This window comes from Eleutherodactylus coqui, chromosome 6 (genome assembly GCF_035609145.1).
Source record: "Eleutherodactylus coqui strain aEleCoq1 chromosome 6, aEleCoq1.hap1, whole genome shotgun sequence".
In the NCBI taxonomy this organism is placed as follows: Eukaryota; Metazoa; Chordata; class Amphibia; order Anura; family Eleutherodactylidae; genus Eleutherodactylus; species Eleutherodactylus coqui.
Genome location: NC_089842.1, coordinates 214,523,185 through 214,595,273, shown reverse-complemented (window position 1 = coordinate 214,595,273; position 72,089 = coordinate 214,523,185). Strand labels below are relative to the sequence as shown.

The 72,089-nt window shown below is 47.8% G+C and overlaps 1 long non-coding RNA gene across 1 annotated transcript; it reads right to left on the bottom strand.

Annotated features, from left to right (window-relative positions):
* Window positions 1-35,372: 35,372 nt before the first annotated feature.
* Window positions 35,373-67,781, bottom strand: LOC136631588 (uncharacterized). The gene is made up of 4 exons (XR_010793064.1): window positions 67,701-67,781; window positions 49,541-49,641; window positions 48,515-48,638; window positions 35,373-35,548 (listed from the first exon to the last, which is right to left on the bottom strand). It is a non-coding gene; the product is annotated as an uncharacterized lncRNA (long non-coding RNA).
* Between the last annotated feature and the right edge of the window lie 4,308 nt (window positions 67,782-72,089).

Below are 72,089 nucleotides of genomic sequence, written 5' to 3'. Positions count from 1 at the left end.
TTTTAACTTTAAAGTTAGATTTAAACTAGGCCAAATAAATGATTTGCCTCAGAGGTTGAAAAAAATCCTCCTGTGGTGGAGTATGAGTCTCACAAATAATCGGGAGAGGTTGATAGCAGGAGATGCAGAGTCTATGCATAGATTTCCTTATCGTGTCGGGACCACTAGATGACAGACTGGACATCTACAACACAAAGGCTAAAATTGGTGCCATATATCCTCCTACCTGAAATCCAAGGTAGAGTAGAGAAACACCAGGGCTGCTTAGCACACTAACCCAAACAGTGAAAAAATATCAAGATCAGATTTTTTTTCAAATTTAATTTTTTATTGAACATTTTGAAGCTGTAGAATTAAAGATGCTTAACGCTTTCCAACCCACTGTCTGACATCTGAAGACATTCTGATTGAAGCCTGTACAGCTTCGATGTCAGAAGATGTCCGGCAGGGTATTCTTACTGTATATTACTGGCTGCTCTGTTGTCGGGGGGGCCTCTCCAGCATGTCACACATCGCAGTACTGGCTCTAGCCAGCAGATGGCGCCATTGTAAAATCTTAGACAAAAGTAATAATGTAAACTGTGTGGCGTGTCCGAAGACAAGGGTAATTACAGAGGCTGCTGGGGATGGGCACATGGGGCATTTAAACATGAGGTATCCCTCCTCCTCCCATGCTTTTTTGGGGGGTATTTCTTGACCTCAGCGGCAGGGATGGGGTGTAGAAAGTGGTGGTCTGTGAGGCTTTGTAATCTTGGTGAGGTGCGGCGGTCTCACACAGAAGGCGCTGAACAAGCTGCTCCTGGAACTGCAGGAAGGTGAGAGTTGCCAGGGCTTCTTGTAAATTACGTATTACTGGTAGCGGTCTGAATAACGCCAGGCTCACACGGCTGTATGTAGAATCCGCTTGTGAAGGCCCGCAGCGGATCCCAGCTGTGTGCCTGGCTGTGGCGCTACATATGGCCGTGTAATGTACTGCGCATAACTGCATACTTACACAGGCAGCCATGTGTAATACACCATTTTTTGTTTGTATTTCCTGCGCTGTCGCTTAGGAATGACACGGGTACCCGCAGCCCGTACATAATATAACTGCGTATGAGTTGTGGGTTTATACGTGACCATGGAGCACAATGGACTCTATGTCACGGATATCCGTGATAAAATAGAACATGCAGCGTTCTGTTTTCTGCGAGTGGATTACGTAATTCCGACCCTCTAGTCTGTGGAGAATTGCGTAATCCATTGATTTGATTCATCCGCGTATTACCGCAAATCAGACGCATGTGGAGTCGGAAATTTCTATCCAGTCGTATAAGACTGGCCTGAGGTAGATCGCTTCCTTTTTTATCAGGTGACCGGGGACCGCTCAACGAGGCCCCTGGTCACTGCTCCAGGCTCTCGATGACCTTTGATTGCCGGGAGCAAGGAGATTTTAAATTTCCCGGGCTCCCTGGCTCTAGCGAATGTGTCTGGCATTTTGCTGGCGGTCGCATGCGCAGAAGCCAGGAAGGTCCATGGAGAAGGATTACGTTGGGGTTCAAATATGCGGGCCTCCGGTAAAAAGTTTCATTTTCTCTCACCGATCGCATTGGTGAGGGAAGATGAAACTTTAACTTTTTAAAATATTTTTATGTGATCGCCATTATCCATTGACCAGGGACCATTTACTGCAGCCCCCCCCCCCCCCCCCCGTGACATCTCCAGGCTCTCAGCTACCTTCGGTAGCCAGGAACAGGAAGCTTTTTCATTTTCTGGGCAATCCTCGACTTTTGCACATGTGTCTGCTATTTTGCCGATGGGCGCATGTTCCGAAGCCGGGGTAAGGTCCGCAGATAAAGATCCTATTGTGGGACAAACCAGGGGACTTTAGTTATGCAATTTCATCTCCCCTCATGGATACGATTAGAGATGAGCGAGCACCAAAATGCTCGGGTGCTCGTTACTCAAACCGAGCTTTTTGTAACGCTCAAGAGCTCGTTTCGAGTAACGAACACCATTGAAGTCAATGAGAGACCCGAGCATTTTTCAGGGTGATCGATGCTCAGTAGCTGCCTGACTTGATTTCAATGGAGCCGCGGTTGCTGCCGGCGGCTCCATTGAAAACAATAGTCTACCGGCACCCCTGAAATGTTTTTCAGGGAAGGGCTTTACATATAAGCCCTTCCCTGAAAAACAAAAATATTAGTGTAAAAAAAAAAAAATTTACCTCTCTGCCGCTGCCTTGTCCCACGCAGATGCAGAACACATCTGCTGCTGTGACAGATGCAGCAGGGGAATTCTGAATCCCTGCGGAGAATAAAGGATTCCCTACCGCAGCTGTCACACATGACAGCTGCGGTGGAGGATCCTGCTGCCATCACCCCTGAAATGTTTTTCAGGGAAGGGCTTTAAATATAAGGGCAGAATAAGACAGAGGGGGAAAGGCTGAGCTTATAGAGATTTACAGTTTATGATCGGATTCAGTATTTTTATGTAAAACAATTTTGAGATACTGTCAAGACTCAATGAGAGGTTGAGAGTTCTACTTCAACTGCCCATGCAGGGTGACTGACAGAAATGGCTATATACAGACTTAAGCCCCATTTACACGCAAATATGATCGCTCAAAATTCATTCAAAAGATAGGATGATTGACAGTTTTAAGCGATCATTTTACATAAGCTGCTAATGGGCACTTATTACCTTCGTTTGCATGTAAATGAGCCTCCCTAAGCTGTATATAGAGAACAACAGGTGGTCTGTTCTCTGCATACAGCCCCTATGTTTTCCTGCAGCACTGCAGCTGAACACAATGTTAACAGTGGTCCCAGGGAGAATCACAGCGTGCAGTCCCTGCTATCAGCTATCCGGCGAACGATGGATTTTAAGCTCAACTAAAAATCATTGTTCGGCAGAAAAGCAAACAATGGTAGCATTTACACACAACAGTTATCCCTCAAAAGACATTGTTTGATCAAATATTTAGTGATAATCGTTGCCTGTAAATGGGGCCTTATACAAGAAGAGCAATCAATCACTGTGTGTGGGCAGGGAAAGCAGCACTCACAGGCTCTCTATACAAGTCCTGCCAGCATTTAAGCAATGGCTTAGAAAAAAAATTGAACAAAACCATAGAACTCTAGATTTCCCCGAGTTCAGGATCTCCCACTCTTTCCTATACTGACCTGAGATAGGGTAAGCATAGAAGTCATGAAAGATCCACTTTTAAGCTAGGAAGTCCAGCAGTAAGGGGATCCCCTTTAAGTATTAGGCTGGGTTCACATAGGGCAGATTTGCTGTGGTTTTACCGCGGATTGCCGTTGCATATCCACACTGCGGCAAAACCGCTGCGTTTGTAGTGCAATGCAGCACAAATGAGTTTTGGCAAAAAGCTGTTCTCACAGGATGGATTTTTTCCGCACAGCCGCAGTGCGGAAATGCAACTGCGGTGTGGTTTTCAAAGATGCAGCACGTCCATTCTTCTGTCTTTTCCGCAGCGCTTTTTTGTCCATTGACCTCTATGGACGCAGCAAAATCCGCGGCAAAAAGCAAAAACGCTGCAGAAAAAAACGCTTGCGGATTTTTCCGCGAGAAAATCCGTGAGCCAAAATTAACCTTTGAAGCGGTTTTGACGCAGAAGCAGTTCTTCTGCGGCAAAACTGCTACGGTAAAAGCTCATCAAAACTGCAACAAATCCGCCCTGTGTGAACCCAGCCTTAACTTTCTTCATATTACTTCATATTGTTTACTGGTTACTGTGATCTGGTTATTACGCCATACACACAGTCCTTGCACTTTCCCACTGTGGCATCTAATATTTTGTGTGATGTATGCTAACTAGGGATGAGCGAGTATACTCGCTAAAGCACTACTCGCTCGAGTAATGTGCTTTAGCCGAGTATCTCCCTGCTCGTCCCTGAAGATTCGGGAGCCGCCGCAGCTGACAGGTGAGTCGCAGCGGGGAGCAGGGGGGGGGGGGGGGGGGGAGGGAGAGTTACTTGCTGTAAACTCTGTTTTACAGACCCAAGTTTATTAACGAATCAATAACCATAACAGTTCATGTAAACTCTGTCTTACAGACACGAGTTTACCACCACCAAACTCTCCCCAAGTTTACCTGCCCACCCGCCTAATGCGGGCGACAATCCCCCACCAGGCCATGGCATCCACTAATGACATGGCCCCCTCAACACCCGCAGCCTCCTCAGTCATCTACACAAATCCATGTTAAAAATATCCAACTCAATCTCTGACAAGTATACTAGATCATTCCTATGGAAGCCTAGACCAAATCCTTCCAAATCAGTATATATAAAAGAAAAAAAATCCACTCCTGGCATGAGCTCTCTACCATCGGGTTACCCTTCTCCAAATTCTCTCGCTATATACAGACCTCGGCAATGACCATAATAATCGAGGTACAAAATCTGGAAAAAAAAAACTATCACTGTATCCGGAACCTAGTTTCAATGCTCCACATCTCCCTTTCAATGTCCCATGCCACATCAATGTGTTCTCTTCTATGTCATTAACCCCCTAAGTGTAAAATTAAAACATCTGGACAGGGCCCACGTGACTTTCTAAGCCCATGTGACTCTTTATAGATCAGTTCAGCCATTAATCCACTCCACCTCATACATCTATTACCGCAAACTGTGATCTGTACAATCCCAAATTTTCGGAATAGCAGTGATCCGCCGCCCTTCTCCAAGCCCAGTACACAAAGGAGTGTCCAACAATCCACACAATACTTTTCTTAATTCCTAGAATGAAAGAAGAATTAGTACACCATATTATTCAGGCACATGTACAACTTACACCGAGATGAACCCCATCTGTCTACCTTTTTCTTCAATAAAACCGCACCTGTAAACAGTTTTTAAGCACCATTATACATTAAAAGCTAAAGATTAAAAGATAATGATTCTCCATCATCCCCGTCTTCCCGAAAACAATACAGGGTCTTCTACTAATTGCTCCATAAGATCTTACTTTTGCCATGTATAGCTGCGTGGACACTATTTACATTGAGTTTTTTTTTTATTTTTATTAACTGCAACTTTTACCAACTTCCCTAGTAAGCTAAATGTGATAGCAGAGCGTTGATCAGCGGCATACACTACTGCCTTACAGCCCCTGATCAGCGGCGTACACTACTGCCTTACAGCCCCTGATCAGCGGCGTACACTACTGCCTTACAACCCCTGATCAGCGGCGTACACTACTGCCTTACAGCCCCTGATCAGCGGCATACACTACTGCCTTACAGCCCCTGATGAGCGGCGTACACTACTGCCCTGCCTTACAGCCCCTGATCAGCGGCGTACACTACTGCCTTACAGCCCCTGATCAGCGGCGTACACTACTGCCTTACAGCCCCTGATCAGCGGCGTACACTACTGCCCTGCCTTACAGCCCCTGATCAGCGGCGTACACTACTGCCTTACAGCCCCTGATCAGCGGCGTACACTACTGCCTTACAACCCCTGATCAGCGGCGTACACTACTGCCTTACAACCCCTGATCAGCGGCGTACACTACTGCCTTACAACCCCTGATCAGCGGCGTACACTACTGCCTTACAGCCCCTGATCAGCGGCGTACACTACTGCCTTACAACCCCTGATCAGCGGCGTACACTACTGCCTTACAGCCCCTGATGAGCGGCGTACACTACTGCCTTACAGCCCCTGATCAGCGGCGTACACTACTGCCCTGCCTTACAGCCCCTGATCAGCGGCGTACACTACTGCCTTACAACCCCTGATCAGCGGCGTACACTACTGCCTTACAGCCCCTGATGAGCGGCGTACACTACTGCCTTACAGCCCCTGATCAGCGGCGTACACTACTGCCCTGCCTTACAGCCCCTGATCAGCGGCGTACACTACTGCCTTACAGCCGCTGATCAGGGGCGTACACTTCTGCCTTACAGCCGCTGATCAGGGGCGTACACTTCTGCCTTACAGCCCCTGATCAGCGGCGTACACTACTGCCTTACAGCCGCTGATCAGGGGCGTACACTTCTGCCTTACAGCCGCTGATCAGCGCGTACACTACTGCCTTACAGCCCCTGATCAGCGGCGTACACTACTGCCTTACAGCCCCTGATCAGTGGCGTACACTACTGCCTTGCAGCCCCTGATCAGCGGCATACGCTACTGCCCTACAGCCCCTGATCAATCGCTCTACCTGAAAAACAGAATTAATAGGTACCACATTATACCATCTTTGAAAGAAAGCCATACCCAACAATACCTTCCAAACTGAGCTATATGAGCTGCATCCTAAATGTTGGACTCTTCTTCCCTGAATTGCTGCATCAGCAAACAAGACTATGAAATAGCAGCCGCATTAATCTCACACTGACCATCTCTAACCCTCAATAAGAGGTTATATGTTAGACATAATCTGATTAGTATACGAACTAACTCCTGCCGACCGGCTCTTACCAACAATCACTCCATAACCATTATCCACTAATGATAACTCCTCCGCTTCCACAAACTCCCATCACCAAGCTGACTGACCATTAAAGTCACAGATACCAACCATACCACTAGATCCTGCTTTAGCTCCCTTGATATCTGCGCATGCGATGTATGGGCCTTCCAGTCGCACATCACCACACATAACTTGCAGGAATACCTGGACCAATAATAATCACCTGTGAAGCCAAACAGGACCGACCTGCTAATGGCTGCAACTCCCTCCATGTAATCGTCCTTCATACGTAATGTCTGACTAATTAAACCCATAAACTATACACCCCTGACATTGGCAATTAGAACAACCATCACAATGCTATCAATTGAATACCTAAAAATTCCAACCGAGTACATGGCCATGGGATTTTTTCCGTTCGCCAGCAGCACCCCCAAAATCCTCCATCCTGACCACATGCCCTCTAAAACTTGTGCACCCCTCATTACCCTGATGCCCCATAAACAACAATCATCTAAGTAGTGTATTACACCAACATCCGGAGATTCCTTCCTCCCACCTACTCTAAAAATAAGGATAGTCCTAAATAATAGTAGGATGCCTTAGATCCCATCGGTAACGCCAAACCGGAAACCAAAGGATTAAAACCCCAACCAATAAGAAGTTATCCGAATACTGCATCACATGACCGAAGTGCCATATCAAAGCCAATGTAGTCACATGATGCATATCTTAATGCCAGCAGCTCAGGAGCGCCTCAGCATTCAGAGAAGACTGCTTGGGGTAAGATAGATGATAAATCACTGAGAGGAGATAGACTCCTTCTGTGGTATCACCCTTAAAGGGGACAACCTCAAATTGAAAAAAGGGGGGTATCAAAATGACCGGCAACTCTGCCCTCATCTATGTGATTAGCAATTTAACTACCTCAGGATCATAAACAGCTGAAATTAACTTATTAACCCCTTCACAGCCGGGTCCCTTTAACTCATGCACATATAAGCCGTACCGGGATCCTTCTTTATTGAGCCGGGCCTACTTCCAATATGAGAGGCTCACTGGAGTCTTGCCCTATTGCAGGAAACTATTTCCTGGATGCAAGGAATTTGTACTGATTTCTGACTAAAACAACCATAAATGGATGAGAGCGGCACAATATGAGCCCTCATGGCAGTACCCACAGCTCTCCATTACCTCGATCCCATAAATGTAAACACACATCCAGGTAGTGAGGCGCCCCAAGGATGTCTAACAGCCACCTAACTAGTCACACCGAGGTAGTGAGGCGCCCCAAGGATGTCTAACAACCACCTAACTAGTTACACCGAGGTAGTGAGGCGCCCCAAGGATGTCTATAAACCACCTAACTAGTTACACCGAGGTAGTGAGGCGCCCCAAGGATGTCTAACAACCACCTCACTAGTTACACTGAGGTAGTGAGGGGCCCCAAGGATGTCTAACCACCACCTAACTAGTTACACCGAGGTAGTGAGGCGTTCCAAGGATGTCTAACAACCACCTCACTAGTTACACCGAGGTAGTGAGGGGCCCCAAGGATGTCTAACCACCACCTAACTAGTTACACCGAGGTAGTGAGGCGTTCCAAGGATGTCTAACAACCACCTCACTAGTTACACCGAGGTAGTGAGGGGCCCCAAGGATGTCTAACCACCACCTAACTAGTTACACCGAGGTAGTGAGGCGCCCCAAGGATGTCTAACAACCACCTCACTAGTTACACCGAGGTAGTGAGGGGCCCCAAGGATGTCTAACAACCACCTGACCAGTTACACCGAGGTAGTGAGGCGCCCCAAGGATGTCTAACAACCACCTAACTAGTTACACTGAGGAAACACCAGCGTCCCGGTAACCATTAATAACCATCTCTGTTCCTCCGGTCATCACAGCCTCATCCTCCAGTTACCCCACAGCCGACAGTCTGCATACAGTGGTTACCTCACAGCTGACTGCCTGCATACAGTGGCCAGTTATCTCACAGCTGACAGATACCAAGCAGTGGTTACCTCACAGCTGACTGCCTGCATACAGTGGTCAGTTATCTCGCACCCCCTTTATTTCAGGGGCATTGTGGAGTGCTGCTGTCAAATAAGGTATTTATTACGCCACTCCATACCCCTTCCCCTCTACGGTGCTGATGCTGCTCCCACTGAACACAGGCGAAGCCATCCCATGATGTCACAGCTGGGGGCATTGCAAGGAGCCCAGTGGTGAAGCCGCTTGAAGCTGAAAAGGAGGCATAGCACAGCAGAGACAGGAGCCAAGCCAATCAGCAGCTGTAGGTGTTCCCTATACCTTCCACAGCACAATCCCTGGTCTACACCCATTTTCGTGGTGGAGACAAGATACACCAGTACCCAAGAATCTAACTACTATAGTACTGCCCACTAAGTACAGGAATATAACTACTATAATACTGTCCCCTATGTACAAGAATATAACTGTTACAGTACTGCCCCGTATGTACAAGAATGCAACTACTATAATACTGTCTCATGTACAAGAATATAAGTACTAGAATACGGACTACTATGTACAAAGATTTTATTACTAGAATACTGCCCCCTATATAAAGTAATATAACTACTAGAATACTGTCTGTTACATACAAGAATATAACTAATATAATACTGCCCCCTATGTACAAGAATATAACTACTAAAATATAACTACGTAGAAGAATATAACTACTATAGAACTGCCCCTTATGTACAAAAATATAACTACTTTACTAATGTCTCCTATGTACAAGAATATTACTACTAGAATACTGTTCCCCCCCTGTGTACAAGAATATAACTACTAGAATACTGTCCCCTATGTACAAGAATATAACTACTAGAATACTGTCTCCTAAGTACAAGAATATAACTACTAGAATACTGTCTGTTACATACAAGAATATAACTAATATAATACTGCCCGCTATGTACAAGAATATAACTACTACTATACTTTCACCTATTAGCAGGAATATATTTACTAGTATACTGTCTCTTATGCACAAGACTATAACTACTAGGATACTGTCTCCTATGTACAAGAATATAACTACTATAATACTGTCTCCTATGTACAAGTATATAACTACTAGGATACTGTTCTCTATGTACAAGAATATAACTACTAGAATATTGTCCCCTATGTAGAAGAATGCAGCTACTAGAATATGGTCTACTATGTACAAAGATATAATTACTAGAACACTGCCATCTATGTACAGGAATATAACTACTATAATGCTGTCTCCTATGTAAAAGAATATAACTACAAGAATATTGTCTCCTATATACAATAATATAACTACTAGAATACTGTCTCCTATATACAATAATATAACTACTAGAATACTGTCTCCTATATACAAGAGTATAATTGCTATAGTAACAGGAAAATAACTGCTTGGATGATAATAATCATCGACTTGGCCTAAGAAGTTAAACGTACGGTATGCATTTTTTTTTTTTTGCCGCAGATAACTAACTATATCGCTATATATGCATCTATATATAGATAGATAATATATATATGTATATACACATATACACAGTCATTTAGCTGACATGTGGCTAAGCCGTATTGGACCGCAGTGCGAGATATGGGCAGCTGGTCCTTGAAGCTCCACCACAGATCGAGGGCGAGGCTGATCCAGGGCAGCAACAGTAAGTACTGGATGATAAGAGGCAGCGGATGCAAACAGAAGGCCAGGATATTGAATTTGGGAACTCCTCTCAGAGATGTTTCTCCATGTCGGTGGTTAACGCCCCACCTCTTCCCGATATTACAGTAATTTATTTACTAAATCACACAGTCATTAACTATCAATTGAAAACCCCAAACAACTGCGCAGCGGTTACGTTTTTTTAACCAGAATGTGTAAACCCAGCTTGAAACCTCATATATTTAATGGACATAATACGGACAACCTACAACACCATTGATTTGCATTGGTGTATTCATGTGTGCGGTGTTTTTCAGCATGTCTTATTTTATTCCATATTTACACACCAAAATTGCACATTCAAATCTATAGATGCATAAAAAAAACTATCCTACGGCTGTCAAATGCATATTCACTGCATTTATGCCAGAAGACCGTGTGAAGAAGAGCGGACATCAGTTGGGCCTTTTTTTTGCACAAGTGAAAAAAAGCACAAATTACACACAGACCAAAATAGCATGCGCCCGTATGAATGAGCCCTAAAGCTGAGATCTCACTGTGGGGAGTTTTTAACTTATGAGATGCAAGGAAAAAAACACTGAAAACCCAGAAATAAAACATACTGTTTTATAACATACATGCATTGTACAAGCTTAACCAGTGATAATCAGTCCTTGCACTATCATCATTTACATTCATATATATATATATATTGTAATGGAGCGACATGGGCCCTTTAATTTAGCTCTTGTGAGACAAGACATAACAGTTATCCTCTGTGTAGTGCAGTGAAGTGGGCGGAGCTTGAAGTGGGCGGAGCTTCCAGAAGAAAAAGTGGCAGTTGGTCAGTCAGACGCCATCTTGAAGCCAGATGAGAACTGTTGCTGCTGCTGACAAGAAGCTAACCCTACTGGATTGGATTTTGCCAGGAACAGCTGGAGAAGCCAGAAGAGGAGAAATGGTGACAGTGGCAGATGAAGAAGAAAGAAGAGGCAACAGAAAGTCATAGTCCAAGGAGATCTATCCTGTAGCAAAGACCAGGCAGACAAAGAGCGCAGCGGAGACCCAACTAGGGGCCCAATACGTTGGATTGGAGGACAGAAGGAACAGACATTAAGGACTGGATTATTACCTGATAGGACCAGTGATCTGCAGCTGTCCGCGGGGAAGCCAGTGCCGGCCGCAGCGTCAGCCTCAAGGAGCGCCAGCGAGGGGGTCACCTGGAGCCGTAAGCAACCAAGTCACACAAAGATTAGCAGTCATTTAATTCACAGTTTAATGTTATAGATTTTGTCTTGCATTTTGGGTGGACTTGCCGCAGATTTCACACTTTGGATTCAAAAAGGTGAAATCTGCAGCACATAGTTAACCTGCTGCGGATATAAAGTCCACAGCGTATCCCTCGGGGAGATCGTCTGCACTCTGCGGGGGAGATTTGCTAAACTCTCATCCCCATGGCTTATATTGTAAATGCTGCTGATTCACCTTGCGCAAAGTCCACACCGAAAATCATTCTTGTCCCATGTGATATACCCTAATGCTCCAGGAGGATTTGGACGATTAGGCCTCCTTCCCACGGACAGATTTCCGCCACATAATATGCGGCAAAAATCCACCGCGTTGCCCGCAGCTATTAGGTTCTATTGAACCTAATAGCTCAATGCTCATGGTGTGGAATTCCGCACCGTGAAATCTCCCGTCCTCACCCGCGGCATGCTCTATTTGCCGCGGGTGTACACGCGGCCGGCTTCCATTGCAGTCAATGGAAGCCTTCCGCTCACACTATCTTCCGCTGTAGCACAGCGGAAGATAGCGTGAAATCGCCTCTCCGCCCATCGCCGCCGCGCGTCATATGACATGGCCGGCCGCGTCATGCGACGCTGTGGGCGTGTCTTGTGACGTGGCCGGCGTGTCACATGACGATGCGTGCTCGTCACGCCGAAGCGTCATGCGGGACCCAGAACACCAGATTCGCTGATAAGTATGGGGTCTCTGGGGGGCGCCATGACGGGCTTCGCCGTGGAATATTCCGCGGCGAAGCCCTTCACGGCCGTGTGCAGGCGGCCTAATTCTACATGTAGTATATTGGTGTGACTATTATATACAGAACAATAATATATGTATACACACACACTGAATAGCCATTGAGACTTGAAATAATAAAGTTAAAAGGGTTTTCCAATTCGGTGACATTTTTTGAAAATCGATCGATCAGTGGGGGTCCTACTGCTGGGAACCCCCTCCCATTGATCATCAGAATAATGGCTTTAAAGACGTTCAAATGGCCACCTTTAGCAGTCCTACTGCAATAAATGGAGCAGCAGTGTGTATGTACAGCCAACGCTCAATTAATTCTGCCAACTTCAGCACTACCATTGTGGTGATTGGTGGGGATGCCGGCAGTCGGACCCTCACCGATCTATCAGGTATCACCTATCCAGAGAACAGAAAGAGGAAACATGAAAAACGTCACCGAACCAGAAAACCCTTTAATATAGAAATATGACATTGCTGTATTTTCCTCAAATGGGCCGATACACAAGTAACGATTTCCTACTGAGTTATTTGGCCTATATGGTATTCATTGAGGACCCTTATCTATTTCATGTTTATCTAAGGAAACGGTTCTATAAGGAGCAGTCAGTCCACAATAGACTAATATGTAGGTGTAAGTAGTGATCGTTATTCCTCAATGACTGAAGCGCTTGTAGTGATGACATACGGGTCATTGGGGCTTTATTATAGATATTGGTAGAAATTACATCTCTGGAAATTACACAACTAAAATGCTGGTTATTTCATTAACCCCTTCATAATAAAGGTTGTACATGTTTGGGAGCCAAGCCCGCTCCAAGCACGGAGGGTGCCCAATGTGTTACATAGCAGACATCCACCTTCAGGGATCAGATGCCAGCTGCTTAACTTATTTCACACTCAATGATGAACGTGGCATCTAAGCCGTTAGAGGGAATCCCTCCATCCCTCCCCAGCAACACAACTGTAGGGTGGCTATGGGTTACTATGGTAACCCAAGGCCTAGTTAATGCTACTGGGACTAGTGTATATTAAGGCCTTTTAAGTCTCAACAGTGAAAAGGTGTAATATATATAAGTATTGCAGTGTTTTCTGTCAGCAATCGCATGTTCCAGTCCCCTAATGGGACTAAAAAGTGTTTAATAACATTTTTAAAATAAAATATATTGAAAAGTTAAAAACCTCTCACATATATCTAGACAATAAATAAATATAATTGCTGTGACACAGTAGAAAGGATCACAGCACTACAGACATTACGTCATGTAAGTGTTGCAGGTTGTTCATATATTGTACATACCTACACAGTATTTGAATGGAAGAAGTCCGAAGTAGAAAACAGCCACAAATAAGGTAAGCTGCCAAAATGAACATTTCTTTCCTGTCTAAAGTTTATGGCGCTGTATGTATAAGAAGCGCTTTATGTACTTGTCCATTCCATATGGTATGCAGAATAATGTGCCCGGTTACAACAAACCTGTCAAGTCACCCAAATTCAGGGCTGCCAACCGTCCATAAATTCATGAACAGTTGACAAAAACTGGGTGCTATTTTTCTATCCCAAAAAAAAGCAACGTTCATTAATTTTCAGCTTTCATTTCTGAATTTGCACAGTGCGCATGTGCCAACATGGTTCCACTACTGCAGCCGACAGGAGAGGAAAGAGGATGTGACAAGAGAGGGGGGGATCTCATTCACCCAATCCCCACTCTCTTTAACCCCTTAAGGACATGACGTATTTTGGGCATATGGATGCCCACTTGTCAAAACTCATATTTTTTTTAATTTCTCTGATGACTTGAGGGCTTCTTTTACTTGCAAGGCGAAATGTAGTTTTTATTAGTACCATGTTTAGTGAAAAAATACCATATTTTGTAAAGCTTAACTTTTTGGAGAGCAAAGAGAGAAAACACGTCAATTCTGCCATTGTTTCTTTTACAGCATTAATCATGCGGCATAATACATTTTTTATGAGAGTCAGTTCAATTATGACGATAAATTCTTATTTTTTTAGCTTTTCCACTTTTCCGCAATATTTCATTTCTACATCGCTGCAAAGTCCCATAACGTTTTTTCTGTCATGTTTGGAGCTCTGTGAGGGCTTGCTGTTAGCGTGACAAGATGTAGTTAATATTGGTTACCATTTTGGGGTACTGCTTTTTTAATCACTTCTATTGCGTTTTTGGGAGGCAAAAAGAAAATACCGTATATACCGGCGTATAAGATGACTTTTGAACCCCGAAAAATCTGCTCTGAAGTCGGGGGTCGTCTTATGCGCCGGTAATACAAAAAAAAAAAGGGTAAAAAAAAAAATCATTACTCACCTCCCCCGGCGTTCTGTCGCGCTCCGGCAGGATGTCGCTCGCTCCTCGTCCCCGGCGCAGCATTGCTTTCTGAATGCGGGGCTTGAAATCCCGCTTCCAGAAAGCTAATACACACGCCGTCAGCCAGTTACAGCCATTCAATGACAGCATTGAATGGCTGTGATTGGCTAAAACACACGTGGCTTGAGCCAATCACACTATTCAATGACATCATTGAATGGCTGTGATTGGCTGAAGGCGCACGTGTGTTAGCAATCACACCCATTCAATGATGTCATTGAATAATTTTTTAACTTTTTTTTTTTGTCCCTTTAGGGGACTTCCACAGGGACCCATCAGGACCCCCTGATCACATTCCGGGGGTCTGATGGTGACAGCCCTTTACATGCTGTAGTGACAGCCCTTTACATGCTGCAGTCACATAGACTGCAGCATGTAAAGGGTTAACACAGCAGAGATCGGAGGTTTTCTCTGATCTCTGCTTTAAGAGCTGGTACCTAGCTGTCCTCTGATAGCCAAGCACCAAGCTCTCCCTGTCACAGAGGCCATCGGCTTGCTTCTGACAAGCCGATGGTCTCTATGGCAACCTGTAAACAAAGCAGGACATTGCCGATATGCCGGCAATATCTTCTGCTGGTTTTTCAAAGCCCTTGCTTTCTTCTTTGTGGGTCTGTGCAGGCAGAGCACAGTGTCACAGCTTGTGGCATTGTGCTCTGCAGCTTCCATAGTGATACATAGCCCGGAAGATTTCCGGGCTGTCACTATGAGCAGTGGAGCTCGTCCCGGAAAATTTCCGGGCGTGCCACTCAAGGGGTTAAACGTTTCATTTTTTTCCCCCTTCATTTTCCTGTAGGGGATTTGAATCATAATGCGAATAATCGCTATTAAAAGGCTTTGTAGGACTTCCGTAACGCAATGCCTTATTGATTGTAATAGCGATCATAGGCAATGGCAAGACGGGACACCAGTATCTGGCATGCTGTTGCCATAGCAACTCATCACCCGGCTGCAATTACATTGCGGGGGGCCAATAATGTCACGAATAGAGCGCCCGCCCTCTGTAAACCCTATTCATACCGTGATCTAAATAGATAGTGGCTTATAGGGGGTTAAAAGCAAAGATTAATGTTAATTGTTCTCAGGTGTTGCAACGCATGATATAAGTTTATGTCCTGGTGCATTAAGTAGCATGCTGCCATGACGTAAACTTACTTCATACAATGTTGATGTTAACCAACAGGAATCAGAGAAGCATGCCATTACCTCACTATCTGAAGAAAATGGTACACTCACCTGCTCTATACAGAACAAGCCGTTCATTTGTTTAAAAAAACAACTAAAATACCCACTTATCTTTCCATAAAGAGAGGCCCTACGTGGGACAGACCGGCCGAGAGGCCCTACGTGGGACAGACCGGCCGAGAGGCCCTACGTGGGACAGACCGGCCGAGAGGCCCTACGTGGGACAGACCGGCCGAGAGGCCCTACGTGGGACAGACCGGCCGAGAGGCCCTACGTGGGACAGACCGGCCGAGAGGCCCTACGTGGGACAGACCGGCCGAGAGGCCCTACGTGGGACAGACCGGCCGAGAGGCCCTACGTGGGACAGACCGGCCGAGAGGCCCTACGTGGGACAGACCGGCCGAGAGGCCCTACGTGGGACAGACCGGCCGAGAGGCCCTACGTGGGACAGACCGGCCGAGAGGCCCTACGTGGGACAGACCGGCCGAGAGGCCCTACGTGGGACAGACCGGCCGAGAGGCCCTACGTGGGACAGACCGGCCGAGAGGCCCTACGTGGGACAGACCGGCCGAGAGGCCCTACGTGGGACAGACCGGCCGAGAGGCCCTACGTGGGACAGACCGGCCGAGAGGCCCTACGTGGGACAGACCGGCCGAGAGGCCCTACGTGGGACAGACCGGCCGAGAGGCCCTACGTGGGACAGACCGGCCGAGAGGCCCTACGTGGGACAGACCGGCCGAGAGGCCCTACGTGGGACAGACCGGCCGAGAGGCCCTACGTGGGACAGACCGGCCGAGAGGCCCTACGTGGGACAGACCGGCCGAGAGGCCCTACGTGGGACAGACCGGCCGAGAGGCCCTACGTGGGACAGACCGGCCGAGAGGCCCTACGTGGGACAGACCGGCCGAGAGGCCCTACGTGGGACAGACCGGCCGAGAGGCCCTACGTGGGACAGACCGGCCGAGAGGCCCTACGTGGGACAGACCGGCCGAGAGGCCCTACGTGGGACAGACCGGCCGAGAGGCCCTACGTGGGACAGACCGGCCGAGAGGCCCTACGTGGGACAGACCGGCCGAGAGGCCCTACGTGGGACAGACCGGCCGAGAGGCCCTACGTGGGACAGACCGGCCGAGAGGCCCTACGTGGGACAGACCGGCCGAGAGGCCCTACGTGGGACAGACCGGCCGAGAGGCCCTACGTGGGACAGACCGGCCGAGAGGCCCTACGTGGGACAGACCGGCCGAGAGGCCCTACGTGGGACAGACCGGCCGAGAGGCCCTACGTGGGACAGACCGGCCGAGAGGCCCTACGTGGGACAGACCGGCCGAGAGGCCCTACGTGGGACAGACCGGCCGAGAGGCCCTACGTGGGACAGACCGGCCGAGAGGCCCTACGTGGGACAGACCGGCCGAGAGGCCCTACGTGGGACAGACCGGCCGAGAGGCCCTACGTGGGACAGACCGGCCGAGAGGCCCTACGTGGGACAGACCGGCCGAGAGGCCCTACGTGGGACAGACCGGCCGAGAGGCCCTACGTGGGACAGACCGGCCGAGAGGCCCTACGTGGGACAGACCGGCCGAGAGGCCCTACGTGGGACAGACCGGCCGAGAGGCCCTACGTGGGACAGACCGGCCGAGAGGCCCTACGTGGGACAGACCGGCCGAGAGGCCCTACGTGGGACAGACCGGCCGAGAGGCCCTACGTGGGACAGACCGGCCGAGAGGCCCTACGTGGGACAGACCGGCCGAGAGGCCCTACGTGGGACAGACCGGCCGAGAGGCCCTACGTGGGACAGACCGGCCGAGAGGCCCTACGTGGGACAGACCGGCCGAGAGGCCCTACGTGGGACAGACCGGCCGAGAGGCCCTACGTGGGACAGACCGGCCGAGAGGCCCTACGTGGGACAGACCGGCCGAGAGGCCCTACGTGGGACAGACCGGCCGAGAGGCCCTACGTGGGACAGACCGGCCGAGAGGCCCTACGTGGGACAGACCGGCCGAGAGGCCCTACGTGGGACAGACCGGCCGAGAGGCCCTACGTGGGACAGACCGGCCGAGAGGCCCTACGTGGGACAGACCGGCCGAGAGGCCCTACGTGGGACAGACCGGCCGAGAGGCCCTACGTGGGACAGACCGGCCGAGAGGCCCTACGTGGGACAGACCGGCCGAGAGGCCCTACGTGGGACAGACCGGCCGAGAGGCCCTACGTGGGACAGACCGGCCGAGAGGCCCTACGTGGGACAGACCGGCCGAGAGGCCCTACGTGGGACAGACCGGCCGAGAGGCCCTACGTGGGACAGACCGGCCGAGAGGCCCTACGTGGGACAGACCGGCCGAGAGGCCCTACGTGGGACAGACCGGCCGAGAGGCCCTACGTGGGACAGACCGGCCGAGAGGCCCTACGTGGGACAGACCGGCCGAGAGGCCCTACGTGGGACAGACCGGCCGAGAGGCCCTACGTGGGACAGACCGGCCGAGAGGCCCTACGTGGGACAGACCGGCCGAGAGGCCCTACGTGGGACAGACCGGCCGAGAGGCCCTACGTGGGACAGACCGGCCGAGAGGCCCTACGTGGGACAGACCGGCCGAGAGGCCCTACGTGGGACAGACCGGCCGAGAGGCCCTACGTGGGACAGACCGGCCGAGAGGCCCTACGTGGGACAGACCGGCCGAGAGGCCCTACGTGGGACAGACCGGCCGAGAGGCCCTACGTGGGACAGACCGGCCGAGAGGCCCTACGTGGGACAGACCGGCCGAGAGGCCCTACGTGGGACAGACCGGCCGAGAGGCCCTACGTGGGACAGACCGGCCGAGAGGCCCTACGTGGGACAGACCGGCCGAGAGGCCCTACGTGGGACAGACCGGCCGAGAGGCCCTACGTGGGACAGACCGGCCGAGAGGCCCTACGTGGGACAGACCGGCCGAGAGGCCCTACGTGGGACAGACCGGCCGAGAGGCCCTACGTGGGACAGACCGGCCGAGAGGCCCTACGTGGGACAGACCGGCCGAGAGGCCCTACGTGGGACAGACCGGCCGAGAGGCCCTACGTGGGACAGACCGGCCGAGAGGCCCTACGTGGGACAGACCGGCCGAGAGGCCCTACGTGGGACAGACCGGCCGAGAGGCCCTACGTGGGACAGACCGGCCGAGAGGCCCTACGTGGGACAGACCGGCCGAGAGGCCCTACGTGGGACAGACCGGCCGAGAGGCCCTACGTGGGACAGACCGGCCGAGAGGCCCTACGTGGGACAGACCGGCCGAGAGGCCCTACGTGGGACAGACCGGCCGAGAGGCCCTACGTGGGACAGACCGGCCGAGAGGCCCTACGTGGGACAGACCGGCCGAGAGGCCCTACGTGGGACAGACCGGCCGAGAGGCCCTACGTGGGACCCCATATATTTAAAAAATTATGTACTATACTCACTTTTCTCTTTTTCTTTTTAGAGGCCGCCCCCAGCGCCATCCAACACAGAGGCCGCCCCCAGCGCCATCCAACACAGAGGCCGCCCCCAGCGCCATCCAACACAGAGGCCGCCCCCAGCGCCATCCAACACAGAGGCCGCCCCCAGCGCCATCCAACACAGAGGCCGCCCCCAGCGCCATCCAACACAGAGGCCGCCACCAGCTGCACCCAAGACAGAAGCCGCCACCAGCTGCACCCAAGACAGAAGCCGCCACCAGCTGCACCCAAGACAGAAGCCGCCACCAGCTGCACCCAAGACAGAAGCCGCCACCAGCTGCACCCAAGACAGAAGCCGCCACCAGCTGCACCCAAGACAGAAGCCGCCACCAGCTCCATAGTTTAAGACAGCGGTCCCCAACTCCAGTCCTCAGGGACCACCAACAGGTCATGTTTTCAGGATATCCTATGGCAAGAACAGCTGTGGCAATGTCTGAGGCCCCGGCAATAATTACATCACCTGTGCAACACTGAGGAAATCCTGAAAACATGACCTGTTGGCGGTCCCTGAGGACTGGAGTTGGGGAACACTGGTTTAAAAGACTCTTTGTTCCTGCAAAAGCTTGCATACAGAGACAGTGTTGTTTAATAGTAAAGCAAGCATAGTTAAAGTAGTTGAAACTGTTCCAAGTTTGTGACTGTACCACTAATTCAGCTGTCAAATAAAGACCTTTATTTTACTGCAATGTGTGTTGTTGTTAAATCTACCTACACACGCTTTCAGTAGTAGTCTGTGACCTGGTTCTTAATTTGAACTAGGGGCCCTCTAGACTCTGAATTGAGGACATATCCTCTGGCAGGCCTCAATGCAAGATTCTGCAAGGCTACCCATTGTATAGATTAGCACAGCGCTCTTTCTGTAGCTCTTATTGAAGAAAAAAAGAGGCTACTGATACAGCATAAGGGCTTATTCAGATGTGCGTAAATCAGCCAGGTTTTCATGCCCAGCAGTACACTGAGCTCCCGCTCCCTCGCCACTCTTTGCAATGGGAGGGATGGGGTGGAGCTAAATTCCACCCTGCCCCTTCTATTGCAAATAGTGGCGAGGGGCGTAGAGGGGGCAAGAGCTCAGTGCACTGCTTCTGGCCTGGCCCACTTCCTCCCCCTGCAGAGAGGAACAGCGTATATCAGCCGGGCGTGAAAACCCCACCGATATACGCACGTCTGAATAAGCCCTAACACCGTGCACTGTGCACTGTGCTGCTTCCTTAACTCCCAGACTTTTGATAACAGTGTAGTGTTGGTCTGTGCCGTTTCCTTAGCCGCCATTTACTTCAATGAGATTAACAAAAACAGCCCTGTATTAAGCACTCAGTTCTCCTCTTTGACTGGTAAAATGCCGATCCAATACTCCCCTCTGCATAGGGTTTGTGTTGACAGTCTGCATTCAACCCGTTTACAGAAAATCAGACTACGGCAGCCAATCAGAGACCTCAGTGCTCGAATGCTGAGATCTGATTGGCTCCATCTGCCTGTGACATTCCATACACAGGCCGACTGCAGCCTGTCCACACTGCATTAGAGAGAAGACTGACGGATGTGACACTGCAGCTGCACAAACCTGGGAGAAGGGGCTATACATTATTTCTATGTAATATATATTTTTTTGCATTGTGAGCAGGAATATAAATGGAACCTGTCACGTCCCCACCGCACCATAGACAAAGTTAGTGCACCATTAGGGGATGTGACCGAGTCAGACGATGTATTATATATACTCACCGATCCCCATGATCCAGTGAAGAGTCTCATACATGTGCTCTCCAACAGACGTATATGGGAGTGTGCATGCACAGGACTCGGAAAAGAATCGGAATTTCGTGCCATGCGTTGTCTTCAGAGGGGGCATCGTGAGAGTTTCTAAAAAATACTATATCTGGCTCCCTGTCACGTGTCTCAACAGCACCATAACTTTGTTTATGGCGCTGTGGGGACTAGACAGGTTTTCTGTAAAAAAAAAAACAAAAAAAACTAAGTGACAAGCTATGCTGTTATTGCGCAATAGAAGAATAAAGAAAAATCTTCTACATAGTTGGCATCACTGTAATTGTACTGAGAATAAAGGTAACACATTATTGCCACTCGTTACTGTAGAATTTAAAATGCAAAATAAAAAGCAACACTTCTGGTTGTCTGAAAAAAGTGACAAAGTTGGCCTGGTAAGTAGTAGGAGATAAGTGCTTTGGTAATTGCCTCCGTTCAAACCGTCTATCCCATTTTTGGAGCAGAGCGACCAAAGTAAGGTCTCTTACACACTGGCGATAGGTTTTCTAGTGAGTGGAAATGCATGATTATGAAACCAATGTTTTTCAATGGTTTCTTTCTCATTTGCTGTATTTACTCAAGCCTCCGTGCGATGCAAAAAAACTTGCAATATCACCCATTGTTTTTTATGGGGCCGGGGCCCCATTAAAATCAATAGGAGAAGATCGCACAACAGTCTTGGAATCCCCCATAGCGAGGGGAGAGAGCGGGCGGAGCTACACGGGATCTCTGACATATCTTGAAGAGATATGGGGCGCTGCTAAAGGGCTTTCTCAGGGTTTAGCTGAGAGAAGGGTGAGGCTAGAGGGATTCTCATAGTGATTCTTGTCTAGCAAAGAGAGAAGGCAGGGCTAGCGGGAGGATCCCCCTAACCCTACCCCCTCTCTTGGCCACAGATTGAATTACTATATCACTAGAAAAGTAAAGTTATGGGGGAAGAATTTACTAATACTGGAATTTGTTACAAACCTTGGCACAAAATGCCCCAAATTTATTAAGGGCTCAGGCCCATGGGCTATGTGTAAAACACGAGTTTAACTACAGAGGCCCCTCCCTCATATAAGTAGACCAAAGTATTATAAACACCGCATGTAAGTAGGGGGTCACTGTTATAGATTTTGCATCGGGGCCCAAGAGCTTCTAGTTACGCCTCTGCTTGTGACCAGAGAGCTGGCACAGACCGCGTATGGCACTGCACATGCCCGCGTATCATTTTTTATCTTGACTTTAGTAAAGCATTTGACAAAGTATCTCATACTATACTTATTGAAAAAAATGACCAAATATGGGATTAACAAGGCAACTGTTAGGTGGATTCACAACTGGCTGAGTGATTGTACTCAAAGAGTGGTCATAAATGGCTGCACATCCAAGTAGAAGAATGTATCAAGTGGGGTACCACAAGGCTCTGTCCTAGGCCCAGTGTTGTTCAACATTTTTATAAATGATCTGGAGGAGGGAATTGATGCGAAACTGATCAAATTTTCTGATGACACAAAGCTAGGAGGGATAGCTAACACTAGGGAAGAGAGGGAGTATTCAAAAAGATCTAGAAAAGCTTGAACAGTGGGTGGCGACTAACGGAATGGTATTTAACAAGGAGAAATGCAAAGTCCTACATCTAGGCAATAAAAATGAAAAAAGCACATACAGAATGGGAGGAATTGGGCTAAGCAGCACATGTGAAAGAGACTTGTGTATACGAATAGATCATAGACTGAACATGAGTCAACAATATGATGCAGCAGTCAAAAAGGCAAACACAATTCTAGGATGTATTAAGAGAAGCATAGAATCTAGATCATGTGAGGTAATTATCCCCCTCTACTCTTCCTTGGTCAGACCTCATCTGGAATACTGTGTCCAGTTCTGGGCACCCCACTTTAAAAAAGACATAGACAAACTGGAGCAAGTCCAAAGAAGAGTTACCAGGATGGTGAGCGGTCTGCAAATCATGTCCTATAAAGAACAGTTAAAGGATCTGGGAATGTTTAACTTGCAAAAAAGAAGGCTGAGAGGAGACCTAATAGCCTTCTACAACTATCTGAAGGGTTGCCACAGTGCAGAGGTATCAGCCCTATTCTCATTTGCACAAGGAAAGACCAGAAGCAATGGGATAAAACTGAAAGGGAGGACACACAAATTAGATATTAGAAAAAAACTTTCTGACAGTGAGGGGAATCAATGAGTGGAAGAGGTTACCACGGGAGGTGGCGAGTTCCCCTTCAATGGAAGTGTTCAAACAAAGGCTGGACAAATATCTGTCTGGGATGATTTAGTGAATCCTGCACTGAGCAGGGAGTTGGACCCAATGACCTGGGAGGTCCCTTCCAACTCTATGAGTCTATGAGTATCACACAGACATGCAGGGATGCATATGAAAATGCTACACATACACAATGTATTGCATAGCAGGGTCATACAAGCAGGACAGACCCATCAGCAGTCTATGCACTGGTCTTACCACTCTTGTCTGCTCCAGTCTTAAAGCCATCACTCACTAGTACTCCTCTGTGCTAGCAGGGCCATACTAGCAGCACAACCCCATCAGACATCTCTGCAGTGGTCTTACCCCTCTTGTCTGCTCCAGTCTTACAGCCATAACTCAGTAGTACTCCTCTATGCTAGCAGGGTCATACTAGCAGCACAGCCCCATCAGCAGTCTATGCCCCGTTCTTACCCCTCTTGTCTGCTTCAGTCTTACAGGCATCACTCAGTAGTACTCCTCCGTGCTAGCAGGGCCATACTAGCAGCACAGCCACATCAGCAGTCTATGCCCTGGTCTTACCCCTTTTGTCTGCTCCAGTCTTACAGCAATCACTCACTAGTACTCCTATAGAAAGAGCCAGCTCTTCTCACCTGGTCAGTCAGAGCAGCAGGTGTAATTCTTGGGATGGAATGAGGGTGGGGGATCCTCCCAACTCTTCCCCAAGCGGCTTCAGGACCCTCTCCATGCTGGACTGGGACAGAACACCGTTTTCTTCTATGTTTAAACACTATGGGGCTGATTTATTAAGACCAGTAACAGTAACCATGAATGTAACTTTGTGTCCTGTGGCATTAAGGGGTTAAGAGGTTTATGCCACTTAATAGATGTGTCTTGGATGGCTCATGTGCCAGAAGAAGAAATCTTTACCAGCTATGAGGAAGTTCCCTGGTGTAAATTCTACTAAATATAGTAGGTGCCCCCACCTACCTCTCTCAAAGTGTGGAGTGTGGTTCAAAAATCCCAAAAGTTACAAGTCTTAGTGCTGGCTATATTTGTGCACAAAATTAGCTACTTATTTTTTCCCAACATTTGTCCAAGTTGCCACCCCGCCATAACATCATTTTTTCTCATAATTAAAATTGCCAGTAAAAAATTATTCCCCACACCGGCCTCTAGATGTAATTACTGTCCAGGCCGGTCATTTACCAGCAGGGTGGCAACCCTAGTAATGAATGGGGCATACTGGGAGATGAGGGGACAGTAATGAATGTGACACATGGGGAGATGAGGGGACAGTAATGAATGTGACACATGGGGAGATGAGGGGACAGTAATGAATGTGACACATGGGGAGATGAGGGGACAGTAATTAATGTGACTCATGGGGAGATGGGGGGACAACAAGGATATGTTCACAAGGTGGATTCCACCTGGAATTCCATTCTGCTGCAGTTTTTGCCGTGAATCCACACGTGGATGTAGCCATCAGTGGGCTAAATTTGCGAGCAAATTTTTGTGACGTGCATTCAAGAATAGAAGTCGTATGTTACTTCTTCATGCGGACCCATGCAAAAACGTGTCAGACATTCAGTACGCGGATTTTACCCATTGACAGAGCTAAATCCGCATATTGATCAAGAGCAAAAGCCTAATAAATGTGTCACACATGGAGATGAGAGGGCAGTAATGAATGTGACATAAATAGTATAAGATAGAGAGTGCCCCCATTGTGCCAGACTACCATCATAAATAGTGCCAGACAGAGAATGCCTCCATATATAGTATCAGATGGAATGCCTTATAGTGACCCATAGAGAGCGACCCAATAAATAGTGCGAGATAGCGAATGTCACCCTAGTGCTACACAGAGTGCCCTCATAAATAGTATCAGATGGAGAGTGTCCCCACAAATAGTGCTAGACAGAGCGCCCCCATAAGCAGTGTCAGAATTCCTCTATAATGTAGGCAGTCAGCATTCCCCATGAACAGTGTCCGCCAAATAACGTCCCCGCAAAGAGCAGCCCCATAACCAGTGCCTGACAGTGACCCTGCAAAAACTATTAGCCAGTAAACAGTTCTAGCCCAACAACAGGCCCGTTCACAATATCAGGGCACTGCACAGTGCCAGCCACAGAGTGCCCACATTAACAGTGCCATGTAAGAGAACTGGAGGCAGGTTCACACGGATGGATATCTCATCATTGTCTGATTAGTGAGGGGTCCGCTGTTGGGACCCCTACCATTCCCACACCTTGCTGTAAAGGAAGTGCAGCTGTATTCACCAGCATTATGGCAAGGAAAAAGCTAAAGAGGCAGTTGGGCCGTTACCCGGGGGGTGCAGACATCCATGGATATCACATAGCATCAGATATCACATAATATGCCATCAATGACATTATGTGTTGGGTAGGATTATCCCTTCAAATGCAGTTTAATAAGCAGACACTAGAGGGAGGCAATGAGCCAACATAGTTAATACACTACATAGCTGTGCCATCTATAGACATCAATATCCTCCTCATCTAGGTTCTTACGTTTTGGCACATGTGGACGATAGTGATTATCATCCATATGTAAAGAGACCTTCCTCAAAGGGTTTTCTTAATGGCCAATTTTTGGTTTTACACTTTTGTGTTTTTCTCCCCATTAAAAAAAAACCATAACTTATTTATTTGTCCGGCAACATAACCATCTGAGGGCTTGTTTTTTGCGGACAAGTTGTAGGTTTCAATGGCATCATTTAATGTACCCCATAAAAGTACTGAAAAGCTTTTAAAAATTTCTAAGTGGGCTGAAATGCAAAAAAAACCCTGCCATTTTTTGGAAGGGAAGGGGTTACAGTAAACAACCTGCAGCTAAAATGGAATGTTGGCTTTATTTTGTTAGAATGATTACAACAATATCACATGTATCTAGTTTATTTTTAAAATGAATATATAAAATATATTTTCTGTCACCATCTTCTGACACCATCCCTTTTTCATTTTTCTATCAAGTTGGTTGTTTAAAGGCTTTCTTTTTTGGGGGGGTGAAGGGGGACTCTAGTTTCTATTGACACCATTTTGGGGTATGTACGGATTTTTAATCGCTTTCTATAACATTTTTTTCTTGGAAATAAAAGTGCACTTTTTGTACGATGTATCCTTTTTCTAATGGTGTTAGCCGTGCGGCAAAAATAATACACTCTTTGTCAAAAAAAAAATCAAGCAGCTAGAATTAGTTGTCGTTTTACTACAAAACCCGCCATGCAGTTATATCTCCGGCAGATATGCAAATAATTATAGTGGTGGCATGATTAGATGAACAGTCCTGCCAGCTGTGGCCTCTTTCACACGGGCTACAAAATTGCCACTACAAAACGCATGTATGTGAAGTCCATGGTTTCCAATGGGTTCTTTCAGGCTACAAAGCATCTCATGTGAAAGAACCCAATGGACACCATGGGCTTCACATACATGCATTTTGTAGCCCATGTGAAGGAGGCCTTAAAGGGGTGGTCTCGCGAAACCAAGTGGGGTTATACACTTCCGTATGGCCATATTAATGCACTTTGTAATGTACATTGTGCATTAAATATGAGCCATACAGAAGTTATTCCACTTACCTGCTCCGTTGCTAGCGTCCTCGTCTCCATGGTTCCGTCTAAATTCGCTGGCAGCTTGCTTTTTTAGACGCGCTTGCGCAGTCCGGTCTTCTCCATTCAGCACGAGCCGCTTCAGTGTGCTCCCCGCTACAGCTCTTCTGCGCATGCGCAGACGAGCGGTCACTGCTCGGGAGCGCGCTGCAGCGGCCATTCTGTACCTTCCTCTGTTAGAGGAAGGTGCAGAAAGTGGAGCTGCCCAGCGGAGAAGCCCAGCCCAGCAGCCCCGAGAAGCCTCCCAGGTAAGTGATTTGTCGGGGGGGGGGGGGGGGGGCTGCCGCTGCGCCGGGCTGCGCCGGGGGGGGCTGCCGCTGCGCCGGGGGGGCTGTCGCTGCGCCGGGGGGGGGGCTGCCGCTGTGATGGGGGAACTAGCGCTAGGCCGGGGGGGCTGTCGCTAGGCCGGGGGGGGGGCTGCCGCTAGGCCGGGGGGGGGCTGCCGCTGCGATGGGGGGGCTGTCGCTAGGTCGGGGGGGGCTGCCGCTAGGCCGGGGGAACTAGCGCTGGGCTCCGGAACCTAGCGCTGGGCTCCGGGGCCTTCACCTGGGCTGAGGGTCTAGCGCTGGGGAGCCGGGGGCTAGCGCCGGTTACCTGCTGCCTGGCGGTGGGCGTCTGGTCGGCGGCTGCGATGCGTCCGGTTGCCATGGAGACACAGCTGGCGGCGTCTCGGGAGCGCGCACGTCGGGCTGCAGCGAGCGACGGGGAAAGAGCCGGCGGCCATCTTGAGAAAACTTTTATAAGTTGCTGAAACGCTGGAACGGTAAGTACGAACCAGCTAGAAATGTCATTTACAGGGGGGCTTAGTAATGTGTACTTAATGGGGGGGACTGGGCAAAAAAAAAATTTAACTGCTTCCTCGAGACATCTCCTTTAAATTAGTTCCACCCTTGGCCTATAGAAAGGCTCTCAGAGACTACTTGTGTGTATTGGACCTCTTTTTCCGCTTGTGTAGAGCTTGTTGACCACTAGACGCCTCTACGTTATAATCAAAGAGATTTTGCCCAGTTAACGGAGTTTCAATGGGAAGGTATTATTGGAATGCGAGAACCTGGATGGTTCTATGTATAAATCGCCCATTACCTGGGCTGACCAGACTGTTAGGAGACATTGGGACCAGAGCATGTATGAGGGCACTTAATAGACCACCAGTATGGAGGATCATTTGATTGCCCGACAAGCATGAGCAGCTCCAACCGTATTATTGTCTGCCATCCACAGACAGGTGGCACCATTGTTACAGGCCACTGTGTCTTCTGTCGAAACATTTGCCGGCCACTTGGCTGAAAGAGATTTGGTGTCACGGCACCCATTATGCCTTTGACACTCACCCACCGTTTGCAGTGGCGTCGTGCACAGCTAAACTGGACTGCTACGGAGTGGAACTGGGCTGTCTTCAGCGAAAAATCCAAGTTTAGTTTGGGCACCGACGCCGCCGTGTTCCTGTCTGTAGACCTAGGGGTGAGCGCCTCAATTCTACCTTTGCTGTAGAGCTGCACACTGTCGCCAATGGTGTGATGGTCTGGGGGCCATCGAATATGATATACAGTCATCTCTAGTAATGACACGAGGGACAATGAGAGCTCAGCAATATGTTCAGGACATCCTGCAGCCACGTGTGTTCTTCTCATGGCGGCTTCCAAGAGGCATTTTCCAACAGGATAATACTCGATCGCACACAAGTGTCACAGGAACGCCTCCACAATATTGCCACAATTCCGTGGCCCGCCGGGCACAAAATTTATCACCAATAGAACATGTATGGGACCATCTGGGACGCCAACTTCGACAGCCTACGAGTTTGTATGATCTAGAGGCTCAGTTACAGCAAATCTGGACCGATATGCTGCCATACAGAACCCGTATGCTTCCATGCCCGTCCGTATTCTTGTATCCAAGCTAGAGACGGTACCACGGGGTACTAGAGCCTCCATGCCCGCCTATATCACATCTTACATCCAAGCTAGAGGCGGTACAACAGGGTACTAGAGCCTCCATGCCCGCCTGTATCACATCTTACATCCAAACTAGAGGTGACCCACCAGGGTACTAGAGCCTCCATGCCTGCCCGTATCACATCTTACATCCAAGCTAGAGGTGGTAGAATAGGGTACTAGAGCCTCCATGCCCGCCTATATTACATCTTACATCCACGCTAGAGGCGGTACAGCAGGGTACTAGAGCTTCCATGCCCGCCCGTATCACATCTTACATCCAAGCTAGAAGCGGTACAGCAGGGTACTAGAGCCTCCCTTCAAGTGTTCGGTTTTCTGCAGTAAATTCTCCTTTTGGTCTGATATCGTAATCACTTCTTGATATCATCGTTGCAATCACACAGAGAAAGGTTCATTTGATTCCAAGAACATCTTCTAGGGGAGGAATTTCTTTTGATAATGAGTATATGTTTTATTTCAAATCAAAATTCGCACCAATGTTGCGGATTTTGACTCTGTTTTGGATTTGGAAATACTGCAGACATTCTGGATTCATGATAGGGCTACGTATTGCTGGTTGATCTTTGTGTAATAATGTGTCAGAAGCTCACCGGATGCCACAATCGTGGGTCAAATTTGAAGACGGTGGTCAGCAGAAGGAAATGTGCATCATCATAGTGAGACTGGAGCACTGAGACGAACAATTCACATATCCGGTGTTAGAAGTAGCTGCTCCACAATCCGCTGCTGGTGACATTATGCAGAGTATATGGACAGATTACTGCAGCATTTATCAGCATTGCCCCAACACTTCACACTGCACCCCAACATTCAGCACCCTCCTATTTATTGGACTTTTTCATCCACTTCACCGCCATCTAACATCCCACTCCAGGGATTACTGTGCATTCCTCTCAAAACCTCAATATTTATTTACTTCCAAGCCTGTATCCCAATATCAAACTATATCATCAATGGTTATTAAAGCACCATCCCACAGCGGAGATGTACCCCAATATTCAACACCCTATGGCCTTAGTCAGACGGGCGTTTTTAGCCGCGATTTGCGCATGCGCATGTGTCCGGCGATTTTTTAAAACCATTGCTTTACAATGGTATCGGACACATGAGCGCTTTTTATGCGCTCGTCCGATAAATTATAGAACAAAAAAAAATAAAAAAAATCGCAGATCGCACCTATCTGCGATTCCTGTTCTCTTCTGTATATGCGCTCAATGGGGCCGGCGGCAGCAGCGCCGACCCCATTGAGAACATATAGAAGACAAATCATTCTTCTCTGCTACAGCTGTAACAGCTGTGGCAGAGAAGAACGATGTTTGCCCATTGAATTCAATGGAGCGGCAATACAGCCGCTCCATTGAAAGCAATGGGCTGCCGGCGTGCGCGGGGTGAATTGTCGGGAAGGGGTTAAATATATAAGCCCTTCCCTGCAATTCATCCTAAAATGTGTTAAAATAAAAAAAAAATTGTATACTCACCTTTCCGCTGCAGCCGGAGTCCAGCCGCGGCCGCTGTCAGTTCTCCTGAACTGCTTCTCGGCACTATTCAGCCGGCGGGGCTTTAAAATCCCCGCCTGCTGAATGATCTGCCTCTGATTGGTCACAGCCCTGACCAATCAGAGGCCGGTTTCACTCACACACCCATTCATGAATGGGTGAGTGACTGCTGCCTCTCAGCGCTGAGCCAATCAGGGGCAGGTCTGACTCACATCCATTCATGAATTCATGAATGGGTGTGAGTGAGGCATGCCTCTGATTGGCTCAGCGCTGAGCCAATCAGGGGGCAGGTCTGACTCACACCCCCTTCACACCCACTGCAGGACGGCCGCACGGAGCTCCGGCTGCCGGGAGAAGGTGAGTATACAATTTTTTTTTATTTTAACACATTTTAGGATGAATTGCAGGGAAGGGCTTATATATTTAAGCCCTTACCGACAATTCATCCCGGGCTCGCCCGCAGCGCATTGCTTTAAATGGAGGCGGCTCTATTGCCGTCTCCATTGAATGCAATGCGCTGGACAGCTCCGGCCTGTTTCTAATGAAACGCGGCTAGGAGCAGATTTTCGGGCGATTTTCGGGCGACTTGCGCGCACCGGTCACGCGATTTGCGGATGCGCATCCGTCATGCGATCCGCAAATCGCGCGAAAAACCGCCCGTCTGACTAAGGCCTATAGGTGCATCTTACACTTAGGGCAGTCATCTGGTATTGCTTTATCCTCATCATCCAGCACCTGCACCCCAATATCCATGTACCATTGTGGTCTTGGTTTTGTGATCTTGATAACGGACGTTATTTTTCCCCCACATGCCCGTATTGTCATTGGCTTATCTAATGTCCATCACATCACACGTCAAAGTGTCTCCAGCGTTCGCAGTAGCCCGATAATTGTCGCCAAGTTCCATGTGATGAAAGAGGAGGGGTTCAGCTCATCATATGACACTCCCACATACAGACCTCACCTGCTCCATATATTACATGTTATTTTTATATTACTAAAATGTATTTTATCCCAGCGACTCTTAGGTTAGGACCAGTGGAGACCACAAAACTTGCTGCAGTCCTTTTGACCAGTCCCCCAATGCCCTAAGATGAAAGGCACCGGACCCAAAGATCTAGAGCTTGTGTCAAACAAAAGGCCCGCTGCCTCATTTTATGTGGCCCGCAGTTTGCCGACGGCTGCTCGCCACTGTACTGATTACCAGCTGGGGTGCCGCAGCTCCTCGCTGGTAATCACGCTGGCAGTGTTGATCCCGGCGCACACACTGACGTCAGTGTGCAGCCGGAATACTCCTCCCCTGAGTCCCCTGCTCTTCAGTTCCACAGGAGAGGACTCAGGGAGGAAGGGTTCTGGGTGCACACACTGATGTCAGTGTGCGCCCGGGCTCAGGGCGAGCAGAAAGGAAGCAGCGCTGACAGCAAGGAGGAGGCGAGTATATGGGTTAGGGGGGGAACTATTACTACTATAGGGGGGGGGGGTTATATTACTGAGGGGGGGTTATTAATGCTGAGGGGGGTTATATTTCTGACTGGGGTTAATATTACTGAGGGGGATAATATTATTACTGAGGGGGTTTATTGTTACTGAGGGGGGTTAATAGTGCTATGGGGGTTAATATTACTGTGGAGGTTAATATTACTGACTGTGATAATATTATTACTAAGGGGGGTTAATATTACTATGGGGGGTTAAAATTATTACTTTGGGGGTTGCTATAACTAATGGGGCCACTGTGGGAGTCCCTTTTACTACTGGGGCAACTGTGGGGGGCGCTATTACTACTGAGGCCACTGTGGGGGGTGCTATTACTACTGAGGCCACTGTGGGGGGCGCCATTACTACTGGGGCCACTGTGGGGGTCACTATTTTTACTGGAGCCACTATGAGAGTCACTATTACTACTGCGACCACTATAGTGGTCACTATTAAGGCCCGTTCACATGGGCGTAATCATATTTCTGTCGCACAAATACGCTGTGTATTTGCGCAATCAAAAATCGCTTATGTCTGAATATTTGGTTACACAAAAAATAACGCAGATGGGCTCACTGAAAGGGTCAGCAAATATGCAGTGAATACATAGGTTTCCTGCGCATTCACCACGTATTTGCGCGGCCCATTAACTCCAATGGCCTATTGGGGTGCGTAGTACGCAACAAAATATGCCATACTGTGTGAAAATATACATCATGTGAATGAACTCATTGAAATCAATGGCTTCTATTCACTGCATATTATGTATGCAAATACACTTGTGTGAACAGGCCCTTACTATACTGTCTTCCATTCAGCCCTTTGAAGGTCACCATATGCCTGATGTGGCCCTTGGTGAAAAGGAGTTTGACACCCTTGATCTAGAGAAAGGCAATCCCTTCCAATATAATTCCTGCCAACACCAGATGTGGCAATCGGCTATCACCCTGGATCTAATCTGTCCTGCTGCATATATACATTAATTATAGATTTAGAAGAGCTAATGCTGTACAGAAATAGACATATACAACCTGTTCCTAAGAGCTTACAATCTAATGTACAATAGAAACTCTGCTGCTATGAGCTTCCAATCTAATAGAATATTAGATATACCTTAGTAGCAGCATATGCGTACCCTAAGGTAGCTGCAGGGCCGAGCACTCATTCAGCTGACAGTGATTCCTCCCAACTGCCCAAGGCCCGGGTCCTGTGAAAACAGCCTCGCATCACTTCAGGAATCCTCCGGTCTGGTTGTCACAGCCATGGCAGAGGACCGTGGAGTTCTCCTATTGCTTTTAATGAGGTGGGCATCTGCAAGTAATTAAATACCTACGGATGTCATTTTATCCTAGTGTGCGGATCGCACGAGCGGGATAAAAATCGCTGCAGACTTTATTTTCTGCAGCTTCCTGTAGGACAGCAGGAGATTTAAAGACTCTTGGACAGATCCGCCGGGCAGAAGAAAGAAGAACCGGCCATGATGAAAGAGTTGTGCCGCGTCCGGATAGGTGAGAAAATGTCATTTTTAGCCTTATGGCTGTGGGATTCTGCACTCGGATTCTATGCGTGCTCATGGACATGAGGCCTTAAACCGGCTGGCTCTGTCAGCTCACCGTCAGACATGCACAGTACAGATTGTTTGCTACATCTGCATGTATATATTTTACACACACACTATCTTATATGCACTCACATATATTATACAGGGTGTTTCACTGGAAGCGTAACCCTTATTCCAACTTATTTGTGTAGAACTGTAACCATGTTCAGGAGTCTAGAGTTTATTAATGACCCTTGCTCTGTCTCATGCCATGGGTGTATCGTTCAACTGCTGGTGTGCAGTTCACATTTCCAAGTAGGTGGGTCTCATTTATCCAAACTATCTTACAGTAAATGCCCATTTAGACACAAAGATTATTGCTCAAAAGCCATATTTTGAGTGATAACCGTTGGGTCTAAACGCGTCAACAGCTATCTACAAAAAAAACACTCCATTCCATTCGGTTCCACCTATTACTTCTCTCACACAAACACACACGTTGATCCAGAGGAAGGAAGGGGAAAAAAAACAAACAATGAGTTAGAAGCCAATTTTCCCCATTTGGAGGAAAATATTTTCTCCCTGACTCTAATCTAGCAATTGGAATAATCCCTGGATAGACAACCCATCTGAATGGATTAATGAGAGGCAACTTGTCACATGTCCAACCACAACATGATGGAAGTTCATTCTTTCTTGGGGGACAGAATCAACTCGAAGGTGGGTTGTCCCACAGATCACTGGACCCTACCCCAGCAGACTTTTCCCTGTGGGCCACCAAAAGGGTTAACGGTTTGTCAATAAACCTCGCACTGAAGAACATTAGATATGAAATTGCCACCATTGATGTGGGCATGTTGCAGCACACTTGACTACAGAGTGCCGGGTTCAGCAGTGCTTGGAGGGTAGCGGTGGCCACTTTCAACATGCTCTGTGAGGACTGATGAGTTCACTCGTGACATTGTTTCGAACACAAATATTACAATGTTACTGGGTTGCACTTCAAGTGAAGCACCCTGTACACACAATATATAATATAGAATAAATTGGATTCTGTTGATGGTTAGAGGACCGAGTTTATGTGGAAAACTAGACTGCTTGAATTATCAAGCACTTCTTATCACAGCAGTGATTGTTTTTCCTTTTCTCTCCTTCAAGAAAGAGAAAGTTTCTTCTGAATAAGGGAAGAGGTTTCTTATTGGGCTCCATCCATCTTTGCCATTTAAGAACATTGAATTATAGATACATTTAAGAGAATTCATGGGGTAAGTTTGCAAATACTTACTTCCATCTGTCATACAACATCCATTCCCTCCATCACCTCTCCAAACACAACATGTTTCCCATCAAGCCAGTCTGTCTTGTCACATGTGATGAAGAACTGTGATCCATTTGTATTTTGACCAGAATTTGCCATAGAGAGTAACCCTGTACAAAGACAGAACCTTAGAATTGAAAAACTAAACCGCCTAAAATACTGACCTAGTATAGGGATGTTTCAATTGCTGCAGACTGAAGGATCCGCAAGTGACCCTGAATGACATTACTAGTCAATTTTGGTAAAATTCTTCTTTATCATTGACTATATACAGTGAGACATATGTTGTACAAATTGGGACATGTCTATTAAGTTATGTATGCCAAATTTCTGCAATACAAAGGTTGCAATGTTGGTACATATAAAATTATGACTTTTCAGGGGCTTTAGGTTTGATGCACTTTTTTAGAAGTGGTTGTGGTCTAGCTTTAGGAGGCATGGCCATCCATAGCCTACCAGAGTAGCTGAAACCTACACTAGCTTGGGGGTTAGTCTGGCACATGGAGGTACTGCCAATTGCCACAAATATATTAAGAGGCACGTTCCTCTTAATACATTTATCTCATCGAGTCAGCTCATAGTTTACTTTGATCAGAGTATAAGGCAACAGTTTAAGTAACTAGGCTCCTAAGTGTTTATGGGACTTTGTGTTTAGTATTACAAATTTGTATGGTTTGTTAATAAAGGTTAAGTTTTATTAGATACTTCGTATTATAGTCTTGATAACTGCGGTATAAGTATGAAGGTCTTGAAGTGATGATTTAGGAAACACCTCTGCTAGTGAAATCTATCAAAATAAACTTACCCACCTGCACCTGTGTATTTTAGAATGAGGTTCTCATCATCAAATTTCCGTCCATAGATGGATTTTCCGCCTGTGCCATTGTGATTGGTGAAGTCACCTCCCTGACACATGAATTGAGGGATAATTCTATGGAAGCTGCTTCCTTTGCAGCCAAAGCCCTTCTCATGTGTACAGAGGCAGCGAAAGTTTTCTGCAAATGAAAAAAACAAAAACATAAAAACACAAATGTGGACATTCTTACGTACAACCCCCCCCCCCCCCCCCCGCCAAAAAACTGTATTTCACTAAAATACCTAGTTTCCTCGAAAATAAGCCTTTGCATAACTTTGGAGGATGCAGAACGATTTTTCTGGATTTTTGAAGCTGCTTGAACTACAAGCCCTACTCCAAAATTAAGCTTTAGTTACTGCCAATTAAAAAAAAGGCAATTTAAATAGTGTCCAGGCAGCTATACTCATAAATAAAATCCTTCGGAGTAAAAATTTATTTATTTATTTTTGGGGTAACAGGGTAGTTATATTTAGGACTTATACAGTATGATACATATAACTTATAGCCTTGAAATCAATTAGCTCAATTTATTGAATGAAAGCATTGTGCCGAGATGGCATCCCCTCTTCATATTAAGGCTCATGAATGTCAAAAGACAAGGTTCACTGGCCGGAACAAACCAGTCATGTGAAAGTCCATCCTGTAATACCACATTTTCCCTGCAGTGGAAATATCTCACTAGCAGCAGCTTTCCCTCGCATTACCAGCTTTTAATGGGGGTGACAAGAGTTGAGCCTGAGGAAATCATCATTTTGAATGGGATTGTGCATGTTGGCATAACCTCTTTTAACCCCTTCTCGCCACATGACTTAAGGTTACATCTTTGCAGGCTGGTACTTAAGGCAACATGACGTAACCTTACGTCATATGGAACTCGCGGGATCTGAAGAGATCCTGCGGTATCCGGAAGCGGGCGCCAGCTATTACTGATAGTAGGGGTGCATTGGGACAGCGACCCATGCTGTTAACCCCATACACGCTGCAATCTTTGTAGATCGAGGTTTATAAAGGGTTCACAGAGGGAGCTCACTCCCTGTGAGGTCATTGGATCCCCCCCCCTATTTAATCGAGGAGAGCCGACGAGTTGCCATGGCAACATGACGTTAGCTACAGGCGTCCTGCTTTGCCATTGCCTATGATCGCTTTAACCAGCGATAAGGCATTGCAGGACAGAAGTCCTGCAATGCCTTACCACAGCGATCATAGCTGCAATGGATCAAGTTCCTGAGGACCTAAATAGTGTAAAAAAACTAAATAAATCGTGTAAAACGAAAAACATAAAAAAATAGAAAAAAAACCCCACAACCCCCTATTTATATGAAAAAACGTAAGAAACAAAAACACACGTGTGGTATCATTGTGTCCGTAACGATCTGTGCTATAATTTGAGCACAGTAATCCTGTGCAGCAAAAACTGTTGAAAATAAAAAAAAAAGATTAAAGGGGTTGTCCCGCGCCGAAACGGGGGGGGGGTTTTTCAAACCCCCCCCCCCCCCCCCCGTTCGGCGCGAGACAACCCCGATGCAGGGACTTAAAAGAACAACAGCACAGCGCTTACCTGAATCCCCGCGCTCCGGTGACTTCTATACTTACCGGTTGAAGATGGCCGCCGGGATCTTCTTCCTCCGTGGACCGCAGCTCTTCTGTGCGGTCCATTGCCGATTCCAGCCTCCTGATTGGCTGGAATCGGCACGTGACAGGGCGGAGCTACACGGAGCCCCATTGAGAAGAGAAGAAGACCCGGACTGTGCAAGCGCGTCTAATTTAGCGATTAGACGGCGAAAATTAGACGGCTCCATGGAAACGAGGACACTAGCAACGGAGCAGGTAAGTGAAAAACTTTTTATAACTTCTGTATGGCTCATAATTAATGCACAATGTACATTACAAAGTGCATTATTATGGCCATACAGAAGTGTATAGACCCACTTGCTGCCGCGGGACAACCCCTTTAAAGGCTTATTCATTCATTTTACCTTCAAAAAGACGCAATAAAAGCGATCCAAAAAGCTATATGTACCCTAAAATGGGAAAAATAAAAGCTACAGCTCGTGACGCAAAACAACAATACCTCACATAGCTGCGACAATGGAACGATTGAAAAATAATTATAATTTCCAAAAGAAAAAAGAGTGTCTATTGTGCAAAAGTGGAAAAATCTAAAAAATTATGTTTTTGTTACAGTTGTAATCGTACCGACCGCTGAAAAAATGTATTGTGTCATTTATGACTTGCTCCACTCCAATCCATACTAAATGCAGCAGCTAGGCCCATTTCTCTATCCAGTCATTACTCAGACGCCTCTGCATTATGCCAGTCGCTGCATTGGCTGCCCATCCACTGCAGAACTAAATTTAAACTCCTCTACCTCACTCACAAAGCTCTGCATGGCGCTGCACCAGCATACATCGCCTCTCTTCTGTCAGTACACCACCCAGCCTGCTCACTCCGATCGGCTAACACACTCAGACTAAACACCCCTGTAGTACGAACCTCACATGCTCGCCTACAGGACTTCAGAGCAGCACCCATCCTCTGGAACGCTCTACCCCAAGGTATCCGGACAATTTCCGATGCACGAAATTTCAGACGTGACTTAAAAACGCACCTCTTCAGGGAAGCATACCAAATCTCCTGACCTAGTCCCCTAACCCTCCCTATGGCGCCCCACCCTGTTTGCCTTCTAATAATTGATCTGCACATGAAATTTCCTATTGGCTGTGTTCCCCAGCCCTTGCACCTCCTGTACCACCCCCAACCATTTGTATCTAACCCAATGTACCTCACATTGTAATTGTATCGTTTTGCATTTATCCATGCCTGAAGGCGCTGCGGAATAAGTTGGCGCTATACAAATAAAGATTATTATTATTTATGCTCTTTGATTGACGCAGTTAAAAAAAATGTGAAATATATGCATCCAAAAATGGTAGCAATAAAAAAAAATATATAGTTCGCCACGCAAAAGACAAGCCGGGCATGTTGACAAAAAAATAAAAATGTTATGACTCTTGAAAAGTGAAATGAAAATCCCCCAAAAATCGTGGCTTCCTTAAGCCCAAAATAGGCCATGTCCTTATGGTGACTACCCACTACAGATTTTTTTCACTGCGAAATCCGCAGCAGTTTTTTTTCTGCAGGGGTCTATGGGACTTATAATGTTAAAATCGCGATTTCGTGGTAAATTGCGATTTTAACATTACAAGTCCAATAAACCCCTGCAGAAAAAAAAAACTCTGCGGAGAGACCTAAGCAAATGGAGCTCCTTATACCTCTCATGAAATGGCCGAGTTAATGCAATTAAAATGGATGTACTGCCCCGTTTCCTGTATCTTTGTCAAACAATTCCCATCGGGCTCCCAAGAACATACCTGAAAAAAATCCGATCTCTAATCTCCAACTTTGTTTGGAAAGGACGCAAACCGCGCCTGAGATACTCATTGCTAAAGAGGAGAAAAGAGAAGGGGGGCCTGGGTCTACTGGACTTCTCCCTCTACCAAAAAGCTAACATAGCAAACTGCGTACTTGACATCCTCAAAAGCAGAAACAAAGCTATGGGTGGATATAGACCACACAGGCGAAACAGATGGCCTATACAGAGCTCCCTGGATTCCGCCAAAATGGATCAAGTCTATACCCAAATCTCCCCCTTCAGCCTCCAACTATTTAAGGCATGGGCGAGTTTCGCCCCTCAATATAGGCTGGTTACAGCCCCAGGCCCCCTAACTCTGCTCTTAGCAAATCCCCTCTTTGAAGCTACTACAAATCAGAAGGGCCTTCTGGCTATTCCTGCGGACCCAATCCCTAGATTGAGGGACGTAGTGACGCAAACGGGACTGAAACCCATGATGGAGATCTTAAACCAGTCTCCACCGCAGCCAGGATTCTGGTTGCAATATCTTCAGCTGAGAGGGTTTGTGAGCACGCTGATCCCGAAAGAAAATCTGACGGCACCCCTGACTGAGTATGAGCAACTCTGTTTGTCAAGTCTAAATCAGAGTCATATGATCTCCACGTTATATAAAATGTTGCTGGATCGGGAGACGGAGGACGAGACTCTGAATTATAGGGAGGCCTGGGAACGGGAGTTGGGAGAAAACATTACGGGGGAGGACTAGTGTAAATTCTGGGCACTATCCACAGCTGGCAAAATACAAGACCTCAACTATAAGATAGTCTCAAGGTGGTATAGGACCCTGGACCACCTACAGAGGATCTTTCACCAGTTCTTCCCTGCGTGCTGGAAATGCAGTGGGAGCCGAGGTACAATGACCCACATTTGGTGGGACTGCTGGCCAGTAGCGGACCTATGGGAAGGGGTGACAACTAGAGATGAGCGAGCGTACTCATCCGAGCTTGATGCTCGTTCGAGTATTAGGGTACTCGAGATGCTCGTTACTCGAGACGAGGACCACGCGGTGTTCGAGTCACTTCCATTTTCTTCCCAGAAAAGTTTGCGCCCTTTTCTGGCCAATAGAAACACAGGGAAGGCATTACAACTTCCTCCTGTGAAGTTCCAGCCCTATCTCACCCCCCTGCAGTGAGTGGCTGGGGAGATCAGGTGACACCCGAGTATATAAACTGGGGCCGGCCGCGGCTCGCCACAGATGCACGCTGAGAGACATTAGGGAAAGTGCCGTCCTGCTGTAGCTGCTATAGGGAGAGTGTTAGGCTGTTATCTTCATCTTCAAGAACCCCAACGGTCCTTCTTAGGGCCACATCTGACCGTGTGCAGTACTGTTGAGGCTGCTTTTAGCAGTTTTGCACATTTTTTTTTTTTGTATATTGGGCGTGCAGACCATAGCGTCCTCAGTCTGCAGTCATTTTACTGAGTATAGGGGCAGTACTGGTGAGGCAGGGACAGTGGTACAGGGAAAGAGATATACTGGCTATATAGGCAGTGGGCTTTTTCAAAAAAATTGGAAATAAAAATCTTTGGGCTGCCTGTGACCGTGTTCAGTTTACTGCGTGTCTGCTGGGAGTAGTAGTCACTCACTATTACCCAGCTAGGTGTTACTGCAGCCTTGCGCATAATGTTTTCTGGCTGCACTGTGCTTTCAATAACCACAGTCATCCTCCAACAGGGAAATCCATATACAGGCTATATAGGCAGTGGGCTTTTTCCCAAAAATTGGAAAAAAATACTATATTTGGGCTGCCTGTGACCGTCTTCACTTTACTGCGTGTCTGCTGGGAGTAGTAGTCGCTCATTATTACCCAGCTAAGCCTGTGACCATCTACAGTTTACTGCGTGTCTGCTGGGGGTAGTAGTCGCTCATTAATACCCAGCCTTGCGCATAATTCTTTCTGGCTGCACTGTGCTTTCAATAACCACAGTCATCCTCCAACAGGGAAATCCATATACAGGCTATATAGGCAGTGGGCTTTTTCCCAAAAATTGGAAAAAAATACTATATTTGGGCTGCCTGTGACCGTCTTCACTTTACTGCGTGTGTGCTGGGGGTAGTAGTCGCTCATTATTACCCAGCTAAGCGTTACAGCAGGCTTGCGCATAATTGTTTCCTGGCTCTGCTGTGTCCGTTACATGATCGCCGTCATCCAGCCAGAGGGAAAGAGTATACATATATACGCTGCATACGGTGTCTGTCTGGTTTTTCACCTCACCATTTTAAAAAATTGAAGCAAAATACTTAAGGCCTACCACTGGCCTTTGGCCACTTGACTGGTTCTGCCCTGTGAATTCCAGTAGGTCAGTCATACGCACCTAGGTCTCACTACAGGCTTGCGCATAATTGTTTCCTGGCTCTGCTGTGTCCGTTACATGATCGCCGTCATCCCGCCAGAGGGAAAGAGTATACATATATACGCTGCATACGGTGTCTGTCTGGTTTTTCACCTCACCATTTAAAAAAATTGAAGCAAAATACTTAAGGCCTACCACTGGCCTTTGGCCACTTGACTGGTTCTGCCCTGTGAATTCCAGTAGCTCAGTCATACGCACCTAGGTCTCACTACAGGCTTGCGCATAATTGTTTCCTGGCTCTGCTGTGCGTTCCGTAAGCGAAGTCAGCCTCCAACCACAGGCCAATAAGCGGCACAATTAATTACAGCGTTCTGTTTCTGCTCTACTCGTAATACACCATGCTGAGGGGTAGGGGTAGGCCTAGAGGACGTGGACGCGCGTGAAGACGCGGAGGCCCTAGTCACGGTGTGGGCACAGGCCGAGCTCTTGGTTCAGGTGTATCGCAGCCGACTGCTGCGGGATTAGGTGAGAGGCAAGTTTCTGGGGTCCCCAGATTCATCTCACAATTAATGGGTCCACGCGGTAGACCTTTATTAGAAACTGAGCAGTGTGAGCAGGTCCTGTCGTGGATGGCAGAAAGTGCATCCAGCAAACTATCCATCGTCACCACCCAGTCTTCTATGCCTGAATGCTCTCGCTGCTGCTCCTCCCTTCTCCCAGCCTCCTCCCTCCCAGCAAATGACACATTCAGAAGAGCAGGCAGGCTCCCAGGAACTGTTCTCGGGTCCCGGCCTTGAGTGCTAAAAAATGGATCCTCTAACACCTGAGGAGTTTCTCATGACCAATGCCCAACTTTGGAAAGTTCCCGGGGTCCGGGTGAGGAGACTGGGGACTTCCGGCAACTGTCTCAAGAGCTTTCAGTGGGTGAGGAGGACGATGACGATGAGACACAGTTGTCTATCAGTGAGGTAGTAGTAAGGGCAGTAAGTCCGAGGGAGGAGCGCACAGAGGATTCGGAGGAAGAGCAGCTGGACGATGAGGTGACTGACCCCACCTGGTTTGCTAAGCCTACTGAGGACAGGTCTTCAGAGGGGGAAGTAAGTGCAGCAGCAGGGCAGGTTGGAAGAGGCAGTGCGGTGGCCAAGGGTAGAGGCAGGGTCAGACCGAATAATCCACCAACTGTTTCAAAGGTGTGGCAGTTTTTCACTGAGAGTGCAGACGACCGACGAACTGTGGTGTGCAAGGTTTGTCGCGATAAGATCAGCCGGGGAGCCACCACCACCAGCCTCACCACCACCAGCATGCGCAGGCATATGATGGCCAAGCACCCCACAAGGTGGGACGAAGGCCGCTCACCGCCTCCGGTTTGCACCACTGCCTCTCCCCCTGTGCCCCAACCTGCCACTGAGATCCAACCCCCCTCTCAGGACACAGGCACTACCGTCTCCCGGCCTGCACCCACACCCTCACCTCTGCTGTCCTCGGCCCCATCCAGCAATGTCTCTCAGCGCACCGTCCAGCCGTCACTAGCGCAACTGTTTGAGCGCAAGTACGCCGCCACGCACCCGCACGCTCCAGCGTTAAACGTGCACATAGCCAAATTGATCAGCCTGGAGATGCTGCTGTATAGGCTTGTGGAAACGGAGGCTTTCAAAAACATGATGGCGGCGGCGGCCCTGCGCTACTCGGTTCCCAGTCGCCACTACTTTTCCCGATGTGCTGTCCCAGCCCTGCACGACAACATCACCAACGCGGTTACTGCCAAGGTCCACTTAACAACGGACACGTGGACAAGCACAGGCGGGCAGGGCCACTATATCTCCCTGACGGCACATTGGGTGAATTTAGTGGAGGCTGGGACCGAGTCAGAGCCTGGGACCGCTCACGTCCTACCCACCCCCAGAATTGCGGGCCCCAGCTCGGTGCTGGTATCTGCGGCGGTGTAGGCTTCCTCCACTAAACCACCCTCCTCCTCCTCCTACGCAACCTCTGTCTCGCAATCAAGATGTGTCAGCAGCAGCATGTCGCCAGCAGTCGGTGTCGCGCGGCGTGGCAGCACAGCGGTGGGCAAGCGTCAGCAGGCCGTGCTGAAACTACTCCGCTTAGGAGAGAAGAGGCACACGGCCCACGAACTGCTGCAGGGTCTGACAGAGCAGACCGACCGCTGGCTTTGACCGGTGAGCCTCCAACCGGGCATGGTCGTGTGTGACAACGTCCGTAACCTGGTGGCGGCTCTGCAGCTTGGCAGCCTCACGCACGTGCCATCCCTGGACCACGTCTTTAATTTGGTGGTTCAGCGCTTTCTGAAAAGCTACCCACACTTTTCAGACCTGCTCGGAAAGGTGCGCCGGGTCAGCGCACATTTCCGCAAGTCCAACACGGATGCTGCCACCCTGCGGACCCTGCAACATCAGTTTAATCTGCCAGTGCACCGACTGCTGTGCGACGTGCTCACACGGTGGAACTCTACGCTCCACATGTTGGCCAGGCTCTATGAGCAGCGTAGAGCTATAGTGGAATACCAACTCCAACATGAGCGGCGTAGTGGAAGTCAGCCTCCTCAATTCTTTACAGAGGAGTGGGCCTGGATGGCAGATATCTGCCAGGTCCTTGGAAACTTTGAGGAGTCCACCCTGATGGTGAGCGGCGATGCTGCAATCATTAGCGTCACCATTCTCCTGCTATGCCTGTTGAGAAGTTCCCTGCAAAGCATAAAGGCTGATGCTTTGCGGGCAGAAACGGAGGCGGGGGAAGACAGTATGTCGCTGGATAGTCAGAGCACCCTCATGTCTATATCTCAGCGCGTGGAAGAGGAGGAGGAGGGGGAGGAGCCTGAGGAGGAAGAGACAGCTGGGCCCACTGCAGAGGGTGCCCATGCAGCTTGCCTCTCTTCCATTCAGCGTGCATGGCCGGAGGAGGAGGATACTCAAAGTGATCGTCCTAGTGAGGAAAGCCATATGTTGCATCCAGGTACCCTGGCACACATGGCTGACTTTATGTTAGCATGCCTTTCTCGTGACCCTCGTGTTAGACGCATTCTGGCCACTACGGATTACTGGGTGTACACACTGCTTGACCCACGGTATAAGGAGAACCTTTCCACTCTCATTCCCGAAGAGGAAAGGGGTTTGAGAGTGATGCAATACCACAGGGCCCTGGTGGACAAACTGATGGTAAACTTCCCATCTGACAGCGCTAGTGGCAGAAGGTGCAGTTCCGAGGGCCACGTAGAAGGGGAGGCGCGGAGATCAGGCAGCATGTTCAGCGCAGGCAGGGGAACACTCTCCAAGGCCTTTGCCAGCTTTATGGCTCCCCAGCAAGACTGTCTCACACCTCCCAAGTCCAGGCTGAGTCGGAGGGAGCACTGTAAGAAGATGGTGAGGGAGTACGCAGCCGATCGTACCACCGTCCTCCGTGACGCCTCTGCTCCGTTTCTGTGTCGTTTCCAGCACTTTCTTGGGTTTTGCAGATTTTCACCAATGAAAACCTTAGAGAGCATCGGCGATATACAAAAATGCTCGAGTCGCCCATTGACTTCAATGGGGTTCGTTACTCGAAACGAACCCTCGAGCATCGCGGAAAGTTCGACTCGAGCAACGAGCACCCGAGCATTTTGGTGCTCGCTCATCTCTAGTGACAACCCTATATAATCACATCAACCACTCAAGAGTGATTATGACACCGAAATTAGCCCTGCTCTCGCTGTTCCCGGACAGCATGAGAGCCGCCAAATTATGCCTTCTAAAACATTTCATACTAGCGGTGAGAAGACTTATCCTAAGGCTCTAGCGCTCTTCAACCGTTCCCACTAGGGGCATGTGGGTGGAGGAACTCCACACCCTCATGAGATTTGATGAACTGGGAGCCGATGACCCCAAAACTTGGGAAGCATACTACAAGACATGGCAACCATGGGTAGTGTTCAGAGGGTCGGACGATCTGAAGCGATGGCTGGATTATGGTTCATTTGACTAAATCACCTGGCGGGCAGGCGCTCAGAGGTCTCCCCACCCAGAATCATGCCTCTGCAAGTATCTCTCCAATACTCATGAATGTACAATAGTAAAATAGCTTTGCAGCTTTCTAACATCCCTTCTGCTTTAATTGCTCCATTTTAATTCTATTTTGCAGATCTCTGCTTGCCATCAGTGAGTGTGGAAATTTGTTACATTGCAATGGCTGAAAAACTTGCCTTGAACATGTCAAACTTCATGGGTTGTACCAAAGCTGGACAACGCTTGGACATGATCAGGTGTAGATCTAGATGTAAACATAAATGCTTTAAATCACTGAAAGCAAACATCTCAAAAAGTGAGAAACTGAAATAAATTAAAATACTATTTCATCATACATTGGACAAGATTAACGAACATAAAACTAGAAGAAAAAAAAAAAGATTTTTTGGATAAAGACAGGAAATGCAAATGAAACATGCAGGTCATTGACAGAGAAATATCCTGCAATAGTCTGTAATAACCCAGCTCTGACAGAGCCGTGTATACATTGCCAGAACAGCTCTGATCCCATCAACAGCAAGTAGATTCAATTTTTATTTTTAAACCTAAGGCCCAATGTCCACGGGTGGATTTGATTTGCTGAATCTACGCGTGGCATCTGTGTGTGAGATCTGCAAATCAAGCCGCCCATAGGGAAGCATTGGGCATCTGCACTTCATTTAACATCAGCGGATTTTCAATTTGATTTGGGGATAATAAATCGCAGCATGCTCCATTTTACCGCGGATGTGGCTCCATTCATCTCTATGGGAGCTTACGATCCGCAGTGCATCCACAAATACATTTGCAGATTTAAAGGTTATAATCTATTCGGGAGGTGGCGGAAAGGCTGGGAGGTGGGGCTGCGGATTTGTTCCACACGGATGATCCGAAGGGCATCTGCGTGGGAAAAAAAACGCAATCCGCGATCTCCTGCAAGCAATAAAAAAATCAATTTAATGACTCGCAGTGCATCCGCTGCGGAAATCCGCATAAAAAATCTGCATGAGGCCTAAGAAAGGTTTTCCCAAGTACACAGGATAGCATTGATCCTATTCCCAGCACCTGGATAGAATGCTAGGCAGCCCAACCTCTGTATCTTAATTCTTGATTAAAGGGGTATTCTGCCCTTCTTTCAACTGATGATCTATTCTGTGGATGTCAGTGCAGCAGGACATTGTCATCAGCGTGCAGGGGAGGCTTCACTACCATTGAAATCAATGGGAGCGCTGCACTTCTATCACACTACCCTGCTCTTCATCCGCGTTCCCGAATTGCTGGCATCACGGTGTTCAGAATGAGAGTACCAACGCCGATAGAATGAGCAGCGACACCACAGCAGTCACCTAACTTCCCGTGGCATTAGCCCTATTAAATGGATGTTATCTGGTAACCAGGGAACAGCTTTAAATACTATAAACTACAAAACTGTTTGACTTTTCAAAAGGCACCGGAGAGGGAAGTAATATAACCTGCGGCTCTCCTTTCACAGCTTTCTCCCCTGGATCTAATAGTTCCTAGCCCCCCTTCAGTCTTTCAAGATGCTGGTACAGCTCCTGTCACTACTCCGTGCACACCACCACGGTTGCAGATTTCTCATGTAAGCATTGCTGCCCAATCAAAGCAATGTGGAGCGCCTCAGAGTACCTATGCACCGACACTACACCATGTGCATCAGATAGTTAGGGAACCTATGTGACCATCTCCGAGAACTAAAAAGGGCCCATCAATTGGTGAATTTGTAGCAAGAAGCTGGAAAAGAAGAGCAGCAGGTAAAATGAACGCCCGCGTCTGGTACCAAGAAAAATTTTGTTTCAGGACCGGAAGGTTGCTTTAAGGCCATATATATTACTGGTACAACCCTTCTATTCAAGGACTTTGTGTAATCTATTAACCCCTTAGTGACCAAGCCAGTTTGCGCCTTAATGACCAGACCAAATTTTGGAAATCTGACATGTGTCACTTTAACATAAATTATTATTACTCTGTAAAGCTTTTGCATATCCAGGTGATTCGGACATTGTTTTTTCGCCACGTGTTGTACTTTATTTAGAAATTAGACCGACAGAATTTGTGTATAATTTATTTAAAGCGCCAAAATTGGAAAAAATTTGAAAAAAAAGTTGTAATTTTTTCTTATTTTCAATTGCAATGTCTCAAACATATGCAAACATACCGTACACATGTTTGATAAGATATATATTTCCATCCGTTTACTCTATTCTGGACTCACATTTGAAAACCTTTTTTTTCTCTCTTTTTTTTCTTTTTTTTACACACGCGATTTAGCAGATGTACAAATTTAACATTAATTAACATTTTGAGGAATACTTTGTTTTCCTACACCAAGCCAAGATTGCAAAGGCTCATAAGTGTCAGAATTATAGACACCCCCACAAATGACCCTATTTTAAAAAAATACACATCTTAATATATTCACTGTCATGGGTGTCATGAGTATTTTGATCCCACAGTTTCTTTTCAGAAGTTAATACACTTTTGAGGGGAAAAAATGAAATTTCATAATTTTGAAAATGTCATTTTAAAATACTTTTTTTTTTCTACAGTGCACATGAAAATGAGGATTTGCACCCCAAAATGGATACCAGTATTTGTCTTGTGTTTAGTAACATACCCATTCGTGTGCACAGAAGCCAGATAAAGTCCGCAGATAAAGCCGGGGGCCTTATGGACGTAATTTCATCTGCCCTCACAGATATGATCCATGAGGAAAGATGAAACAAACTTTTTTTCTTTTTTAAAATTTTTTTACATGATCACTGTTATCCATTGGATAACAGCGATCATGTGACTGGGGACCACATACAGCGGCTCCCGGTGACAACTCCGTGTTCTTGGCTACTCATACTAGCCGAGAGCAGGGAGTTTTTAAATTTCCCAGGCCTCCCGGCCCTGTGCGCATTCGCGTGACGTAATGCTGTCTGGCGCGCATGCACAGACGCCAGGTCCTGCAGGACCAGAACACCGGGGGACATCGCGAAGGATGGTGAGTATCCTGAGATCCGATCCATTAAGGGGAGCTAAAACTAACTTTTTTAAACTTTACATTGCCTTTAATGCGATCGCTGGGGTGGGGGGTAATTGACAGCATGGAGCTGTCATGTCCAGAGCCTGCAGGGCTTTAATCCCTGAAGGAAGCATGTTTTTACCTCCTCTGGGATAAAGCCCAGCGGGCCAGGACTATGGGGTGGTCACTAAGGGGTTAAACACTGCTAAACGAGGAGTGTAATTGACAAATTGTAAGAATGAATGTATGTCTTCTCACAAAGGAAATGTTATTTCTAATACCAATGTTATCTGCTTTTCTTCTGATCTAGAACTATTATGTACAGCCAACGCAACGTGACCATGAATTATTTATGCAATATCAGATTCCGACACTCACCTACCGTCATCGGAACAACATCTGCTCGTAACAGGAAGCGAATACGTCCAGCAGGCTTGTTGCCAATCTTGATATCCATGTATACCTGGGGGTTAGCTCGTACCTTTTTAGCAGGTGGCTCTCCCTGCAAGTAATAAAGAAGATAAAAGAAAAAAAGAGGCACGAGATGACAGACACTAAATACATTTACAGGCATGCATGTTCGGCTGTAGGGGTTGCCTGGTTATCGGATAACAATTTCTCCTACAGGTCCAACTGTTCTAGAAATAACTAAATCAGCTGTACTTACCCTTCCATTGCCATGGTGATGAGCCCAACCATGCTCCCGATGTTAAGTTAAGGAAGACATCAACAGATATCCTCTGACCGCTGCAGCCAATCGTAAATCGCAGTAAGTAACACTATTACAAACTCCTGGCATCATGGTGCCGGGATGTGAGTGTTGATGCCAGGAGAGCGGGCAGTGACATTACAGAAGTCAGGTGATAACCTGTGACGACATCTTCCACTTCAAACAGTGGGTGGATGGTGGTGCTGCAGTGATGGGTCCCTGCGGCAGATGACGGGTAAGTACAGCTACTTATGTTATGTTAGCACAGTTAGTGCTATGGGTGAACATTGTCCAGTAACCATCAAACACTTAGGATACCTCCACATGGAATGTATTGTCCAGATTTTGGTGCAAATTCACGTCAGATTACAACCCTAAACATTTGACGTGCTGAGATCCATAGTGAAAGCCCACAGCATAAGTTGACATTCTGCGGATTTAAAATTCGCACTGCGGGTCAATTAACAATCATCAGGATGTGGATAAGATGAGACTTCTTATAATCTCATCCACTTCGTCTGTATTGTAATATGCTGCGGATTTTCCGCACGCAAATCCATGGTAGAAAATATGCCGCTTATATGCCACATGTGAAGATACTTTTTCCCTAGGATAAGAGTTAAGGTAATAAGATTTAAGGTTTTGTATCCTCCTAATATCTGTACTTGGAGCTATGATTATTATAGGACCAGTACCTCTTGTGCTGCAGGTTTAGGAGCTTCTGTCCCCTCAGCCTGTTCGCTCTCCTCCAGTGTTTTACCAGAAAATCTTTTGAGCCAGTCGTCATCAGACCAAACTAGAATAAAAAAAATGAAGTGTAAACTTTAGAACATGGAAGTAAAGTAGACATTTGTAAAGGCCCATTTATACACAACGACCTGAGCGATTATCGCTGTGTCATTTACAGCGCAATATGCAGAAGGCAAGCGGGGTGACTTAGAAAGAGTCAGCTCTTCTCACCTGGTCAGTCAGAGCAGCAGGTGTAATTCATGGGATGGAATGAGGGTTGAGTATCCTCCCAACTCTTCCCCAAGCGGCTCCAGGACCCTCTCCATGCTGGACTGAGACACAACACGGCTTTCTTCTATGTTTAAACACTATGGGGCTGATTTATTAAGACCAGTAACTGTAACCAGTAATGTAACTTTACGTCCTGTGGCATTAAGGGTAAGAGGTCTATGCCACTTAATACAAGTGTCTTGGGCGGCTCATGTGCCAGAAGAAGAAATCGTTACCAGCTATGAGGCAGTTCTCTGGTGTAAATTCTACTAAATATAGTGGGTGCCCCCACTTACTTCTCTAAAAGTGTGGAGTGTGGTGCAAAGATCCCAAAAGTTACAAGTCTTAGTGCTGGCTATATTTGTGCACAAAATCAGCTACTTATTTTTTCCCAACATTTGTCCAAGTTGCCACCCCGCCATAACATCATTTTTTCTCATAATTAAAATTGCCAGTAAAAAATTATTACCCGCACCGGCCTCTAGATGTAATTACTGTCCAGGCCGGTCATTTACCAGCAGGGTGGCAACCCTAGTAATGGATGGGACATACTGGGAGATGAGGGGACAGTAATGAATGTGACACATGGGGAGATGAGGGGACAGTAATGAATGTGACACATGGGGAGAAGAGGGGACGGTAATGAATGTGACACATGGGGAGATGAGGGGACGGTAATGAATGTGACACATGGGGAGAAGAGGGGACGGTAATGAATGTAACATATGGGGAGATGAGGGGACAGTAATGAATGTGACTCATAGTGAGATGAGGGGACAGTAAGGATATGTTCACAAGGTGGATTCCACCTGGAATTCCATTCTGCTGCAGTTTTTGCCGTGGATCCACACGTGGCTGCAGCCATCAGTGGGAAAAATTTGCGAGCACGTTTTTTGACGTGTATTCAAGAAAAAAAAGTCGTATGTTACTTCTTCATGCGGATCCATGAAAAAATGTGTCACACATTCAGTACGCGGATTTTGCCCACTGACAGATCTAAATCCACATATTGATCACGAGCAAAAGCCATAAATAGTGCCAAATGGTATCAGATAGAATGCCCTCATAGTGACCCATAGAGAGCGACCCAATAAATAGGGCAAGATACTGAATGTCACCCGAGTGCTACACAGAGTGCCCTCATAAATAGTATCAGATAGAGTGTCCCCACAAATAGTGCTAGACAGAGCGCCCCCATTAATAGTGCTAGATAGAGTGCCCCCATAAACAGTGTACACAGGCAGCTTGCGTGCCCCTATGAACAGCTCGATCACACGTGCCTGACAGTGACCCTATGAAGAGTAGCAGCCATAGTGTCCCAGTAAACAGTTCAACCCCAACAACAGCCCCGTTCACAATATCAGAGCACTGCACAGTGCCAGCCACGGGGTGCCCACGTTAGCAGTGCCATATGACAGAATTGGAGGCAGGTTCACACGGATGGTATATTGATAGAATATCTCATCATTGTCTGATTAGTGAGGGGTCCGCTGTTGGGACCCCTACAATCCCCACACCTTGCTGTAAAGGAAGTGCAGCTGCATTCACCAGCATTATTATGAGAAAAAAGCTAAAGGGACAGTTGAGCCGTTACCCGGGGGGTGCAGACATCCATGGATATCACATAGCATCAGATGTCACATAATATGCCATCAATGACATTATGTGTTGGGTAGGATTATCCCTTCAAATGCAGTTTAATAAGCAGACACTAGAGGGAGGCACTGAGCCAACATAGTTAATACACTACACAGCTGTGCCATCTATAGACATCAATGCCCTCCTCATCTGCGTTCTTGCGTTGTGGCACATGTGGACGATAGTGATTATCATCCATATGTAAAGAGACCGTCCTTAAAGGGGTTTTTTAACGGCCAATTTTTGGTTTAACATTTTTCTTTTTTTTCTCCCCATTAAAAAAAAAACAAAAAAAAAAAAAATACCTTATTTATTTGTCCGGCAACATATCCACCTGAGGGCTTGATTTTTACGGACAAGTTGTATGTTTCAATTGTATTATTTAATGTACCACATAATGTACTGAAAAGCTTTTAAAGGGGTTGTCCCGCGCCGAAACGGGTTTTTGAGACAAACCCAATGCATGGGTTTAAAAAAAAAACGTTTAGTACTTACCCGAATCCCCGCGCTGCGGCGACTTCTTACTTACCTTACCAAGATGGCCGCCGGGATCTTCACCCACGATGCACCGCGGGTCTTCTCCCATGGTGCACCGAGGGCTCTGTGCGGTCCATTGCCGATTCCAGCCTCCTGATTGACTGGAATTGGCACACGTGACGGGGTGGAGCTACGAGGACCAGGTCTCTGGCACGAGCGGCCCGATTCACCAGCGAGAAGACAGGACTGCGCAAGCGCGTCTAATCAGGCGATTAGACGCTGAAATTAGACGGCACCATGGCGACGGGGACGCTAGCAACGGAGCAGGTAAGTGAATAACTTCTGTATGGCTCATAATTAATGCACGATGTACATTACAAAGTGCATTAAAGGGGTTGTCCCACGCCGAAACGGGTTTTTTTTTTTTTCAACAGCCCCCCCGTTCGGCACGAGACAAACCCGATGCAGGGACCTAAAAAAAAATCCGCACAGCGCTTACCTGAATCCCCACGCTCCGGTGACTTCTTACTTACCGGTTGAAGATGGCCGCCGGGACCTTCTCCCTCGGTGGACCGCAGCTCTTCTGTGCGGTCCATTGCCGATTCCAGCCTCCTGATTGGCTGGAATTGGCACGTGACGGGGCGGAGCTAAACGGAGTCGGCATCCGGCACGAGCGGCCCCATTGAGAAAAGAAGAAGACCCGGACTGCGCAAGCGATTAGACGCTGAAAATTAGACGGCACCATGGAGACGAGGACGCCAGCAACGGAACAGGTAAGTGAATAACTTCTTATAACTTCTGTATGGCTCATAATTAATGCACAATGTACATTACAAAGTGCATTAATATGGCCATACAGAAGTGTATACCCCCACTTGCTTTCGCGGGACAACCCCTTTAAACATTTCTAAGTGAGCTGAAATGAAAAACAAACCCTCAGGTTTGCCATTTTTTGTAAAGGGGGGGGGGGGTTACGGTAAACAACCTGCAGCTAAAATGACATGTTGACTTTATTTTGTCAGAATAATTACAACAATATCAGATGTATCTAGTTTAGAGATGAGCGAACTAGGGTACTCGAGATGCTCGTTACTCGAGACGATCACCACGCGGTACTGGAGTCCATTGCATTTCCTTCCTCGCATGTTTAGTGCCATTTTCTAGCCATTAAACATGCGGAGAAGGCATTACCACTTCCTGCTGTGACGTGCCCCCAGTAGTGAGTGGCTGGGCCAATCAGGTGACCGCCGAGTACTTAAACTGGTCCCGCCCGCGGCTCGCCTCAGACGCATGCTGGCAGGGGTTAGGGAAAGTGCTGCTGCTGATATAGGGACAGTGTTAGAGTAGGATCCTGTCGTCAAGAACCCCAACGGTCCTTCTTAGGGCTACTCCACATCGTCTGCATTACTGTTGTTGCTGGCTGGGAGCAGTAGTGCACCAATTTTTTTTTTAACCATCTCGGGCTGTGCAGGCCATTTCAACTTTAGCGTTCTCAGTCTGCAGTGTATTACGCAGAGTTTAGGGACGGAGCTGCCTATACAGGGAAAGTTTTACAGTACTCCTGATCCTCTGTGCAAGAACCCCAACGGTCCTTCTTAGGGCTACATCTGACCGTGTGCATTATAGTTGTGGCTGGCTGGTAGCAGTAGTGCATCAAGTTTTGTATTACGCATCTAGGCCTGTTCCCAGCCTTGCAGTTATAGCGTTCTCAGCCTGCAGTGCATAACGCAGAGTTTAGGGACAGAGCTGCTTCTATAGGGAAAGTTATACAGTCCTCATCCTCCGTACAAGAACCCCAACGGTCCTTCTTAGGGCTACATCTGATCCGTGTACTTTACAATTGTGGCTGGCTGGGAGCAGTAGTGCACCAACTTTTGTATTACGCATCTAGGCCTGTTCCCAGTCTTTCCGTAATAGCGTTCTCAGCCTGCAGTGCCGTACAACCAGCTCTCACCATGGAACTGCACTCTAAGGCTGGGTTCACACAGGGCGGATTTGCCGCAGTTTTTCCGTTGCGGTTTGGCCGCAGAAGAAATGCTTCTGCGGCAAAACCACTTCAAAGGTTAATTTTGGCTTGCGGATTTTCCTGTGGAAAAATCCGCAAGCATTCTTTTCCACAGTTTTTTAAAAGTTTTTGCCGAGTATTTTGGTAGGGATTTTGCTGCGTCCATAGAGGTCTATGGAAAAAAGAGCTGCGGAAAAGACAGAAGAGTGGACATGCTGCATCTTTGAAAAACGCGCCGCAGTTGCATTTACGCACTGCGGCTGTGCAGAAAAAATCCGCCCTGTGAGAACAGCTTTTTTGCAAAACTCATTTGTGCTGCATTGCACTGCAAAGGCAGCGGTTTTGCTGCAGTGCGGATATGCAACGGCAATCCGCGGCAAAACCGCAGCAAATCTGCCCTGTGTGAACCCAGGCTAACATTTCCTAGCCTACTGCAAACAACTTCAGTTATACCGTTCTGTGTCTGCAGTGCATTAGACAGAGGTCTCACCGCTAAACAGTACTGTAATATTTCCTGGGCCACTGCAAAATATTTCAGCTCTGCCGCTGTGCAGAGCGTCTCACCATACCCTTTTCTTGGTGGGGTTGAGATAGCCACAGTTACCAGCACTATCCACTGGCTTTAGAGTCTTCTCCCACTCCATACAGCCTCTATTATCTACAAATCTCTGCGAGCAGTAAATTACCCCTAGGTATCAGCGCAAGACAGCGGGTTAATTTTTTCAAGTCACAGCATAGCATTCCGCTATCTACAAGTCTCTGTGTGCGGTGAATTAAGCCATAGTTGTCAGTGCTGTACAGTCGGCTAATTAATTTGGGCCCTGCTCTATTCTTAATCCGCCATGATGAGGAGTAGGGGTAAGGGTCGAGGGCACGGACATCCAAGTGAGGGTGTGGGTCATCAGATTAATCACCAATAGAACATATATATGACCATTTGGGACGCCAACTTCCACAGCCCACGTGTTTGCATGATCTAGAGCAGTGGTCCCCAACCTTTTTGGCACTAGGGACCGGCTTCAAGCAAGACCATTTTTACAAGGCCCGGCAGAGTGGGGCGGGACATGGGTGGGGCTTTGGTTATATGGGGCGGGGTTATGAAGGGGGCAGTATAATATATCCCCCCCCCAGCCTGGCAGCACACACATAGAGCAGTATATAATGTATTTCCCCCTGTCCCCCCAGCACACACATAGGGCAGCAAAAATTTATCCCCCCCCCCCCCCAAGCACACACATAGGGCAGCATATAATTTATCTCCCCCCCCCAGTAATAGGAAGCCCCCACTCCTCAGTAATAAGCAGCCCCCCCCAGTAATAGGCAGCCTCCTCCACAGTAATAAGCACCCCCCACCCCAGTAATAGGCAGCCACCACCTCTCAGAAATAAACAGCCCCCCTAGTAATAAGCACCCCCCCCAACCCATATACTTACCTCCTCCCTGCTGTCAGCGTCGCTCCCAGCGTTAATCATGCAGCATAAATGACACAAAACATTTTTTCCACGGGCCGTAACGATTACAACGATACCAAAACTTTTTTTTTTGTTTTTCACTTTTTCGCAATAAAAACCCTTTTTTGGAAATTATTTTCTTTTTCTAAATCGCGGCATTCAAAGTCCTATAACTTTTTTATTTTTCCATGGACGGAGCTCGGTGAGGGCTTATTTTTTGCGAGACGAGCAGTAGTTTTTACTGGTACCATTTTGGGGTACATACGGATTTTTTGATCACTTTTATTGCGTTTTTTGGGAGGCAAAATACTAAAAATTAGCATGTTGCCTCAGTTTTTTGCGTTTTTTAACGCTTTTTGCCATGCAGGATAAAAACCATGTTTGATTTATTCTACAAGTCTTTATGGACACGACGATACCAAATATGTGGGGTTTTTTATGCTAATATGAGAAAAAGCATTTAAAAAGTGGCAGGGAAGGAGATGCCCTCCCCACTGTTGCAGCGGGACGCCGGCTATGACTGACAGCCAGCTCCTCATATGTGATCTCGCGCTATCCCCAGGACGTAAGTTTACGCCCTGTCGCAGGAAGTACCCTGCTGCCAGGACGTAAACTTACGCCCTGGGGCGGGAAGGGGTTAATTTAAAAAAAAAAAAAGTAGTACAGCAAAAAAAAAACAAAAAAAAAACCCTACACAAGTTTGGTATCGTATAGAATAAAGTTATCATGTCATTTTTGTATGTTGTAGAAACAAGACGCACTGAAAGATGGCAGAATGTCAATTTTTTCCCCATTTCACTGCATTAGGAATTTTTTAAAAGTTTTTCAGTACCTTATATGGTACATTAAATAACACCATTGAAAAATACAACTCGTCCCGCAAAAAACAAGCCCTCATACAGCGACGTCGATGGATAAACAAAGGAGTTATGATTTTATAAAAGGGGGAGGAAAAAACAAACATGATAACAAAGGATGGCGTCCTGCCTCCCTCACACAGGCGATATTTTTGGCTTTAGGCGCAGCCTCTCACACGGCCTCAGACTGCTGCGATTTCCGTGTCTGGTCTATTTTTGAGCGTGTACTGCTCCTCAATGACGAGGACTGCTGAAAGCCAGTGAAAACGTAACGTGCGGCAAAGTGCCGGAATTTAAATTGCGCTGCTTTCCCGCGTTCCTGTGTGAGGGAGGGGCTAAAAGCAGCCGGGTGCATATTTACTGTGGGATCCGCCTGTAGTTGCCAGTTGAGTGGGCCTGCCCTTACTACCATCAGCTTGGTCCAAGGCCTTTCTTCCCCTCAGGTAACGCTGACCACAGTACACATCACCGTGTTCCCTGCCGCAGGCACTCCCCTCCTGTGCCGCTCACGTCCCCATATGAGCCGCACTACCCTCAGCCGCCAGAGGAGGCACGTTACCTTGTTCACGTGAGACAACCGTACCACGTGATGTAATGGGTCAGGTGCTTCATCACGTGTTGTGGTGACGTAAGAGGACCTTACGGAGAGGGAAAGGTAATGGGCTCCGCACTCCTCAGAGAGGCTGGCGGTTCATTCATAGCCGGTATATTGGGGGCACCATGCAGCGCAGTGCATTGTGGGTGCCTGGATGTGGAGAGCCCTTCATACACGCCTGCTGAACGAGGGATGCGTCTAGCATTAACCCCTTCCTGCATGCTGGAGGCGGGATGTCTGGTATTAACCCCTTCATACACGGATATGCTTCTACTCTTGTTTCTCTATAGACCCCTGTAGCCTAATATCAGAGCAGGGCACGTATATTGGTGGCTGCCTGTCTGGTCGTTTAGTATAATTGGCCGCCCATATGGCTATCAGAGTGCTGCTGACGGGCGCAGGAACGCTGTAGTGTCGATGCACCTTCATTCTTCTGCTTGGCAGAAGTACTGGCAGTGAGATTCCTACTGGCTGGGCAGTAAGGCCTCCTTCCCACGAGCGCTGACGGGCTCCGCCGCGTAATATTCCGCAGTGAAGCCCGTCACGGCGCCCCCCAGAGACCCCATACTTACCAGCGGAAGATAGCGTGAAGACGCTTCCCCGCCCACCGCCGTCGCGTCATGTGACACGCCCACCACGTCACATGACGCGCGGCGGTAGGCGGGGGAAGTGTTTTTTCACGCTATCTTCCGCTGGTTGCAGCGGGAAATAGCGTGAACGGACGGCTTCCATTGACTGCAATGGAAGCCGTCAGCGTGTACACCCGCAGCAAATAGAACATGCTGCGGGTGAGGACGGGAGATTTCACGGTGCGTAATTCCGCGGTGGAATTACGCATCGTGAGCATTGAGCTATTAGGTTCAATAGAACCTAATAGCAGGGGGCAACGCAGCGGATTTTTGCCGCGGATTTACGCGGCGTAAATCCGTTCGTGGGAAGGAGGCCTAATGGTGTATCGTGGTCATACTACATCATACGGCCAAAGGCTGTACAGTTAGAGCTTCCCAAAGCAGAGCGCATGACGGTCCTAGAGGTGCAAAGGAAGAACAATGGTGGCGCCCGACTGTCCTGCATACGTTCTTGTGCGGAATCAGGAATGCGCCTTTCCTTCCAGTTATGGCTGTGGCTCAGGGCTTATTCAGACGACCGTATATCGGCCGGGTATTCACGCCGGCCGATATACAGCGTCTCTCTCTGCAGGGGGAGGAGGCTGGAAGAGCCGGGAGCAGTGCTCTGACCTCCCGCCCCCTCTCCGCCAACTCTCCGCCCCTCCACACTATTTGCAATGAGGGGAGATGGGACAGGGCGGAGCTAATTCCAGGAACTTAGCCCCCGCCTCCATCCTGCCCCTTTTCATTGCAGATAGTGGAGAGGGGGCAGGAGCTCAGTGCAGTGCTCCCGCCTCTTCCAACCTTCTCCCCCTGCAGAGAGGGACACCGTATATCGGCCGGCGTGAATACGCTTACAAATAAAGAACGTATCTAGCTGCCTACACGCGGGTGAGTGCGATCTCAGGTGGAGAAATTCGGCCCCATATTGCGCTCGTCAATGTGAATTTTCACAGCAACGTGAGGCATTTTACTGACAAAAGTGTCTCCCATCCTTTCTGTGGAGCAGTGATCCTCCGCCAAGTGTTACCATTGTTTTCAATGGGTAACCTCGCATCACACTTACGTACACCTCGCACGCCGTGCAATGCAGTTTCCTGTTCTATTGAAAACAGTGGGTGAAGCGTTCCAAGGGTCGCAAAAATATAGCACATTGTTTCCTGCACCGCATTGTGAACAACTCACTGCAGGACGCACAGATCTGGCGCTACTATGAGGCCCATTTTTTTGAATGGAGTCCTATACGTGAGCGATCGCAGCAAGTCGTATCTTTTTCTGTTCCTCGGAACGCATCGCCCATTCCTTTCAATGGAACAGTAAAACACATGACACAGTGTGCAATGTGAGGAATCCCACTGAAAACAATGGGAACCGCTCATCCTCCGACGTGGCAGAGGATCGCTGCTTTACTGAAGTGATGGGAGGCGGTTTTGCCATAAAAACATTTGGCATCGCGGTGAGAATGCACGTTAGCGAGCGCAATATTGGGCTGAGAAACTCCGGATGATATCCGCCCGCCCATGTGCAGGTAGCCTAAAGTAAATCTTATGGATTGCTTTTTTGTACATGTATGATAAATGTTAATAACATATATATTCTTTTAGAAATGTATAGATTCTTTGGTGTCTTCCGTTATATATTTGATAACTATCAAAAAATGACATAAACCCCTTAACACCACAGGATGTAAGATTACGTCCTCCACGTTTGGGGTATCCATTGAGGGAGATCATGGGGTGATTCCCTTTCATACAGCGCAGGTGCCGTCTGTTTCTGACATCCGCCTGCAACATCCATCGGCCAATGTTCCAGCGGGCCGTGCGGGTGTCATGGCAGCTTGGGGCCTTCTTGAAGGCCCCAGGACTGTATTAGCAAAATGCCTATCAAACCATGCCTGAGGCATGGCTTGATAGGATGCCTGTTAGGCCTCAGTCAGACGGGCGATTTTTCGCACAATTTGCGCATGCGTCTGTCGATTTGTTGTTTTTTTTAAAACCATTGCTTTGCAATGGTATTGGACACATGAGCGCTTTTTATGCGCTCGTCCGATAAATTATAGAACAGAAATCGCAGATCGCACCTATGTGCGATCTGCGATTCCTGTTCTCTTCTCTATATGCGCTCAATGGGGCCGGCGGCAGCAGCGCCGACCCCATTGAGAACATATAGAAGACAAATCATTCTTCTCTGCCACAGCTGTAACAGCTGTGGCAGAGAAGAACGATGTTTGCCCATTGAATTCAATGGAGCTGGCAATACAGCCGGCTCCATTGAAAGCAATGGGCTGCCGGACAGCGCTGGATGAATTGTCGGAAAGGGCTTAAATATATAAGCCCTTCCCTGCAATTCATCCAGAAATGTGTTAAAATAAAAAATATATATATATATACTCACCTTGTCCCAGGAGTCGGAGTTCAGCACGGCCAGCCTGCAGTGGGTGTGAAGGGGGTGTGACTCAAAGCTGCCCCTGATTGGCTCAGCGCTGAGCCAATCAGAGGCAGGTCTCACTCACACCCATTCATGAATTGGCTCAGGCTGAGCCATTCAGGGGCAGGTCTGACTCACACCCACTGCAGGCCGGCCGTGCTGAACTCCATCTGCCGGGACAAGGTAAGTATATATATTTTTTTTATTTTAACACATTTCTGGATGAATTGCAGGGAAGGGCTTATATATTTAAGCCCTTCCCGACAATTCATCCCGCGCTCGCCCACAGCACATTGCTTTCATGGAGCCGGCTGTATTGCCGGCTCCATTGAATGCAATGCGCTGGACAGCTCCAGCCTGTTTCTAATGAAACGCGGCTAGGAGCAGCTTTTCGGGCGATTTTTGGGCATCGGTCACGCGATTTGCGGATGCGCATCCGTCATGCGATCCGCAAACCGCGCGAAAAAACGCCCGTGTGACTAAGGCCTTAGAATGCGGTATGATGTTATGCTATGACAGTACATCATACTGCAGGAGCAATCAAAACATCACTAGTTCTTGTTCCCTCGGGGGACTTAAAAAAAAAAAAATGTCATTTTAAAAAAGTTTTACTAATTATGAAAAAAAAAAAAACGGTAATAAAAGTAAAAAAAATCCTTTTGCTATTTTATAATAAAAGAATCGAAATAATAAAACAAGAATACATGTTTCGTATCGCTGTGCCTGCAAAAGTCCGATCTATCAATGTAAAACATTATATACTCCGCATGGTGAACGTCGTCAGAAAAAAAATAAAGAACGCCAGAATTGCACTTTTATGGTCACTTCGTCTCCAAGAAAAAATGTAATAAAAAGTCATATGTACTCCAGAATGGTACCAACGAAAACTACAGGACATCTCGCAGACTATGAGATGTAGCATAACAATGTCAACGGAAAAACTAAAAAGTTATAGCTGTCAGAAAATGGCAGCAGATAGTAATTTTAAAAATTTATTAATAAAAGCAATACAACAACAAAAACTTGGTAAATTTGGTATCCTAGTAATCGTACTGACCCTTAAAATAAAGTTATCAGGTCATTTTTGTTGCAATGTTTACACCGTAGAAAGAAGACGCAATCAAAGATGGCGGAATTTAAAATAAAAGAGTTATGATTTTTTAAAATTGGGGAGGAAAAAACAAAAATGGGGGAAAAAAAGGTGACAGTCCCTAACCCCTTCCCTCTATATGACGTACATTTACATCATGCAGCATTGGGGTATTATGAAGAGAGATCGTGGGGCGCCTGCTGTTTACTACAGCTGACACCCGCGGGCAATAGCTGCAATCAGCAGCACAGCCAATCGCGGTTTTTAACCCTTTAACGCCCCGTGTGAGATTGCAGGAAGCTGTGCTGGTGGCAGCCAGGGATGGATTGATAGGCTGCCTGTCAGATTGCAGTATGATGTAATGCCATGGCAGGAGCGATCAAGTTGTGGTCCTAAAAAAAAAAAAGTTAAAATCAGATCAATAAAGTTTTACTAATTGTGTAAAAAAAAAAAATTATAATAAAAATTTAAATCACCCTCCTTTGCCATATCTATAATAAAATCTAAATCATAAAACAAAAATACATAATTGGTATCGCTGCGTCTGTAAGGCCTCATGTCCACGGGCAAAATATGATTTAAGATCCGCAGCGGATCTCCCGCGCGCGGATCCGCATCCCATAGGGATGCATTGACCACCCGCGGGTAGATAAATACCCGCGGATGGTCAATAAAAGGGATTTTTTTAAAAAATGGAGCATGAAAAAATCTGGACCATGCTCCATTTTCGTGCGGGTCTCCCGCGGGGACGGCTCCCGCGGGCTTCTATTGAAGCCTATGGAAGCCGTCCGGATCCGCGGGAGACCTAAAATAGGAATTTAAAAGTATTTACCCATCCGGAGCGGACCGGGAAGGTCTTCTATTCCTCACGGCCGGATCTTTCTTGCTTCGGCTCGGCGGATGTGCCCGGCGCAAGCGCGCGGCACGTCGACGACGTGCCGGCGACGTGCCGCCGGCGTGACGAATTCATCCGCCGGCCGAAAATGAAGATCCGGCCGTGAGGAACAGCAGACTTTCCCCGCCCGCTACGGATAGGTAGATTCTTTTAAATTCTTATTTTAAGCGCTCATGTCCGCGGGGCAGGAGGGACCCGCTACGGATTCTACATGTAGAATCCGTAGCAGGCCTGATTTTCGCTGTGGACATGAGGCCTAAAAGTCTGATCTATTTACAGCGCATTATTTACAGCACACGGTGAACTTCGTCCGGAAAAAAAAAAAGGACATCAGAAATGCACTTTCAGTCACCATCTCCCAGAAAAAATGCAATAAAAAAGCGATCAAAAAGTCTTATGTATTCCAAAATGGTACGAACATAAACTACAGGATGTCTCGCCAGAAATGAGCCCATACTCAACTATGTCGATGGAAAAATAAAAGCGTTTTTGCAGCAGAGAATAATTCTAAAAAATTAAATGTCTTGTATTTTTTTCTTAGTAGTACAGCAAAAAAACACTATAAAAGTTTGGTATAATAATAATAGTAGTGACTCATAGAATAAGGTTATTGTGTCATTTTTGTTGTAGCTAGAAACAGGATGCACTGAAAGATGGCGGAATGACGTGGGTTTTTTTGTTTGTTTTTTTTTAATTTTACTCCACTTAGAATTTTTTAAACATTTTTCAGTACCTTATAAGGTACATTAAATAGCACCATTGAAAAATACAACTCGTCCCGCAAAAAACAAGCCCTCATACATGGACAAATAAGGGAGATACAATTTTTTAAAAGGGGGGAAGAAAAAACAAAAGTAGAAAAAAAAGGCGCTGCATCATTAAGGGGTTAAAAGAGAATTATTTTTTTCCCTTTAACAAAAATATTCCATAGGGTGCGTTCAGACGCAGCTGCAGATTTACACCAACGTTACGGAAACGGTGCGGATTTCACCCTTTCCATAGAAGGGGTAAAGTCCGCTGCAGATCTGCACCAAGAATGATACGGAAATGATGCAGACTTTCCACTAGGTGTGAACGTTCCCATAAATGGATTCTAATTAGTGATCTTTATCTCTAGCACGTTCATATAGCAGTGCAGTAGTCGGTGTATGACTGGATACGCAGATAACATCACACTAACGTCTGTTTGTCATTCTTACAGGATGAAACATTTATCGTCTGACAATCTGCCCGCATCTCTGGCGCTCCATGCCATGCCATCTCTCTGAGCTCCGCCTGGATTATGTTCTGGCAGGTGGTCAGTCCTTTCAGTTGGTTTGGTTTTGGTGTATTTTTTGTTTCTTTTATAAGTGTAACATATTCCTGATAACAAGTAAATGTACTACGTTTGTCCCCCTTTGTGACTGCAAACTTCTTGCTAATTCGTGACTGGAAAACTCTGTAGCTTATCTCCCGCAGCCTCATTTTAGCACCCTTACTTTTTCCGGAACACATTAGGCCTCATGTCCTCGGAGCGGAATCCGACCCTGCTTACCCGTTCGGGTCTTCTGTGTGTCTGTCCGGATCTTCAATTTTCTTCACTGCAGATGTGTGCAGGAGCGCCGGCCATCGCACATGTGCAGTGGAGATTTTTTTTAAACTCCTGCTTTACCCTGGGAACCGCACTGCAATGGAGCATGCTGCGACTTGTTTTCTGTGCTAAAAGGTCAGCAAAACAAATCTGCATGCTTTTACCCCTTAGTGACGGCCCCATAGTGTTTTTACATCCTAGCTAAGTGGGCTTTAATCCCAGAGGACGTAAAAACATGCATCTTCTGAGGATTAAAGCCCCATGGGCTGTGGACGTGACAGCTCCATGTTGTCGGTTCCAGGGGGTAGCTGACAACATGGAGCAATCATGAGGGCCCACGGGGAGACCCCACCCAGCAATGCGATCGGTGCTATCCGATGGATGGCGCCGATCGCAATAAGGTAAATAAAAAGTTAAAGTTTCAGCTCCCCTCACAGAATGTACCCACGAGGGAGGCTAAAACTACTCACCTCCATCCTGCGTGATGTCCGGCGACGATCTGGGCGGGAGCGGACCCTCCGGCGTCTTCTGCGCATGTGCGCCTTAGTTAAAATGGTGATGCATGTGCAGATAACCAGATCGCCATGGGGCATTTGAAATCTCCTGTTTTCCGGCTACTGAAGGTAGCCGGGAGGCAGGAGATGTTGCCGGGCTCCGTGATCGCCGCTATCCAATGGATATCCTATAAGTCTTCAGTAGGGGCAAAAAATAATGACCTTATTTATGGAGAATGAACGTCTCTAGAGAGCTCAAACACCTTTGAGACACTTAAGAGATTCCTATTACCAACATGTTAGAATCCAAGCAATCCCTGAGTCAAGGTAAAAACCCTGCAACTCTCCGACTGCTCAGCGCCCATCAGTCCTGGGCAGGTACTTAGTGAGTATGCTCGCTCATCTCTACGCTTAAAGGGGTTGTCCCGCGCCGAAACGGGTTTTTTTACGCGAGACAACCCCGATGCAGGGAGGTAAAGAAAGCTTACCGGAGCGCTTACCTTAATCCCCGTGCTCCGGTGACTTCTATACTTACCGCTGAAGATGGCCGCCGGGATCCTCTGTCTCCGTGGACCGCAGCTCTTCTGTGCGGTCCATTGCCGATTCCAGCCTCCTGATTGGCTGGAATCGGCACGTGACGGGGCGGAGCTACACGGAGCCTGCATTCTGCACGAGCGGCTCCATAGAAGACTGCAGAAGACCCGGACTGCGCAAGCGCGGCTAATTTGGCCATTGGAGGGCGAAAATTAGTCGGCACCATGGAGACGAGGACGCCAGCAACGGAGCAGGTAAGTATAAAACTTATTATAACTTCTGTATGGCTCATAATTAATGCACAATGTATATTACAAAGTGCATTATTATGGCCATACAGAAGTGTATAGACCCACTTGCTGCCGCGGGACAACCCCTTTAAGCAATACGGATATGCCCCCTTGTTTCTTCTGCCCATGAACATATTACATATATCATATCTGCACTTGTATTTTTATATAGAGTCTCGGTCAACACAGTCAATAGCAAGTCAGGACCCCAATGCTGAGATTACAGAGGCAGTGGCACCAATCTAGCATTGCGTCCCATTCACAATGTTTCCCCCATACAGGGGTTCCCCAATAGCATCCTTATTTCAGAACATTCAGTGTTGAGATATTACAATCTCCTCTGAGCATCCCCAGTCCTCCGAGAACAAGGCCTTCACACATATGGTGCGTCCGCTACCTTTAGATGGCGCTTTCCCTCCTACCTTTATATCTCAAGTTACTTCCCAAGATACTTTAGGCTGTATTCACACGGGGCGGTTGGAGTTCAGTAAAAAACAACATTGACCAAACTGCCCACGTTTTTGCTACGGCTTTGATGCAATTGTGGTGAAAACTAAAACCGCATCAAAACTGCGGCAACAACATAAGCAGTTTTCCCGCTGCGGTTTTGTACATTGTTTCCACCATAAATCCCGGCCAGCGGCCATATTTACCTATACAGCGGTACCTCGGGTTACGAGTGCCTTGGCTGGAGAGTTTTTCACGTGCGAGCAGGCTCTTTCCCTAAGGCCTCATGTCCACGGGGAAAATCGGGCCCGCTACGGATTCTACATGTAGAATCTGCAGCGGGTCCCTCCTGCCCCGCGGACATGAGCGCTGAAAATACAAATAAATGACAATAAACTCACCTCCCATCCGCTCCGTTTCTTCTCTTCGCGGCGGCGTCATCTTCTCTCGTCGCGGCCGGATCTTCATTCTTCGGCTCGGCGGATGTGCACGATGACGTCGGTGACGTGCCCCGCGCATGCGCCGGGCCGAAGCAAAATGATCCGGCCGCGGCTGAGAGAGGATGGCGCGGCGCCGAAGAGAAGAACCGGAGCGGGTAAGTAAAATGTGATTTTTGTGTCCCGCAGATCCGGACGGCTTCCATAGGCTTCAATAGAAGCCCGCGGGAGCCGTCCCCGCGGGAGACCCGCATGAAAATGGAGCATGGTCCAGATTTTTTCATGCTCCATTTTTTTTTAAATCACTTTTATTGACGATCCGCGGGTATTTATCTACCCGCGGGTGGTCAATGCATCCCTATGGGGTGCGGATCCGCGCGCGGGAGAAGAGTTAAAATCCGCTGCGGATTTTAATTCTTCTTTTCCCCGTGGACATGAGCCCTAATTTTTGCTCCAATTTCCGAGCAAAAATTCGGGATACGAGCCTGCTTGCAAGTCAAAAACTCACAAGCTAAGGCTCGGGGGGGAGCGGGAGTTTCTATACTCACCTGTCGCCGGCGTGTCATCTTCCCAATGGTCTGCAGGCTGTCACTCCCTCCTCTACGCTGACAGAGAATTGCTTTCTGGATCTGGGGCTTAAATGTCCTGCCTCCAGCAAGCATTGAATTTAATAAATGGTAGAGCGCTGCCTGTGATTGGCTGAGCACTGTGACCAATCATAGGCATCGCTCAGCTGTTCAATAAATGGCTGAGCGCTGCCTGTGATTGGCTGAGCACTGTGACCAATCAAAGGCATCGCTCAGCTGTTCAATGAATGGCTGAGCACTGCGTGTGATTGGCTGAGCACTCAGCCAATCAGACGCAGCCCTTTCAGCAGCGGGGATTTTAAGTCCCTGCCTGCTGAAAAGCTTCACAGCCGTGCGGGGAGAAGACAGGCCAGTATAGATTTTACTTTTTACTACAGCTAGGGATGATTTTTTAGGCTTCGATTTAAAGCCCTTCCCCTAAAATTACTGCAGGTGTGACGGCAGGGCATTGCAGTGGCCCCCGGATCCCCCACAAGCTGGGAGCGCCTCACACGGAGAGTATGTGTGTAATACGCACCAAGACGGTGCACGCCGCTGTCTGTTTTGCGCTCACATTCTGTCCGCTGTCCCCGGAGGCACAAATAGAGCCATGTAGCGGTTGTTACCGGGTCTTACACACTCCACACAGTAAAGCCGCTGCTCATTTACATGTGAAGGTACACTTGTTTTACAGCCCCAAAATACCAGAATTTCTGCCTAATAGTCTCAGCATTGTGATGCCCTTTAAGGCTCATTCACACGAGCGTGCGGGAAATCGCTGGGTGTATAAGGGGGCGACCTGCTGATTGGGGGTCTCACTGCTCAGAGCCCACCGATCTAGAGAACAGGACTCCGATGTCCCCCTCTGCCCGGCACTTCAGGGGTCGCCCCTCCCCCGCAGGGACACCATTGTGGCTGGCCACGAATCAGCTTCAGTGTGGCTGATGGACGGGCGGTGCGGCTACCTCGGCAGCCCCATGTAAAGTGACAGGTGTCAGCGCACAGCGTGATCCAGCCAGTTACCTCCTCACACAGGATTACCAGTGTGACCGCCATACCGCCACATACTGCATATCTCACACATGCCGTCCTGCACGGTCTTCCTGGTTTCCCGCTGTCACCCGGCGGCATGGTGTATAAATGCCACAATAATTGTGCCCAGAGGTTTATATGCCACCATGGGAAACAGGGCTGCAGTGCAGACAATACACCACAACATGCCGGGTCCTGGAGAGGCCGTGAGAACTGCGAGCAGCACAACACAGAGGGGGATTACATCTAACGCCATATCATACACACTACAGCACACAATACACAGGAGGGCGCCCCCTGGGGGAAGAGCCACAACTGCATGAGAGCGCTAACCATGAGGGAATACTAGCGCCCCTCACAGGAGCCGGCCGCGTCCCCCCTGTCAGCGCTGAGCTGCCGCTACAGGAGCTGCCAGCCTGACGGGCCTCCACGGATGAAGTTACCTCACGAGCCGCATCCTCCCGCCGCGCGGTCGGCCTCTGCTGACTGGATGCGCGCGGGCCGAACTCTGAAAGCTGCCTGCTGTGTCTTTCTCTCTCTCTCCCCCCGAATCTATAAAACCTATGTCCCGCCCACCACTTCCGGTTGGAGCCCCGATGAAGTGCAGGAATGTTCTGGAAGGAGGACGGCGGGTTTCCTGCTCCATGAGCCCCACGTGATCGGCTCCTTTCCCGCGCAGTGAGCTCTCTGCACTGAGGGGGGAAGCGTGAAAGGCGGCTGCGAGCTGAGGTGCCGGACAAGAGGCTTCACGGACTATGAGTGGGCTCCGTGCTCGGCTTATTAGACTGCTTTCTCATTGGCAGCAGTGTATGAAGAGACGGCCTGGTGTCAGTACAGCTGCTTGTGGGGCATTATGTGTCTAGGAAGTTGGGTGGGAAACAGTCAGCCATCTTGGAGGTAATCGGTGAGCCCCTCGCATTACTGACCGATACAAGCAGATGTGTCATATGGCCCAGACAACTACAGTTTGTGGTCAGCTGATAAGGGCTATGTGATATTATTCAACTAAACCACCGAAACAGAAATACTGGGGTGGTGCGGTGCATAGCTCTACAGCTGCGTCCCCGAGGTGGTGCGTTGTGTGGCCCCGGTGGCTGCGTCCCCGGGGCGGTGCGTGGCCCCCGCCGGCTGTGTCCCCGGGGTTGGGCGGTGCGTGGCCCCCGCTGGCTGTGTCCCCAAGGTTGGAGTTTTGCTCTGTATGGCTTGTGGTCGCTGCTCCTTGCTGCTCACCCTTCACCCCCATTGACCCCAATGATATTGCGAGGTTGGATGACGACACAAGATCTCTGCTGGCCCGGCTACAGTCTGCTGTCACCTTCGGGGCCTGAAGGAACAAAAATGGCTGAACCACTTCCCTGCCCGCCTGATGCAGACTGTTCACAGTACTCATCCGTAGCCTAAACCAGAGTTGCACAACCATATTTGTGCACACAATATGCTGAAAATAGAACCCATTGTTTCTTTCCCCCTCCATCCTCTCCCCAGTGGGTTCGTTCACACGCACGTATTTGGCGCTCGTGCACAATGCGGTTGTGCAATAAAAATGTGCAGCCTTTTCTATCTCTCCGTGCATTTGTGCATAGAGAGAACATTTGGAACTCCTGAAGCTATCAGCCATTTAAATGGCTGAGAGCATTGGTGCATGTTTTTTTTTTTTTTTTTTTGCATGCAATTGCGCACATCTTGCGTAGTTTACAGTGCATTTTGCATGGGCAAATCCCACTTCGCAAATACGCTTACACTACGCTCTGATCGGACTTGGCAGCACTGGTTACTCCGCAGGTGTGATGTCTTAGACTAATGCAGTGTGCAGCAGGCGGTCCGAGAAGCTGGGCGGCCATCTTCATGTCTCCAGGTCTGCTTTAGGGGTTTTCTCACTAGACAGTATATCCCATCTGCACAGGACCCCCAGTGAACAGCGCACTCTGAACGCACTGTGACTGGAGTAGCGGTGCGCATGCTTAAGCGCCATTTCACTCCCTTCTATAAGATGAATGGAGGTTGCTGAGCGCAAAAAAGCGATAGTCACGCATGTACACCGCTGCTCCATTCCACGAGGCATTCAGGGGGGATGCTGCTCTCTGGACCGCTGGGGGGTCTCAGTCGTTGGATCCTCAGTGATTAGACATCTGCAATACTGTGGGGTTTTCCAGAACTGAATTATTAAGCCAAGGATACAGACCTAATTTCTCCCCCAGATTTTTGATTTCAATAAATTGTAACTTGCCCAACTTTCAATAAATCATAACTAATTTTCTGCTGCCGTTGTATGAGGGCTTGTTTTGTTTTGTGGGAGTTGTATTTTTTAATGGCACTATTCAAGCCCTATAGAGGTATAAAAAGTCCATGTGCACTAATTATGTCCCATGTGAAAGGTTGCTTAATAGCAAGTAGAGCCAGGCTTCCACTAAATATAGCAACTACAGAGCCACACACTCCCACCCCAAACCGCAACTACAGAGCCACACACTCCCACCCCAAACTGCAACTACAGAGCCTTTACTTTTTGCAGTAATAAAAAGTTTTTTTCTTTTAGTCCTTTTAAGGGGATTTGAACTTGTGATTGTTTGATCACTCTTACAGTATAATGCAATACCATAGTATTGCATTATGCCACATTTTGACAGGCTTTGTGGATCTTTATTTGCAATTTCGTGGGGTACTGGTGGATTATGTCGCCACCGGAAGCTAGGGATTTGACAGTAGGAACACCCCTGTCACACCCCTAGCTCCCGATTGGCTCAATGCTTTAAGGTGCTAGGAGCGTGTGGAAATATTTTTGCCTGCCCTGCCCTGTTATGGTAAGGGGTTAGTTTTCCCCTTAGGCTTAGCTTATTTGCTGTAAATGCTGCCATGTTACAGCATTTACAGCGAATAAGCGAAGCCAAACAGGAAAACTAACCCCTAACCAGGCAGGGCAGGCAAAAGTACTTCCACATGCTGCAGCCATCAGTCAGTGCTCGTTGTGGGCCGGTCTGCCGCCGGCGGTGTGCTCTGTGGCGCCCCGCTAATTCACAGTTGTGGTCTGCTGTCCCTCAGCCAGCGCCACTCCTGCTTTGGCCACTGTCTCCTCGTGCTGTGTGTAACGGCACTTGGGGTATTTCAGAGGCTGGCAGTCGCAGCCTCTGCACTGTCCTCTGGTGCCTCCAGCCTCTGGCAGCTGTGCAGCTCGATGCAGTCCTCTCTGTCGCTTCCCAGGCTCGGCGCTGTCCTCTGCCACCACTGCTCCCAGCCACACCGCAGTCCTCTGTCCCCAGCCAATCAGAAGTTGACAGGTGTATTATGTCGCCACCCCTTACTTCCGGTGACGACATAATACACCAATACCATTTAGTGGAAACCTTGTGGCTCTGTAGTTGCTGTTTAGTAGGGGGTGGACCTTGTAGCTCTGTATTTGTTATATAGGGAGAGACCTCGGGGCTCTGTAGTTTGGGGGGGGCGGGGGGACCTTGGGGCTCTGTAGTTATATTTAGTGGAAACCTTCTTGTTGTATATGCTATTATGGGGGAAGGGTGGGGAACCTTGGGGCTCTGTAATTGCAGCATGTGACTGCAGCATGTAAAGGGCTGTCACCATGGGTCCCCCCAGAATGTGATCAGGGAGTCCTGATGGGTCTCTGTGGAAGTCCCCTAAAGAGACAAAACGAAAAAAAAAATTGTTAAAAATTATTTAAAAAATAAAATAAATAAAATTAAATTAAAAACACTTGTCTGCCTTTACTTTATGAAAAATTAAAAATACAATTACACATGTGGTATCCCTGCGTCGTAATGACCCAGAGAAGGAAGTTAGTACATTATTTAACCCCTTAATGACACGGTCCCTTTTTTTCTTCTTTCCCCAATTGTTTTTTTCCTCCCCCCGTTTAAAAAATCATAACTCCTTTATTTATCCTTCGACGTCGCTGTATGAGGGCTTGTTTCTTGCGGAACGAGTTATATTTTTCAATGGTGCTATTTAAAGTACCATATAATGTACTGAAAAACTTTTACAAAAATCTAAGTGGAGTAAAATGAAAGAAAAATGACATTCCACCATCTTTCAGTGCGTCTTGCTTCTATGGTAGAGAAACTGCAACAAAAATGACCTGATAACTTTATTCTATGGGTCAGTACGATTACTATGATACCAAATGTGTAAACTTTTTTTTACTATAGCACTTGTATTTTTTTGCAAAGACATTTCATTTTTTAAAATTATTTTCTGCTGCATCTTCTGCGCGCAATAACTTCTTTATTTTTCCATCGACATACTTGAGCAAGGGCTCGTTTTTTGCGGGACGTCCTGTAGTTAACGTTGGTACCATTTTGGAATACATACGACTTTTTGATCACTTTTTATTGCATTTTTTCTGGGAGACAGGGTGACTGAAAAAGTGCAGTTCTGGCGTTCTTTATTTTTTTTTTCGGATTACGTTCACCATGGGGGGTAAATAATGCACTATTTTGATAGATCAGACATTTACGGACGCGGCGATACCAAATATGTATTTTTCTTTTATGATTTAGATTTTTTATTATAGATATGGCAAAAGGAGGGGGATTTAACTTGTATTACTTTTTTTCCCTAATCTCCCTACAAATTTTTTCACAAAAGTTATGCAATACATTATATATACCCAAAAATGATGCCATCAAAAAGTACAACTTCTCCAGCAAAAAACAAGCCCTCACATGGCCGTGTCAATGGAAAAATGAAAAAGTTATAGCTCTTGGAACGCGACTGCAAAATTAGTTAAAATTAAATGATTGTCCAATTTAAAAAAACCTGCCCTGATGGGCACGACAGGGGGGTAGGAAACCCGCCACTCAAGGGGTTAATGTTTTCCACCT